At 41.3% G+C, this 69,835-nt stretch overlaps 3 protein-coding genes and 1 non-coding gene across 9 annotated transcripts; 2 read left to right on the forward strand and 2 right to left on the reverse strand.

Moving 5' to 3' along the window:
• Positions 1-7,059: 7,059 nt before the first annotated feature.
• Positions 7,060-23,806, forward strand: GABRR1 (gamma-aminobutyric acid type A receptor subunit rho1). 2 transcript variants are annotated; one of them, XM_036415235.2, is made up of 10 exons: positions 7,060-7,171; positions 7,305-7,437; positions 10,028-10,134; positions 11,673-11,740; positions 12,612-12,835; positions 15,061-15,143; positions 17,254-17,394; positions 19,845-19,997; positions 21,869-22,065; positions 23,470-23,806. In XM_036415235.2, the coding sequence occupies exons 2-10, from the start codon at positions 7,334-7,336 to the stop codon at positions 23,761-23,763; spliced, it is 1,371 nt and encodes a 456-aa protein (XP_036271128.1). In that variant the 5' UTR covers positions 7,060-7,171; positions 7,305-7,333; the 3' UTR covers positions 23,764-23,806. The 2 variants fall into 2 exon arrangements, with proteins under 2 accessions (XP_036271128.1, XP_045428819.1); XM_045572863.1 differs by lacking the exon at positions 7,060-7,171 and having other exon boundaries at positions 7,289-7,437.
• A 4,186-nt stretch (positions 23,807-27,992) lies between these two features.
• On the reverse strand, positions 27,993-38,885 carry PM20D2 (peptidase M20 domain containing 2). Its single transcript, XM_036415234.2, is given in 10 exon segments — positions 27,993-28,763; positions 28,959-29,066; positions 30,468-30,606; positions 32,496-32,650; positions 33,857-33,999; positions 35,249-35,397; positions 38,151-38,623; positions 38,626-38,697; positions 38,700-38,781; positions 38,784-38,885. Coding segments are annotated over 10 exon segments (1,578 nt in total). The 3' UTR covers positions 27,993-28,608.
• Positions 38,886-49,588: 10,703 nt separating this feature from the next.
• Positions 49,589-67,341, forward strand: SRSF12 (serine and arginine rich splicing factor 12). 5 transcript variants are annotated; one of them, XM_036413383.2, is made up of 5 exons: positions 49,589-49,774; positions 57,754-57,858; positions 59,137-59,240; positions 59,376-59,517; positions 65,344-67,341. In XM_036413383.2, the coding sequence occupies exons 1-5, from the start codon at positions 49,710-49,712 to the stop codon at positions 65,708-65,710; spliced, it is 783 nt and encodes a 260-aa protein (XP_036269276.1). In that variant the 5' UTR covers positions 49,589-49,709; the 3' UTR covers positions 65,711-67,341. The 5 variants fall into 5 exon arrangements, with proteins under 5 accessions (XP_036269276.1, XP_036269277.1, XP_036269280.1 ...); XM_036413384.2 differs by lacking the exon at positions 57,754-57,858 and adding an exon at positions 57,986-58,331 and having other exon boundaries at positions 49,612-49,774; positions 59,117-59,240; XM_036413387.2 differs by lacking the exon at positions 57,754-57,858 and adding an exon at positions 57,986-58,331 and having other exon boundaries at positions 49,612-49,774; positions 59,129-59,240.
• Positions 62,477-62,640, reverse strand: LOC118706260. Its single transcript, XR_004983972.1, has one exon. It is a non-coding gene; the product is annotated as a U1 spliceosomal RNA (small nuclear RNA).
• Positions 67,342-69,835: the final 2,494 nt, after the last annotated feature.

Genomic DNA, 69,835 nt, shown 5'->3' on the forward strand with positions numbered 1-69,835 from the left:
TAATAAATAATAAATCTATAACTTATGAATAAAGATACCGACAGGTGTATGTGTATGAGTGCCTGACTTAGCAATGAAACATGCTCATCTAAGATAGATTCTTGGCTAAAGCTCAGAGGCAGCAAAACACACAACTTGAACCTTGCTTTGGGTGGATACAGGCGTGGGGGAGGCATTTGTAGGAAATTGGTAGGATAACACAAAAAATTACCAGTTTATGCAGTCTTGAGAAGTTGTTACTGTAACCAAATGAAGAAAAAAGGGTTGGTATGTAAATGCATGTTTACAATTTAGAGATGAGTCACCTCTGCTGGGCAGCTAATTGCTTCACTTTCCAGGGGAGAAAATTCTTGGGCTCCTCGTTTCCTTCTGTATAATACAGAGGCACTGATTCGCACCTAGCCCACACAGGTCGCTGTGAGACTCGGGTGGGAGAATGTGTGAAAAGCATCTGTCAGTACAAAGCTCTGTCTCCGTGTAAGTGCAAGGTGGGGGTGTTGTCTCTGACAAAGTCACACAGTTTCCCGTGGGAGATGGCAGTGGAACATTCTACAGGTGTCCTGCGCTTGTGTCTGTGAACTCACCTCCCTGAGAAGCCATATTGTTACCATCATTCCCGTTCTGCAGGTGGACAACTTGAGGCCTGGACAGGTTCAGCTCCCAGAGGCCACACAGGTGTAAAGGATAACTGGGCTTTGCTTCTCTGTAGAACTGGCTCAACTCGGAGCTGTTACTATTGTGCTATCTGCCTTTCTAGCAAGATGTCATTGTATCTCCTCCTCCTTTACAGTAATTGTCTTTCTCCACAGCCTATATTTCCTTGTTGCTACAGTCAAATTCTTTGGCATTTTATCTTTAGATGTAACAGAAGGAAGGTGAAAATTTACCTAAAATCTTAACAATTTTCCATTTTGGTCTTCCTGGAGGTTTGCAGTGAGATTGCTGGGCCATCATGTTCTTAGTGCTAACTTTGTATTTAGGAGAGAATCAGAATCACCAACCTGCTTCTGGGACAGTATCAAGGAGCTCCTACACTGGACTCTTTCCCAGACACACACATGCCCAGCTGAGGTGGGAAATGCCCCGTGGCATTGAATGCTAAGCAGGGAGCAACCCCATACCCGAGGCCAGCTGGTCATTACTCAGATGTCTCTGTCCTCACCGTGGGCAGTGTGGCCTTGCTTCCCACCGACCTCTCCAGCACCTCAGGCACCGCCTCCTTCGGTCTGAGAGGCTGCGGGTAATTGAGTTGGAGAGGCACCTTGCATGACCGGGTAGGGGTAGGCAGGGATGGACAAAGCAGAATTTCTCTTTCTTTTCCATTTTAAAATTACAAGAAACCACAAATTAACACCTGGTAAGCTGGCTTGAAAGTAAAGCATGGTTTTTAAGCAAAACATTCATGGTGTCTAAAAATGTCTTGTCCCTACACAGGTTTCAGGGTGTGAGCTGTGGAAATCCTAATGTTAGGTGAAGCTTAACTCAGCAGCTTCTGAAACTACTGACTTCTCAGTTCAAGAACCAACCGAGAAAGCCACCTGTGCTGCTGCTCCCTAGCATCGTCTACCCAACACGTAGAAGCAGGAGGCAGGGACCTAACGGCCATATCACCAGGATAGGGTGACTCTGTCTCCGGCATTGAACAGACAGGAAATGACCCAGATACTGTATATCCAAAAAGAACCAATGGAAACAAGCACCTCCTATGACTTTATGGAGAAAGCAACCAAAACCAAAGAACCCATCTGGACCTGTTTACTGTTGGTAAATGAAGTAGATTAGCCTGGTGAGCCCCAGTACCTCTCCCAGACAGAAGTCTTGATTCTAGAAGACCCCTAAGGTAAGCTGGGCCTTCTGTGATCAAGGACTGCAATCCCTCTGGCCTGTGACCTATGTTCACATCTTGAGCTGAGCACTATCCAAGGTGATTTCAGAAGCCCTTGGGAAAGTCTAACCCCAACCCTCAGGAGGCAGAAGGTGAACTCAAATCTGCAAAAACAATTCACTTCGCCGACTTTTAAAGATCGCCAGTGTTTTTTGTCCCTCCTCAAAGCAAAGAACCAAGTCATCTGAAAAAAATGGAGACAAGAATACACTCTGAGGCTTGCTATTTTGTTTTTACTTTTTTCAACAGATTCAAAGAGAGAGTGAGGTGTATGTTAACTTATTTTAAGGAATTATATGCACCTGGGGTTAATCTGTGAGTCAAGATAGTCACATGCTGAGCAAAGTTAGTCAGGCCCAGCTGGGGTGGCTCAGTTGGTTGGAGCATTGCCTCATACACTAAAAGGGTTGTGGGTTCGAATCCTAATCAGGACACATACCTAGGTTGCAGGGCACATATGGAAGGCAACTAATTAATGTTTCTCTCTCAATTCAATGTTTTCTCTCTCCCTCCTTCTGTTCTTCTCTCTAAAGCACATGTGTCAAACACAAGGCCCGCGGGCCAAATCCGTCCCGCCAGGCCTTGCAATGTGGCCCGCACCGCGCTGTCATCACTGCACTCCGCTGCGTTTCCATCACAATGACAGTTTATGACTGTTCAGTAAACCATTCGAGTTGGTCCGAAGGTTGTGGGTTATTGTTAAGCTGATTAACAGTAAACCATTCGGCCCGCGATTTAGGCTGGATTTTAGATTTTGGCCCCTTCTCTGATTGAGTTCGACACCCCTACTAAAAATCAATAAAATAACAAGAATGACAAAAAGTCTGATATTAAATGGTCCTTCTCTTCTGCTGTACATTTGCCCATGAGTTCAATTTAAGCATGTTGTGTATTTAAAATTTAATTACAGCCCAGCGGTTGAGTGTTGACCTATGAACTGGGAGTCAGGGCACATGCCCAAGTTGTGGGCACAATCCCTAGTAGGGAGTGTGCAGGAGGCAGTTGATCAATAATCCTCTCTTATCATTGATGTCTCTCTCCCTCCCTCTTTCTTCCTCTCTGAAATCATATATATATATGAAAGAGTTCTTAAACATTTATTTACATTCTTTTTTTTCCTTTTAATAGCTGAGCATTTCCAAATGTGGCTTCTCATTCAAAAAATGTATTCTTACCATTGCCAGAAAACCTCTACTTCATTCTGATGAGTCAGTCCCTCTAATTAGCAGGAAATAATCTGGAACTAATTAACTAAAAGATCTGGCTTGTCATCAAAATGCCATGGGCAACATGGTACGTAAAGAGACTGGGTGACAGATGAAATCATTTTACAGGACCAGTCACTTCAGGAAGGGGAAAGCACAGGTCCTGGGACCAAAAGCAGGGGTTTGTCTATTGATTAACCACATGTCCTGGGGAAAATCAGCCAATGTCTGCGGGCCTCGGGTTCCTCACCCAGGAAGGGAAGGGCACCTGCTATGCCTGCTGCTGCCCAGGCTGGATCTGGGGCCAAACGGAACTGAGGATGTGAAAGTGTTTTGTAAATTCCAAAGGCCCGCTCCACTGCAAACTCTGGCAGTTATTCAGTAGCGGTTGGGTTGTGTGGAGGCAACAAAAGAAACCCTGTATCTTGTACTCAGCCTTCAGACCATGTAATGCTGCTTGGGGCCCCCTCTTCCTTCCTAGCATGAAGGGCTGGAGCCCAGACGATGGATCTCTTAGCATTGCCTCTTCACCCCATTCCCCTGGACTGTGACGAGGAGATCAAACTCCATCAACAAGAAACCCAGGGACTCCTTGTGGAATTGTATTTGAGCCTGGAGGCCTACGTGTTTCAGTTAAAAACGGACTTGGAAACGAATAAAACGTTGCCCTGGACAAATTTTCTATCATTCCAGCAGAGGGAGACAGGGCTGCACTGACTCTCCCACAAACACTGCTATTTAATTTGCAGGCTCACAACATGAAGGCTTCCTTCCTTCTTTCTAGTCAGATATTGCCATCATCATTCAGTACCTCTGGGTGGAGAAAACACACGGCGACCGGCCATTATGAATTCAGCGGCACTCCGAACACTCTCAGCGGGGCGTGCCTGCACTGCTCTCAGGGGACCCTGGGCCTTGGGAAACAGCAGCGGCGTGTTCAGCCTCCAGATGTGGTGGGCACCCCTGGCGGCTGAGCCTGCATTCACTCTGTCTTCCTCTCTCCTGAATTAGAACCACGGGTTTGTTCAAGCACCTGCCCCGTAGAGGGGATCTTAATTCACCTAAGCCAGCGATTTTTAACCTTACTCATCTGATGGCACATAAACCAATGACTAAAATGATTCGGCACACCAAAAAAAATTTGGGGGGGGGGGCTCATCTGAAAAAAAACGTATAGTTTTGATTAATTCAGAGCAGACAGCTATTGTTGTGTTATCTGTTGTCATTTAAAAATATATATTTTTTATTAATATTTTACAGAGAGGAAGAGAGAGGGATAGAAAGTTAGAAACATTGATGAGAGAGAATCATCAATCAGCTGCCTCTTGCACACCCCCCACTGGAGATGTGCCCGCAACCAAGGTACATGCCCTTGACCGGAATCGAACCCGGGACCTTTCAGTCCGCAGGCCGACACTCTAGTCATTGAGCCAAACCGGTTTTGGCTGTTGTCATTTTTTTTAAAAAAATGTTTCTTCCCCACCAAAACTGGTTTGGCTCAGTGGATAGAATGTTGGCCTGCGGATTGAAAAGTCCCAGGTTCGATTCCAGTCAAGGGCATGTACCTTGGTGGTGGGCACATCCCCTGTGGGGGTGTGTGCAAGAGGCAGCTGATTGATGTTTCTCTCTCATCGATGTTTCTAACTCTCTATCCTTCTCCCTTCCTCTCTGTAAAAAAATCAATTAAAAATATTTTTAATGTTTTTCCCCTGATACTTTAAATGTATTTTTATTGATTTCAGAGAGGAAGGGGGAAAGAGAGAGAGACATCAATGATGAGAGAGAATCAGTGATTTGCTGCCTCCTGCACACCCCACACTGGGGATCGAGCCCACAACCCAGGCCTGTGCCCTGACCGGGAATGGAACCCAGACCTCCTGGTTCGTAGGTTGATGCTCAACCACTGAGCCATGCTGGTTGGGCAACTGTTGTCATTTTTACTTTGACAATCTAAGAAAAAAGGCACCAGTGCCCTTGACTAGTCAGAGATGGAACGTTTTAAAAACTTGTGGCGCTGGTACATCTACACAGTGGAATACTATGCTGCTGTAAAAAAAAAGAAGGAACTTTTACCATTTGCAATAGCATGGATGGAACTGGAAAGCATTATACTAAGCTAGGGGTGTCAAACTCAGTCAGAGAAGGGGCCAAAATCTAAAATCCAGCCTAAATTGCGGGCCGAATGGTTTACTGAACAGTCATAAACTGTCATTGTGATGGAAACGCAGCAGAGTGCAGTGATGACAGCGCGGTGCGGGCCACATTGCAAGGCCTGGCGGGACGGATTTGGCCCGCGGGCCTTGTGTTTGACACATGTGTACTAAGCATAATAAGCCAGTTGGAGAAAGATAAATATCATATAATCTCACTCCTATGTGGGATATAATGATCAACATAATCTGATGAACAAAAATACAATAGATCCAGAGACAAATGGCAGGGGAAGGGGGGAGGTTAGAGAGCAAAGGATCTGTATGCATGCATATCAGCATAACCAATGGGTAGACACTGGGATGGTGGGGACTTGCCCTGGGTGAGAATGGCTGGGGTGAGGGGGTCAAGAGGAGAAAAAGGAGACATATGTAAAACTTTATACAATAAATTAAAAAACAAAAACAAAAAACAAAACAAAAAAACTTGTGGCACTGGTTGAAAATCGCCAGTCTAAGTCAATCCGAGCACATTTTTCTCTGATATAGTTTACTGGTCCAGGGGTGGACTTGATGACCTTCCTCGGCCCAGTCAGACTGAAGGGAAGGGCTTATCCTCCACGTTCTGGAAAGAGGTTTGCCCTCTGGCTTTCACACTGGACGTGAGCAAGGAGGCCCATTGCTCTGGCACCATATTGCAGGTGCGAATAAGATGGCCAGAGGGAAAAGAACACGGGTAAGGATGGCTTGTTGATGGCATCACTAAATAAAAAATAAAAAAACCCGTGGCCTGGACTTCTTGATCTGTGAGGGAACACATTTTTGGTTAAGCCAGCTGGAGTCAAAGCCTCTGTGTCAAAGCCTCTGTATTTTACAGTTACCGTGCCTTATGCATTGATGGACTCCCTCAGTTTTCCATGGGTCTGTATTGAGGATGCTGTTGCATATTACTTCTGTGATATTATTGTTTCATTGGCACAGCACATTATACATATTTGTTCCTGCTCCTAGAGGGATCTATAATTTAGAGGGATTATCTCCGAAAGAGAGTGCAGTGCAGCAAGTCAAAACATGCCCAAAGCACTGCAAAAAACAAACAAACAAACAAACAAACAAGTTCAAAGCCATCTAAGATGTCCATGATCCTGCTGAAAGCACCTGTACCTCACAAGTACTCACATTTCCAGGTCTAGCCTGAGAGAGGGATCCATACGAGTAATCTAAAATAGCAAACCATGGTATTTTTTAAAAATAGAAATCCTTAGTGTTGCCTTTCTTCATTCTCTTTTCTGGGGTGAAGGATTATATGTATGTGTGTTTTTTGTACTGACTCTTCATTGCTCATTCATATTTACATTCTCTAGTTCATTTAAATTTAAAAAATACATTTTAAAAACCGCATGTGGCTCCTGGTGGAAAGAGCTTGCAAGACAAGACATAAGGGCTGCCTCACAGGAAGGAGACCCAGGTGCCCAGCTCCCAAGAACTTTTGGCCAAATATTTGAGGGCTTGTTCAAGCATTCATGATTGGACTGAGCCCAGTACCAGCCCTGGTTCCACAGATTCAACCCCAGAGGAGAGTGGGGGCAGGGAGCTGTCCAAATCCAGCCCTGGGCTAAAGCAAACGATAATGGCTGGGAGCTTAAAATGGATGCAGAAAGGAGCATATTCGTGCGGCACAGAAGCTGGTTCTCAGTCTGGAAATGGCTCTGGTCGTTTTTACTTGCTTCTTCATTAGACGGGAAAATACAGATGTTTACGAACATATTTACCACATCCGACGATGAAGTAATTTAGGCCAGTCAACATAATTGTTCCACTGGGAAACAGGGCTTCTACTTCAGTTCAGAAAATCCCTGACATCTGACGTAGGAGGATTTATGGGTTTAGTGGAAGTTGCTCTCCCCGGCTCTCCAGATTACATGCTGTGGGTTAGTATGTTTGCTGTTGTTGTGTTTTTTGTTTTGTTTTTGTTTTTGAGTAAATATCCTTCTAATAATGAACAGACCAATAATGTCTTAAAAGAGAAAAATAACAGTCTTTTCCTTTTTGCTGTTTCTGGAGAGAACTGCCCGGAGTTGGCTGTCCAGAATATGAAAGCTGGCGTCTTCCTTTTGTGGTGGGGATGGGTTTGTGCCACTGAAAGCAGAGTGCGCTGGCGAGGACGGGAAAGCCAGGAGATGCCTAAGAAAGGCAGGTGAGTGGCTTCTAGGGGTGGAGGGCTTAGGGGGAAGCTGATGATGTGGTCCTGGAATCTTTTCCAGCCTATGGCGCTGTCTGCGGATGCCTTTTCCTTCCTTTTCCCTTTGTTCTCCTGCTTCCCTCCCTTAGGAAGTTAGCATTAATGTTTTACTTTTAAATGATGCCAGATCAGACACATCGGTATCATTGCATATTCTTAAATCTCTTATGAATTGTCCCAGGTGAAAGATAAATTCTGGGGGGTGGGAGTGATGGGAAGAATACAGTATAGACACATAAGAAAAAATTAAAGGCAAATTACTTGATATCTGCATTCTAAGTTGGAACAAATCTACAAATTCTCAACTACTGGGACCTCAAATTAGTGAGAATGATCGTATTAGTTCTAATTATTTCTGCTGGATTTGTGTGTCCTTTAAAAAATAATTTAAAAGAAAACAAAGCAGGTTTCTTCAAATTATAATGACTAGAAGGATCATTACATGTCCTCTCCTGATAAATTGGGAGGGTGGGGGCTGGAGCTGCCTGCAGATCGGCTTGCTTGCTCGCTGCCAACATGGTACGTGCCACCCTGGCCGTACCAGCCCGAGGGAGGGAGCTTAGACAGAGCCAGGCTGTCGCTTCCACGCTTAGGCAGCTCTGACGGCAGCACTGGCATGTGAGTGCCTACCTGCACCCGTGCTGGCCCAGCATCCATCGACCCATCAGGGCTTTGGAGAAAACCTCCTCCAGCTCTCTTACTGAAGAGGAAACAGAGGCAGGAAGGGCATTCTGGACTCTTGGTTCCTTACCAGGCTTTGGTCCAAACGGAGCTTCAGCTGCCTTTATCTCCAGCTGTGGGTGTGAATAGAGGTTGGAAAGGAAACTAATATAAAAGGAAGTCCAGCTTTCTGGAGTTTGGAGCTGCTGGGGGTGGAAGGGCCGCTGGGTGTCTGGCTCCTCCGTGCCCTCATCCTGGGTTTAAGAGAGCTCTGCCCGTGTGGCTCCTGAATAGCCGCTGTGGCTCACAGCACTTGTTACAGGCTGTTTCAGCACCATCACAAAGCCGGGAGCCGAACCAGCCAGTGGTCATGGCGAGGCCGGGGCACAGAGGGAAATGGCTGTGCACAAGCACAGACTTAGAAGTTGCTTGAGCAAACAGTGGGGTTTGTGGAGCTGTGCAGCCATCGAGATTATTTGAATCAACTGCGCTCATGAGGATTCAAAGCAACAGCAGCAACAAACCCTATTGTTGTCATCAAAAGCTTCTCAGCCTCTCTCCTAAGCCAGAGCTAGAGAGGCGACTGACTTATTGGTAAACACCAAAATGAAGAGAAGTCCTGGAGAGCAAAACAGGTTTTCTTTTTTTTAAAAATTATGAGAACTTTCATTTTTTTAAAAAATTTTTATAAAAGACATACATAATAATTATTTATATTTTGTTAAATGAGAAAAGAGTTTTAAAAACACACAAAAATCATCCATAATCCCCAAACCCAGAAATAACCTTAACATTGTTGCACATTTTTCCCCAGTGTTTTTGTGTGTGTGTTTTTTAACCTAAGTATATATTGCATATTAACTAGTGTGGAATTATTCTGTGCACATCATTTTGTAACCTTATTGTATTTAATATGACTTTGTCAGCACATTTACTTACTTAAAGTCCACTTGGATGGCTGCAAATAACCTATAATATGCATAATAAGGCACAATGTTCAAGCAGTTTCCTCTGTTTTATAAACAGTTAGTTGATTCCTTTGTTATTGTAAATATTCTGTAAGAGTATCTCTGTACAAAAGAAAGTTTGTCTACATATACAATTATTGAATTAGGATGGCCTCCTGGAAGTAAAGGGCCAAGTGGCCTGAGAACATTGAAAGCTCCAGACTTATTTGGCAGAACTGCTTTCCAGAATGATGGACCCAACTTATGGACCCTCCACCCGCCAGGTTAAGTTTTCGCGTTATGTAACCTAAACTTTTCCAGGGCTCACTTAATTTCACCCAGATCCTAAGCTCACCAGTTGGTGGTCATTTGTATCCAGGCTTCTTCTCATGATTTATACGAACAACAGGGGAAGCAAGGTGGACTCATGCACAACCCAGGGGAATGTCGGACAGCTGATTTAACATATGGAACCTCCATTTCATTACTATAAAAGGGGAATAAAACGTCTACCCCTTTACACCTGTGTGAGGACTTGATGACCCCTTTACACCTGTGTGAGGACTTGATGATTTAACGTAAGTGTTGAAATTCAGTTGTATTCAGAATCTGACTGCCACCTACAAGTTGCACGCTCTTGAATACATTATTTAGCCAGATTAACTATCAGGCCCCATCCCCACGCCACCCGGATCAGAAATTCTGAGGCAGGTCCTGGACATTGGTGTTTTAAAGCTACTCAGTCATGTTTATAAGTCACTGTCTTGGACCTTCAGTTCATTTACCCAGAAAGCTGTTGAGAGGAAGAGAGAACACCCAGTAGCTTAAAAGGAGAATTAACATATCCCATCACACCTGTCAAGATCAAGTCCGAACGCAAATGGCTTTTCGTCAGGTTTAATTAGAATATGTGATCAGCCTGCTTTCCCCATTGGCAGCCCGGTTCTGAAGCGGAGCCCTGACATCACCAAATCGCCAATGACAAAGTCCGAGCAGCTCCTAAGGATAGATGACCATGATTTCAGCATGAGGCCCGGCTTCGGAGGTATGAGACCCGCACTCTTGGGAATCCTCTTTTTTCTTTGGGTCCATCAGACTGTCTATGGGCAAAAGTCAAGCCAAGGGACCACCCAGCTCCGCCCTCCTGTATCAGGTCTGCCTCGGTTGTGCTTGGTGGACAAGGCACTGAGCTCCCTTTTGAGCATCTGCTCCTTCTGGCCCTGCCCGGCCCCACCCGGGCTCTGGTGAACACACTCTCAGGAGGTGCCTACTGGTCCGGGGCCAGGCTGAGCTGTCCTCGGGCCACTGCTCCTGGCCAGGATGCCTCGGGGTTGGTGAAGCCAGCAGCTGGCAGTGGGAAGGGCATGGGGAGACAGGACAGCTGCAGCCCGAAGCTGCCTCTGGAAATGCCCTGAATAACAACCTTGAGCTAAATTTGTTCTCATTTGGGAGCTGGCAGACAGAACCTTGGGTATATATCTGAGGGCAGAGGGTGGACTGCTGGGTTTAATTAAATGAAAATAGCTTTAGAAAAAATAATCATTTAGTGTAGAGGGATGCCAAAGCCCTTTGAAGCTTAGCCTGCAGCTGCCAGGTTTCAGCCCTCTTAGTGTCAAATAGGATTTCGTCCTCATGGGGCATTTTTCCTAGGGAAAAAAAAAATACTTATTTTAGAAATAATTCTCATGCCTTTTATGTTTTCCAGTACTGTCACCCAAAGAACAAACAGGTTCTAGAAGGGAGTCGCTATTCAGTCCATAATCTGCTGCTGTTGGTTGCAAACCCACCTTTTCACATGATGATCCAAGTGTGCTCTGTGCCTGCCTCCTATGCCTGAAAGCAGCAGGGAGGAAAGGGGGCAGCAAGCCACTCCCTTTAGAACGTGTTCTTTTTTTCACCCTTTATGAATATTAAGTTTTCATGACCTAGAAATGCAAAAAAAAATCTAATGGTTTCAAGGACACCTGGTGTATCACCCCCACCCCACCCCCAGCCCTGTGGTATTCCCTCCCCAGCCCTGCAAGCTACTCCATCACATGGCCAAGGTGCAGATCTGTGGGCTTGGCAAATCCTCTGAATATGACTTTGGTTCTGGGCGCCTATTTCCCAAGCAATGTCTTTCTCATGGCCTGACAGAGGCATTGGCTTCCACAATGAAAGAGGGTGCAAAATCAGGAGGAAGATATAAAAAATAAAGTGGATGACCTCATGCTAAGGAGTAACTCCTCAGGCCAGGCCTGGTTCTGATCAGCTTTGACCTCGGTCTTCATTGTATCTTTACTCGAGCATGTGTAACCAACCAGGGATGTGGCATATCAACGTCCTTGTTTCAGGATCACCTGGATGATTAAGACCAATATATATTTTTAAACCTTTGCTCGAGTATTCCAGGGAGCCAGCCCATGATTCCATTCTTTGATCTCTGGTTTGACTTCAGCGTGGGAACACATTCCTTCAAATCTGACATGCACTGAGGTTCCAGGGGAGCTTGAAAACCTCCTGGAAATGCTCCTTATGCCTAAAATTTTCATAGTAAATGTTTAATTTAAAAGACTAAGTGCTCCTGCCATTCCCTGTCCGCAGGTCCAGCCATTCCTGTTGGCGTGGACGTGCAGGTGGAAAGCTTGGACAGCATCTCAGAAGTCGATATGGTAACTGCTTCTCTTTCTGGCCAAGGGAATCCGCACAGGGCCGGTGCTGGGCCAGAGTGTGGGCATTCCCACCCTCATGGCACAGAGGACTCAGGGAGGGCAAGACACTTACCAAAAGCCACCCACGTGGTCTGAAGCAGAGCCAGATGACAGAGCTGATCTTCCTCCTCCTGGGCCCGGCTCCTGGCATCGGGAAGAGTTCTCTGGGCAAAGGCTCTCGAACACAAACAGCAGGGCCCCAGGCTGCGGCTGCCAAGTGGCTAGGCCCCGCCCACTGCTGCGGATTCTGTCTGGCTGCGGAAACGCAGAAGCACGGTGTCCCTTTTTGTCACCTTTGGGTTTAGATTTTTAAAATGGAACAGTCTAGAGCTCCTTGACTTGCAAGACTTTTGAGAGCCTTATCTTAGTTTGGGTTCCGCAAGAGGCAGACCCGAGACAGCATTTTAGCACAAGGAGTTTATTGGGGAGGTGACTCCAGGAAACATGAGAGGAGCGTGGGAAGGTGGGGCAGGGAAGGGAATGAAGCAAAAAGGGAAGGGCCATCGGATCGCTTACTATTGGCGTGTGAAATGCCATCCCATTGGGGTACTCTGGGAGTCAGCGCAGAACACACTTCAGGGTTGTCCCAACTGGGTATCCAGGGCTCTGGGGCACTTATCCATCCCCCTCAGCCCCCTTCCCATTCTCTGGTTGAGGGCTGCTTCCAGAGGCATTCAGTCTCCTGCTTGCCTTGTGTGTGCGCCTGGGAGCCCTCCAGCTGGCAGCTCAGTTTCATTCCCAGCCAGGGGACGGGTCCACGGGGGTAGAGAATGCCTTGCTGACAGCCAGTGGGTTCAGTGTGTGGGGTCTCCCTCTCTGTCCTCTGCCCCAGGACTTCACCATGACCCTGTACCTGCGGCACTATTGGAAGGACGAGAGGCTGTCCTTCCCCAGCACCAACAACCTCAGCATGACGTTCGATGGCCGGCTGGTGAAGAAGATCTGGGTCCCCGACATGTTCTTTGTGCACTCCAAGCGCTCCTTCATCCACGACACCACCACGGAGAACGTCATGCTGCGCGTGCAGCCCGACGGGAAGGTGCTCTACAGTCTCAGGTGAGCCCGTCCCCACCCGCCCTCGGGGCCTTCCACCTGCGGAGCTGGTGTGTTTTTATACCTCACGCTTGGGAAGAAAGGCAAGTCATTTGTCTCAGCCAAGAATGTCATTGGATCTATAGCAGGTTCTTGGCTTTTTGGCCTTGAGTAGCTGGCCTTTCGCTTTTCAGGAGCTGTCAACTTTCCCACGTCAAGGAAAACTGACTCTTACTCATGAGTAGAGAATTGCTCAGCCCCGAAATAGACTTGGGGAAGGAAATTCCTCAGTCTGACAGTTACGATTGGTGTTCTACCCTGTCTGTCACATTTCAATGGAAAACCTTTTCTGTAATAAAAGTTTTAGTCTTCTAGTGGGAGTCAGAGAAATAAATAATGCATTCTTTTCAAAGACTCCCCTCCTTCAGCTCCCTGGTCCCCTTAACCTCCCTCCATCCCCCCCCCTTTTTTTTTTTTTTGCATGTAATGGTGATAGTCATAACACACAGTTAGGTTTTTAATCTGCTTTCTTTAGATACTTTCTTAAGTCTAAACAGTCAGCAAAGCAATAAGTCAAGCCTTAACTTGCAGAATTTGCCAGTTTCTGTAGTGTAGCTATGCCCATCCTGGCAGATTTCAAGCTATCTGATGTCACTGAATGCACTGTTGGGAAGAAATGAGTGGTAGCTCATCTTTAGATAGTGTTTCCACCATATAAATGCAGTTTAGTAGATGTAAGTAACTTCAGGAGTATAGATAATGGAAAATAATTCCAAAGTGATGCGTTTTGAATATTTATTACATTTATTTTTAGTGCTTAACTTATTTAATTTTAAGTTTATATAATTTAATTTTAATAATGGCTATGTTTAACAACCAGCTTGCAAACCTCCTGAAAATCTAGCCATCAGCTCTCATGAGCCACTAGATGTCTGATTCAACATATCCTTGGGTGTGACAGCACGAGGCAGAACAGAGGGAACAGAGCAAGGAAGACCTGTGTGTTCAGAATCAAAGTTGTCATTGAGCCTCCTTGTGCCTAAAAACAGATGATTTGATGTTTGCATTGAAAATAAAATAATGAGTTTGTTTGATTTAAAAGGGGGGAAAAAGAGGCCTGAGTTTCTAAACACTACCATTTTGAGATTTATTTGGGGAAAAACATAGAATAGCTGGATATTGTCAACTCTGTCAGCAACAGGTTGACTCCTAAAATATGTTCTAATATACCATCTTCCAACTTCATCTTTTCATTGATTAATTAACAGAATAAATTTGTATGAAGAGCATTCTGGGGGCCAGGGTCTTGCTGGGAAGAGTTAAGTGCATGTGGACGGGATTGTGGGTGGGTGCACCCTGACTTGATGCTTCTCCGCTTGTAACCCACACACGGACCAAGCACAGTCTGTGGTGTAATCTAACCCGTGTCTGTTTTTCTACAACTTCTACATAGCCAATTTTCTGTTATTGAAGAAAAAATAGTATGTTGAATATGAGCCATATCCATCTTGTCCTGCCATAAGATGGGAGAGCTTTCTTCTGTGACTGATGAACTACTTGTTTATTCTTTGATTCAGAAGCCTGTTTTCCTGTGTAAATTATAGAACAAAACCATTAGAAGCGTGCATGTTGGTACACTAAGATCTTTCTGTTTTTCCATTTTATAATCTCCATGGGATTATGCACTAAAAAAAAAATCTATATTCATTAGACATTATTATCCATATACAAATATGAGCTCTGTAAAAAAAAAGAAAGAAAGAAAATGCTGCATTTGGGCGAAACCGGGTTGGCTCAGTGGATAGAGCGTTGGCCTGCAGACTGAAAGGTTCCAGGTTCGATACTGGTCAAGGGCATGTACCTTGGTTGCGGGCACATCCCCAGTGGGGTGTGTGCAGGAGGTGGCTGATCAATGTTTCTGGCTCTCTATCCCTCTCTCTTCTTCTCTGTAGAAAATCAATAAAATATATTTAAAAAAATAAAAATAAATAAAATGCACGAATGTGATAGGAGTTAGCAGAGGCATTCTGTTTGTATCACATTGACACTGGGGTTAAACTTAAGTACTTAAGAGTATTCTAAGGAGGGTATCAGTCATACATGGCTCCATCTAACTCCTGACACATTGCTTAGGAATTATAAGAAGGAGGCAATCATACTGAAGGAAGCAGAGACTTTTCCTGTTTGTTTTTGCAGTGTGCACTTGTGTTTTGCATCCTCTGAGAACCCGGGCGTTTCTTTGTTTTCAGGGTTACAGTGACCGCCATGTGCAATATGGACTTCAGCCGCTTTCCCCTAGACACACAGACCTGCTCGCTTGAAATTGAAAGCTGTGAGTAGCCTTGTGCTGGACATTAGCATGCAGCTCCTAAGTAGTTCTGAACACCTCTAACTTTCAGCAGCAGGACAGTATGTGCTCCTCAGTCATCACTGTGCTTTTAAACCTTCTTTTAGATGGAAGCTAAGTCTAGGGTAATTTTTTTTAAAACCAGGAATCATTCAGGACTAAAACCTTCTATTCCCATAATTGACCTTTTTACTAGTAATGTCTGTGGCTATGGTTTCCAGTTTTGTTCTGTGGAACCTGGAGGTTCCCCAGAGTTTCCCCGGAGTCACTGCTTGGGAAAGATAGAGAGGGCTCAGGAGATCTGGGTCTCCATCTGGAGAGCTCAGTTTTTATCTGTTTTATTGCTCTTCTAAATAAGATTTTGTTAAAGAAATAATTTCCTGGCAAAAACAAGTCTGGCAACCGTTGCCTGGGGGAATTGCCTCTGCGAGCACAGGTGGTGGTTGAGAGCCTCAGGCACAACGCAGGGACTTCAGGCAGCTTGCACACATGGAAGTCCTCGAAAAGGAAAACAGCAGGCCCAGGGAATAGCAAGGGGAGGCAGGGGCGAGGACTGGCCACTCACGTCTCTGGTTCCCCGTGTACCTGTTCCATTCGCCAATCTCTGCCCAAAGGCTTCCTCTGGTGGCCATTGTCTGGATTCCATAACTCCAACTGGTATACACCTTCCACCCTAGCACACAACCACTGGCACTTCCCAGCTGGTCAAAGTCCTAATCACCCCAGAGCACTTTTGTAAGCCAGCCTGGGCTTGCAGCGTGGATCAGAAGTCCCCTGCTTCCATTAATCCAGCCTAGGAATGCAAGGATGTTGACCCCCCCCACATAGCAGAGGCCAATGGACAGCTCTGCAGGGCACTGAATGTGAGAAAAGGGTGTAATAAAACCGAGGACCATGGTAGTGACTACCTACTGCTTTACACCTGTCCTGTCATTTAATCCTTGAAAGATCCCAGGAGCAGGGTTAGTGTTCTCTCCATTCTACAGAGGAGGGATGAGACTTGATGAAGACATGGCGCTAAGAAGGACTGAGCTCATGGGCTCCGGAAGCTTGTTTTCCCAGTACACCCAGGCATCTCCGGCTGGAATGCGGCTTCTTCCAGGCTGTATCAGTCAGGGTTCCACCAGAGAAGCACAGCCATGGGAGATTCACGATCAGAGACTTATTAATGCAAGGAATTGGTTTACACGGGCCTGGGGGCTGGCGAGGCAAGTCCGACATCCTGGCCAACAGGAAGGGCAGGCTGGGCGCTCTGGGCGGGATCTGACCCTGCTGTCCACACGTGGAATTTCTTTTTCCCTGGGAGAACCTCAGGCCTGCTCTTCAGGCCTCTCCGTTGGATCAGGCCCACCCAGATATCCCTGGATCATCTCCTTTACCTGAAGGGAACTGATTGTAAATGTCCCCTCTGCAACACACCTGCACAGAAACACCTAAGTATTTGATTAATACCCAAGTCCTATAGCCTAGCCCAAGTGGGCACACAAAATGGACCATCACACAGGTTGAGGGTTAGAAATAGAATTAAAAAGGAATAAGAAAATAGAGCATCGGGGGCCCTGCAAAGAACTGTTGACACATGAGCAGGCTGGGCTGGCATCTCTGGTTTTATCTCGTTCTGCCCAGGCCACCGGTAGGTTTGAAGTAGGCAATGTACTCACTGAAAGCAGGCAGGGGTTGGTAGTGCTAGAGGGAGTGATTTTACTGGGAAATGCCTTTGATTTTGCCCTGGGCAGCAACAACTGGCGGCCTACAGAACAGGGATGGGTTCTGCTCCCTTCTCTTTCTGAGCCTTTTCTTCCTAGAATGCAACCCTTATCACTGAGAGTGGTAAAGGCATTTGCCACTAAGGATGCATCCCTACATTTCTAAAGAAGAAAAGGCTACATTGCCTTGGTTTTGAAGGCTGAACACCATATGCGATCCTGCCATCATTTAACCACTTGTGAGCTACGCAAACAGCGATTTCGTTTGGTTTAATTGGATAGATGGCAGGCTGAATTGCGGGGTGTACCCTTTTGCCGGAATTATGAGCTGCATAGACAGGCATGTCTTCCCACCGCCACGTGCCTCATGCTCTCTCCCATCTTTTCAGACGCTTATACAGAAGATGACCTGATGCTGTACTGGAAAAAGGGCAATGACTCCTTGAAGACAGATGAGCGGATCTCACTCTCCCAGTTCCTCATTCAGGAATTCCACACCACCACTAAGCTCGCCTTCTACAGCAGCACAGGTGGGCGTAGGGTGGGCTGAGGGTCTGGCGAGCACTAGCCTGACTGGGATGGGCCATCCTCTATTTTTAAAAAGGGTTTGAACTGGTTGTCAAGTGAGTAGAGCCTGTGCCACTTGAATTAGACACCAAAGAAGGGAAAGCTAAATCAAGTCTAGGGGATGGTGAGCATTGGGGGGAGGTGATGTTTCGACGTCAACAAAGCATCAGAAGCGAGAACCTAGAAAACATCAGTAATGATTGTTGAGCATCAGGCAGCTTACCCCGATATGGTTACCAAACCCCCTGTTCTCTGCAGGCAAGAAAGAGTCCAATTCAGGTCTGTCGTTTTCCATTCACATCCTCTCTGCTTCCTCCAGGCCCTCTGCGGGGCTCCGGTCTTAAGCGATCCTCGCTTCCTGTGCTGCTTGCTCAGAGCCTTCTTACGCCCTTCTTGTGAGCCTCGGTGCAAGAACTACTGGCCATTTCCCTGTGGCCAATGTTGTTTCTTTAGCCAAGGGCCTGGGCAGGCTGGCCACCTCGTGCTGTCTGAGGGTATGCTCTGCGGTCTTCTCTCTGAAATCTGAAGTTAACAGCTGAGGTCCCTCTTTCCAGCCTTGGCCTCTTTCTTGACTAATCACCTTCCAGGATGATTTTGCTAGAATCTTTATGCAGTTTCCATTGCTAACATATAGCATGACTGACTACAGAGGGAAGTGCAACCTGTTAAGTCTTTCTGATGTAAACATAGGCACCCTTTTACTTCCAACATATTATGGCAATCTAGCACATTTTACCTTCTTTACATATCACCCATGGATCTTGGTTCTTCCAGGGCTCCCATTCATTGAACCTTTAGCATTGTGAAGTTCCCTTTTGTCTTAGTCCCATGGTCGGCAAACTGTGGCTTGCGAGCCTCATGCAGCTCTTTGGCCCCTTGAGTGTGGCTCTTCCACAAAACACCATGGCCTGGGTGAGTCTATTTTTAAAGAAGTGGTGTGAGAAGAAGTTTAAGTTTATTTATTTATTTATTTTTTAATATATTGAATTGATTTTTTACAAAGAGGAAGAGAAAGGGATAGAGAGTTAAAAACATCGATGAGAGAGAATCATTGATCAATTGCCTCTTGCACAGCCCCTACTGGGGATGTGCCCGCAATCAAGGTACATGCCCTTGACTGGAATCGAACCCAGGACCTTTCAGTCCGTAGGCTGACGCTCTATCCACTGAGCCAAACCAGTATTGGCAGAAGAAGTTTAAGTTTAAAAAATTTGGCTCTCAAAAGAAATTTCAATCATCGTACTGTTGATATTTGGCTCTGTTGACTAATAGGTTTGCCGACCACTGTCTTAGTCTATTTGGGCTGCTCTAACAAATACCACATATTGGGTGACTCCTACATAACAGAAATTATTTCCCACGGTTCTGGGACCTGGGAAGTCCAAGATCAAAGTGCTGGCAGATTCGGTGTCTGGTGAGAGCCCACTTCCTAGTCCGTGGACAGCCCCCTTCTCGCTGTGTCCTCACAGACTCTCTGTGGTCTCTTTTGTAAGGCACTCATCCCATTCACGAGGGCTCCCCCTTCATAACCTAATCACCTCCCAAAGGTCCCTCCTCACCAGACCATCATATTGGGCATCAGGTTTCAACCTATGGATTTTTTTTTTTTTTGGGGGGGCGGGGGGGTTGTGCACAAAACATTCTGTCTACAGCAACTCTACAGTCAGCTTCTGGAACTGTTATTATTATAAAAACTGCATTAAACTGCCAATTGGACGCCACGTTTTCCAATTAATGTTGCCAAGTCCCCATTTTATTTCCAGTGCTTGTTATCGCAAGCTTATCCTGCTTTTTCATTTCATCATGCTCCCATTCCTCTCAGCCCTCCATAAATGTTTTTCCCTTGTAAAGAACACAAAGGCCACGCTGGAGCACGACTGGGCCTGTGATTGTTCGCTCTGTTCCTACAGGCGATGCTGAGTTTAGCTTGAGGTTCTAACTTAAAACACATTTTCATACATAAAACAATCCAAAGGGGGCTGTTTACATCTGTGCCTCTCCAGCTTTAATGTGTGTATGAATCACGTGGGGAGTATTATTAAAAGAAAATTCTGATTCAGTAGATCTGCAGTGGGGATTGAGAGTCTACCTTTCCAAGCTCTTAGGTGATGGTGATGGTGATGCTGCTGGGTCCTGCCAATAGTGTGAGTAGCAAGAGCCTGAAATGACCTTCTCCAGGGGTTCCCTTTGTGCATAGAACAGGGGTCAAAGATTTCTTGAGACGGAATCATCCGTGTGGTATGGGTAACATACAATCACTCCGTTCCGTGGTTCTTTTCACCTCCACTTTGTAAAGGCATGGCACGGTTCCAGGGCGGTGTCTAAGACCCTGATGATTCCCTGAGTAAAACTTGGTCTACAAAGGAGCTGAATAGCTGTGGTGTGTGCTGTGCTTTCTTCCCGTGCCCCCCAGGCTGGTACAACCGTCTGTACATCAACTTCACGCTGCGTCGCCACATCTTCTTCTTCTTGCTGCAAACGTACTTCCCTGCCACCCTGATGGTCATGCTGTCCTGGGTGTCCTTCTGGATCGACCGCAGAGCTGTGCCTGCCAGAGTCCCCTTAGGTAAGGGATATTTCAAGTGCACATTCCAAGCACCTGAAAACACAGATAACGCCTTCCACATAAGACCCTTCATTTCCAAGCGGTCCTAAACCACTGTTTGGCATTATAACTTGGAAACACTGCTAGTTCTTTATTCACAGGTAAAGTACCATTATTAAAAATACAGGTAGAAAAACTGTTTTCAGGTCCCCTCCCCCCTCCCCCCCTCTCCCTCAGTGCCATGCAAACATTCCAACTTCAGTCTTGTCTGAGCCTCGCTTTGGGGTGAGTGATCTCAGTCTGTGGGTGGGCTTTCTCTGCCCACTTGCAAAAGGAAATCACATTCTATAACAGGTTTTCTCAAAAGTGGCCCAGGGAATCTTTGTGACAGAATCTCCAACGGAAATTTTAAAAAAGAAGAATCCTGCGTATCATGTATACGGACAGAATTAGAATCCAGAGAGAGGGCCAGGAACCTGCATTTTAAACAAGTTCTCCCACCAATTCTTATGCGTATTCAAGTCTGAGAACCCCTATTCCATGAGCATTCCATTTATAACAATTTGCTACCATCGCTCCTCCCCATTTTAAATATTGCACTGACTAGCCCTGGCCAGTGTGGTTCGGTTGCTTGGGAGTAGTTCATGCACCAAAAGGTTGCTGGTTCCATTTCCGGTCAGGGCACGTGCTCGATCCCTGGTAGGGGGCATGCAGGAGGCAGCAATTGTCTCTCACCTTGATGTTTGTCTCTCTCTCCCTCTCCCTTCTTCTCTCTCTAAAAATCAATAAAATTATTTAAAGTAGCAAATATAATAAATAAATCAGTATTGCACCTACTCAATCACATGCTACTAGTATTATTGCTCAGACAATTCAGGGACTTAAGGGAGAGGGTGACCCATCAGGTTTTAGTGAAACGGGCTTGGAGCTGGCCCCTAAGATGACCCCAATCCCCTGTGATTTGGTGTTTGCAAGCAAATGTTCTGAGCTTAATTTGAAATCCCAAGCAAATTTCCACTGACAGATGCCCTGTCCTTTAACAGTTGTTCTGTTGCTGAAACCAGTGGTCAGCAAACTCATTAGTCAACAGAGTCAAATATCAACAATTGAAATTTCTTTTGAGAGCCAAATTTTTAAATTTTAACTTTTTATAACACCTCTTCTTCAAAATATTAATACACTCACCCAGGCCAAGGTATTTTGTGGAAGAGCCACACCCAAGGGGCCAAAGAGCCGCATGTGGCTCATGAGCCGCAGTTTGTCGACCAAGGGCTTAAACAGTTACTGTGGGGGGATATATATATATATATATATATATATATATATATATATATTTTTTTTTTTTTTTAATTTTAAATACCTGTCTCCTTTAAATGAGGTTAACATCATCATCTTTGTTAAAATGGACATTGCTGAATAGGCAGGCAGGCCCTGGGGAGGGGGAGAGGGGGGGGGGGGAGATGGGATTCTGCCAGAGGCGTCCTGATAGTTGATGATACAGGCCTGGAACTACAAGACTAGACCACATCAACAAGGACACAAATAGTCAAATAAACCCGTGTACTTGTTTCCTTCTTTAGAGAAGTAGTTACAAGAAACATTTATGTAATTTTTGTTTTAACAATGGGATGGAAATAAAAGTCTTGCTGCTAAAACGTCTGGGGTTCTTAGCAACAGGAGAAGGTGGGGAAGGCTGACCTTGAGGGGAAGAGGAACTGGAGAGCTTCCTGAAGGCTACATCTTGAAGGACGAGTAAGTGTTTGTTAGACAGAGGGGCAGGGATGTAGACCTCTGGGGCCGGAGGATCAGGAGGGACAAAGAACAGAGGTGTGGAGCCCTCCGCTATGCTGGGTGAGAGACAAGCAGGTGCTTATGCCTCACCCTATTGGCAGGTATCACCACGGTGCTGACCATGTCCACCATCATCACGGGCGTGAACGCCTCCATGCCCCGCGTCTCCTACATCAAAGCGGTGGACATCTACCTGTGGGTCAGCTTTGTGTTCGTGTTCCTCTCGGTGCTGGAGTATGCGGCCGTCAACTACCTGACCACCGTGCAGGAGTGGAAGGAGCGGAAGCTGCGGGAGAAGGTGACTTTCCCATGAGCTAAGGTGTCTGCTCAGGCACGTAGCCTGGTCTAGCTCTAGACCTTGGACCTTGGGCAGATCAGACGTCCTCAGTACAATGAGGCTGACACACCTTCTTCCACCTACTTGATGGGCTTGGTGTGAAGAGCAAACAAAACACCATGTTGAAACAGTTTGCAATTCACTCCGGGCTATATCCCTCATTCATTCACACACTTACTTAGCACCCACCATATACCAGGAGCTGCTAAGCCAAGTTAGCTAAGACGTCGTCGGTCCCTTTAACTTGGGTGGTGTTCACAGTGATAAAAATAAATGACAGTTCAGCATGGTGGAGACAATGATTTAATGGCACAGAGGTGTTATTAAAGGAGCTTCCAGGGAATCACATAGTCTGTGCTAAGGAATTTTTCTTCCTATGTGATCTCAAGCACCTCACATTATTTTCCAGGTTATTTTCCCTTCCACCTGATTTTTCTTTCTTCCTCCTGCCTGCCACTCAGTGCTTATCTCTTACAGAAACCTCTTAACTATACGGTATAGTAGCAAACTATTGCCACAATGCCACACTTTTCAAATTCCTCCTCCCACTCCTCTCTCTCTCTCAGGAGTGTTATCTGTAGACATTTGTGTCCGGGCTGCTACCGTGTTTTCCTGAAAATAAGACATCCTCCGAAAATAAGACCTACTTCCAGGTTTCCTTCTGAGTGAAATATAAGGCATCCCCCAAAAAATAAGCCCCCCCCAAGGCTAAACATGAGAGATTTGGTCCACTGATTCTGAAGGAAATGGAGTCACAAGAAATTCACCAGGAAATTCAGGAACTGGATTGTTATGATGATGTTCCAGAAGATGATGACATGATTGTCATTGAATAAATGAGTAAATTCTTGATACTGTAGGATTCAGTTTGTCTGGTTTGTGTTGACATCTACCGCACTACTGTACCGTATACAGGTAATAAATTTCCTTTATTTTCATTTAACAATAAATGTGTACCATATTCTTTTTTATGGAAAAATAAGACATCCTCTGAAAATAAGACCTAGTGCATCTTTGGGAGCAAAAATTAATATAAGACACTGTCTTATTTTATTTTCGGGGAAACAGGGTAGCAGCTAATGGTCTGGAGGAGAATAGGGTGGTTCTCTGGCTATGAACATTCATCTTGGTCTCTGGTATGACATGGTTTCCTAAGAGCTGATTTGTAGACTTTAGTTAAACAAATAACCTGCTACTTTGGAATGTTTCCTGTGCCACCACCATTACTTTCCCAACTCCCACCCCAGCTGGGAATAAAAGAAACTAGAATGGGGCCACCCCCTCCACCATGCCGTTTCTCCTAAGAAGGGCTTCTGAGAGAGGAAGCCGAGCTCACATCCCAACGTGTGTTTGCTGTGTCCGCAGTTTCCCTGCACCTGTGCACTACCTCAGCCACGCGCCGTCATGCTGGATGGCAGCTATAGAGACGTGGAGGTGAATGACCTGGGCAACTACACGCCGGAGAATGGCGAGAAGCCAGACAGGATGATGGTGCAGCTCACCCTGGCCACCGAGAGGAGCTCCCCGCAGAGGAAGAGTCGGAGGAACAGCTACGTGAGCATGAGGATCGACACCCACGCCATTGATAAATACTCCAGGATCTTTTTTCCGGCAGCGTACATTTTATTCAATTTAATATATTGGTCAATTTTCTCATAGATAGCTGTATTTCTGAAAATTTCACGTTCTTTTGTGTGTACTACGGAAGTATCTGTATAAAAAAGTAAGGTTATGGGGAAAAAAAAGTTCCCGGTATCTACCCTTGTCCAAAACTATCTTGACAAGAGACTTCCTGCTTTAATTTGCACTTCCTGCTTTAGTTTGCACTTATGAACACACAGAAGGATGCTAGGTGCTGCATAAATACAATACCCATAGCAACTGAAGAGAGTTGTTACTGAAACCTCCTGGAAATACAGACAGGCTTGTGGGCACACTGTAGTTCAACCTCTTTTAGACCCTAAACGCTTATTTGCAGGAATGATTTCCTTCGTGCTACATTCTCTGGATGAGGTGCACTTGGACTACACCAAAAGTTCATTTGTATGAACATACACACACCCTAACCGGTTTGGCTCAGTGGATAGAGCGTCGGCCTGTGGACTGAAGGGTCCCGGGTTCGATTCCAGACAAAAGCATGTACCTTGGTTGCGGACACATCCCCAGCAGGGAGTGTGCAGGATCAATGTTTCTCTCTCATCGATGTTTCTAGCTCTCTATCCCTCTCTCTTCTTCTCTATAAAAAAATCAATAAAATAAATTTTAAAAAAACATATATGCACCTAAAAGTCCCCACACTGACCAAAATTCATGCTTCAGCTTATAGCCTGTTTACCTATTTTTAGTGTATTGTCTCGTGTTTATTTTACTACAAGGCAATAATGAAATTCCTATTTGCCTTTACATCTTCGTGGATCATGAAGTTTTTCCACCTCTTCATGAGAAAAGCTCTTTAGATGGTGTGATTGCTTTGATTTGGGTAGGAATTTCCCTGGTCGGGGTACTTGGAGGACAAGGGGCCCGCATGGCATTTTGTCAGTTTTGTGGTAGCGATAACTAGCCCCTCAAACTTGTGTTTAAGTGTTCCCCACCTTATAATTACCGCTTCATGTATCTCCACCGTGGAGCATGTCCTAGTTCAAAGTCCTTCCTCGGAAATGTCTTTACTGAGGAACTTGGGAATAGACTGATTTTTCCCCCCCATATAAACACTTTAAGAAAAAGCATTGTTTGGGACTGCCTGTAACTTATTAGGATGAGAAAGACTCAAATGGTTTCTGAAAAGAAAAAGAACACCAAAGAGCAAAAGAAATGGGAAGACATCACTGGATATCTGCATTCAGACTCAATGAATACCAGCATTTCCTCTGAACCAGAAAACAATGGCCACTAACGTCAGGGCATGGGGCAAAGGAGAGGGTTCTTATTTGATGTATCATTTTAAACAAATAGTTACTACTTTTTATATATATATATATATATATATATATATATATATATATATATATAGGATCAACCCCCATCAAACTTATCCAAACAGCATTTGTTTGAAACTCACTTTAATAAAGTGAATGCTATATATAATAATGTACTTTTCATTCCAAGTTAATTTGACTAATCATTTATACTAAATAATATTGTGGTATTTTTCATACACAGAAAGGGCTAAATACTTTATTACCATCTGGGAGGGAAAAAACAACAGCCCTAGCCTATGTTGTTCAGTGGTTAGAGCATCGGCCCATGCATCAAAGGGCCTTGGATTGGATTCCTGGTCAAGGGCAGGTACCTGGGTTGCAGATTCAATCCCCGGGGATCCTTGTCTCAGTAGAGGCGTATGTGGGAGGCAACCAATTGATGTGTCTCTCTCATATCAATATTTCTCTCCCCTCCTTTCACTCTCTAAATATAAATGGGAAGAACAGCCTTAGGTAAGGATTAACAAAAACCATACACACACAAAACATATTTGCACAAATACTAAGGCAATTTCCCATTTTCCCTAATAAAAGCTCATCAAAAAAAGTTTTTTGACACTCAGGTAAATAAACTTAAAGCAATATAAAAAATAGTTCATTGTTAACTATAATATTAAATTTTATTTTTAAAACATTACTTTTTATGCTTATTTTATGAAACAATTTCAATCAAACTCTTCACAGGCATCTTTGCCAAGGGCTTTTTCCTTACGACCAAGGCCACCTGAAGTCACCTAGCTCCTAGATTCCAGCAGGTTCCCAGGGTACATTGTCTGAGCATCCATCTGCCTCGTTTGGGAAAGTCCATTTGAACCAGCATATAAGATGCTGAACTAGTCTGCAGGAGCTACGACAGCAAAGTACCACAGAGTGGGTTTGCCATGTGAAACCTCCTCTCCCATAGTGGAAGGTCCAATATTTGGAGCAGTACATTTGCGAAGGGAGCCCCTTGAAGAGCTCTGTAGTTGCTCTTCTCTGTAGGCCACACGCTATCGTGGGAACTACAGTGACCCAACTGGAAAACCTGAATGCACTGGCAGCATTTGGATCCTGGGTGGCAGGGGCCGAGTAGTGACACTCAGTGGCCAAAATTTACCACAATGGGCAGCAGAGTCAAAGCAGCAATCAGGATAGTCAAACACACACAGGTCTATGGCATTCATTTGATACTCATGGTTTTGCCAGAAATGAAATAGAAAATCTACTAAATTCTTTTGTGATCTGTGTAAACATAAAGGTTCTAGATCAAATGACTCAAATAATAAAAGCAGAGTCACAGCCCCTTAATAAAGTCTCAGATTTGAGCCAACTTACCGCCTCAGAAGCCTTGAATAAAGGGAAGGCTGGGATACCTTGGCCTGATATTTTTTTTTCTTCTGGTTTATATTTTCAGGTTCTAAGAAAAACGTCAGTTTTTAAGCAAAAGGACTTAATTGTTCTTTAAAATTCTCATTATATGAATAACATAACATTTATAATTTAAAAGCACACCAACATCTATGATAACGATATATTAATTTATCATAAAATAGTATATTTGGGTGATTGTGTTTTATCTTCATATATTTGCATTATAGATGTGATGTTGGGAAAAAGCACATGACAATTGCTATTAGATGAACATTTTATTAACATTCTACTTTTTTATTTTTATTTTTTTAAAATATATTTTATTGATTTTTTACAGAGAGGAAGGGAGAGAGAGAGCTAGAAACGATGATGAGAGAAATATCAACCAGCTGCCTCTTGCACACCCCCTACCGGGGATGTGCCCGCAACCAATGTACATGCCCTTGACCGGAATCGAACCTGGGACCTTTCAGTCCACAGACCGACGCTCTACCACTGAGCCAAACCAGTTTCAGCAACATTATACTTTTTTAAACATACTTTAATACGTATTAAGATGCTTTTTAAAACTACTGTCATCTGATGGTAGTAGATAGTGATTGTTTACTTCGTACATATCAAAATGTGCCACTCTCATCTATAAAAGTAGATTACAAAATACTTAGAAACTAAAAAACAGTCTTAAATTTTTAAGAGGCAAGCTAAATATTAGCTATCCTCGAACTTATTATATGATACATAGCAACTTAGTTATTCATAGTACCACATGCTTGTTTTATACATGCCTCCTCTTCAGGCCTGCTTTTAAAATTAAGTCACTACATGGAGAGATTGGGGGAGGCGGGGAGAGAGATCTCCCAGCCAGCGTGGCTCAGTGGTTGAGTGTCGACCTATGAGCCAGGAGGTCACGATTTGATTTGTGTAAGTGTAAGTGATTTATTCTAACTTTCCAAATGGAAAGCTAAAGGCTCAGAGGGGCCCAAATGACTTGCTTACAGCAGAGGCCAAATGCTGACTTTTCTCTCCTTCCCCTTCCATTTTAGAATATTTACCCTCAAATTTGAGCACTCCCTTTAAAATAAAGTATACTGAAGCTTTGCTATATTCACAGCTTAAGATATTTGCTTAACCAGATACTTTCTCCACATTCTTTTATCATGTTTTAAAAATTCATAATAGCTGAAACCGGTTTGGCTCAGTGGATAGAGGGTCGGTCTGTGGACTGAAGGGTCCCCGGTTCGATTCCTGTCAAGGACATGTACATTGGTTGCGGGCACATCCCCAGTTGTGCAAGAGGCGGCTGGTCGATGTTTCTCCCACATTGATGTTTCTAGCTTTCTATCTCTCTCCCTTCCTTTCTGTACAAAATCAATAAAATATATATATATATATTTTAAAAATTCATAATAAAATGAGAACCAAGAACAACTTACAATTCTTTGTGTACCCAGGCTAGACAGGCTGGCTTCTGAGTAGAAGCCCAAGTAATTAGCGTTCAAGACAGGCATTGTTCTTCTCTCATTAAGTCCACTTAGAACACACTAGACTATTAAGCAGACAACTTACAGGAAGAGTCTAATAATTTTTTAGACTCTGTAATTTTTTCTATTAGAATTAATATAAACTAACATAAAGCTTATTCTTTGTACCTGAGTTCCCCACAGGATTTCTGATTAAAAACCTTTTATTACCAATGAAAAACAGTCTCTAAACCAAAACAGTCAGACATAAAAATGAACTCCTTCAAATTCAAAACTTGAATTTTAAAACTACTTTCTAAAACAATTTTACACCCTATACCAGGAAAAAATCTTTCATGAGTTAATTCTGAATATAAGATTTGAAATCTCTTGGACCTTTTGAAATATACTTACACAACATATGAACTTATACACTATTATCACTGATAAACCCTGTGTCATCCAGGTTGTTTAAGAAATGCCACCATGTTCCAGCTCCTGAAAGATCACAATTTCATCAAATACAGATTTGTGAACATTTTAATTTTAGCTAAAAGTTCATGTGTTTTCTCCACACCATGTCCTCACTTTTCAGGAAGAGAATTTTGATTCCTTTAAGATTGAAAAACAAAGATGGCCTTCTCCTTCAATAAAAAATGAAGAAAAAAATAATCACTTCTCCTCAATGATTCATATGTGACTCCTAAATCTTCCTTTTATTCAACTTTATTTAAAAACTCTTCTTCTTGAAGTTTCCGTTTAAAGTCCTCTCTGATTCTTTCTAACAACTCTGGTTTAAAAATAACATCCAACGCAGTCATTGCCAGAGCTTTCGCTGTACGCAAAGTATAGAATTGAGCTTCTTGTGATCCTAAAAGATTGAGAAACAAATCAAAGTATCATTATAAATTACTAGTTTTCAGGCTCGTTCTCAGTATCTAAATCGCCTCTCTCCTGCCCACCACAATATAGAGTTTTCTGAGGTTATTCTAACCTAACCAATCAGAAAGGCAGCAACTAATACAAAAGGCAGGCACGTGCCAAAATGTTCATTTCTAACACTTACCTGCAGCTTCAGTATATTGTTCTGTATGATTCAAGGCATCGGATCCAATGTAAAAATATGGATGAATTCCAGGAACCACAAAACTAACATTTCCAAAATCAGTAGATCCTGGGAAAAGTAAGACAACCCGTGAATTTCTAATTGCTAGCCCAATGGATATGAGATCATACTTCTCTCAGCCAGTCTTCTTAGCACCTGGCATGATTTACTGTTCCTTCCCTTCTCCACATTCCCCACTCCTTTGGCTTCCGTGATTCCACTCTCGCCTGATTGTCGGGCTTTCTCGGATCACTCTCTTTCTCCTCTAGATGCTTCCTTTGCTTGTGTCCTAAGTGCTAGTGATCCCTAGGATTTCTTGGGCAACCTCATTAACTGTTTTCATATTCCTTGCTGATATTGATAACTCCTAAAATCTGGAACTTTTGGGAGTTCCGGATTCAACAGGCTACTGAACAGATCCTCTTAGAAATCCTGTAAGCCCCTCAAATTTAACATACAAATAATTTATATCTCCCCCAATACCTCGACCTGCTCCTTCTTTTGAACTCCTTATCTTAATGAATGACATCAGCACCCCATTTTTATCACAAAGTTTTTCTGAGTCTACTTCATCAACATCTATTATTATATTTTAGGAGATGCATCTCTAAAATGCAAATGTATTAGTAATGTTTTTAAAGGGGAAAAAATCTAAAATAAACCCCAATAGACTTATGATTATTTAAAATTGAACAATTGCTTATTATGTCTCAGAAACCAAAAATGACCCCATATAACTACTTACTAAATACTTAGTAGCCTGCATACTGATGACTAAGAATGAATTGAAATTCTATTTCTCCTTTTAATAGCTTATTTAAAACTTGTTTGTAATGGGTGATCATTTACTAAGTTATATAATGTCCAATTACTGGATTATACACCTGACACTAATATAATATTTCATGTCAACTGTAATAAAAAAAATACAAAATTATTTTTAAAAATTTAGAACTAAGAAAATTTAACACTGGAAATACTTAGAATATAAAGCAAAAAGTATGCTGGCTTTTACACACACACACACACACACACACACACACACACGTATATTTTAATTGATTTCAAAGAGGAAGGGAGAGGGAGAAAGAGATAGTGACATCAATGAGGAGAATCATTGATCAGCTACCTCCTGCATGCCTCACATTGATCAGCTACCTCCTGCAAGCCCGCAACCTGGGCATATGGCCTGGCCGGGAATTGAACTGTGATCTCCTGAGTCTTGGGTAGACACTCAACCACTGAGCCACACCAGCCGGGCAGTATGTTGCCTATTTCTAAAAACAAACCTGCTTGTTTGACACTCTACAATCACTGAAGAGTCCATCAGTTTCCTTCCCTAACCATTAAGTTTATGAAAAATATAATTAAAAGCATCAGCAATACCTCCCTACCTTCAAAGCTGTTAAACAAAACTAAAGACAGTATTCCTTTCCTCAAATAGCACAATACATAAAAGAATCTAATTACCTGAAGATACATTCAAAACTGCATCATCTTCTGAAATGAATTCTATTCCCAGCTTTTCCCCGTTTTCAATATAAGCTTTCCATAGGCTCTTATTGGGAAGGACATTGTAATAATCATGTGCTCCACCTTTGATTTCTACCTATTAAAAATTAAAAAACAAATTTTGAAAAAGAAATGCCTCAAATTCACCATCTAAATTTCAAACCAGCAATGGTTTTTTAATAGAAAAAGGTTAAGAAGGGGCATGTTCCCTTCTGGGTATAAACTCAAGTCTCTTACCATGCAAAAATGTATTCTGTCACTAAGAGTTCCTAGTACCCTATCTCCTTTGTTATGTATGCACCACGTCACATGACGCCACCTAGCTCTACTCACCAGTGAGTCTCAACTCCAGTCACCTCAGCAGGGTATGTGTCTGTGTGTGTCTGTGTGTCTGTGTGTGTGTGTTTGGGGGGGGGGGGGGTGTCAGACATCTCCACTTTAACCAACCGCCAAGGAATTCTGACGTAGGTGGTCCAAACACTCTGAGAAACACTGCTCTAGGCTGTGCCTTCTACAAGAAGAAATTACACTTTACTAATATCCAGTACATAAACCGATACTGACACCACTGCCTGGTCTGAAAGGTACCCTGAGAAAAAGAAGATTCACAATTCACAGATCTAGGTGTGATTAAATCAAAAGGCCAATACTCCCTCAAACTAAAGATAATACCTAGGACATTAGCAAAAGCCAATTAGAAAAGGGCAGAGATGACATCTAATCTTATCAACATCTAAATTAGAAACACTGACAACTTAATCAAGTATTATAAGTCAGCCAAAATATGAAAAGTTACTAAAAACAAACAAACAACTATTTAAAATATAGACTTAAATCCAGTAACAATGAACCTTATCCTAAGGAAATATTACGTACACCTTGAGATACTAATGCATGATCATAATTCAAGTATTCACTTTCTAAATAAATATTTAAAATATGTACAATTATAAATAAACAAGGGTCAAATGCTTCATTTTTTATTTTGGACACTTAACATATCCTGTCTGCAAGTCACTGTCACTGTTATCTGAACACATCTCCAGTCCAATGAGGGCAGAAAAAAAATGAGGTACTGGCAGGCTCCCTCCTGGGTGCCTGCCTGTGGCTTTCCTCCAAACACTTCATCTTTGCCTTTCTCTCTCCTAAGCTCCAAGCGCCCTTCTCCCTCAGTAAGCTGTTTCCTGAGTCTATGCATCCCAGCTGGCTCACTTCTACTACCTCTGTAACTTTCTAAATAAACTTTCTCTTATAATTTAAAAAATAAAAAGAAAGTATTATGTATGAGGACCCCAACTCTTCATAAACATGACCTCACTTAATTCTCATAAGAACCCTAAGCTAGGTTATTTTCTCTCCATTTTTCTAGACAAAACGTTTCCAGAAGTCACAGAATCAGTGAGGCTGAGAGGCACAGATCCAGATCTTATCTCTCCAACCAGATGACTGGCGCCCTGCAGGGCAAAATTTATGTCATTCTGTAACTTCTCATGCCACTGCATGCCCTCATAACTGGTACATAAATGTTACTGACTTCATGGTACAAATGAACAAAACCTCCCGACTAACTTCTGTGTCTATTTTGATTTTCACTCTAGTAAGCCATAAGTATTTATGCCCCTGCTGTACCTATCCTCACCAAAAAAATAGCTTTTGCTGATTTTGCCCTAGAATCTATATAGAGCAATTCTAAAAGCTTAACTAACAATAAGGACAGATATAACTTGCAAAAAGGCAGGATTTCTAGCTCAGCAGAATCAGCTATTCCAATTACTGTGTAATATGAAGTCTTCCCAGTGCACACACTGAGTTAAATAATTAACAAGTGAAGGCTTTCGCATCAACTATTCAGTCAACTAAATTTACATATTCAAGACAACACCAAATGAAAAAGCAAGTAAGATTCTAATCTAATTTAAAACAAACAGCCTCAGTCCACAGATGCATGTCTGATGATAATTTAGATTAACTCTTAAAAGTTCTTACTGTGCACCCAGTAGCCCAAGCTGCAGCTCTGAAGCAATCTTCTGCCTTTTTGGTCAAAACTGGAAGCTCTTTCATTGAGGGTGCACGGAAGTAATAGATTAATTCAGAATAAGAGGGAATGATATTAGGCTTTACACCACCATGTTTTATTATACCTACAAAAAGAACCAAATTACTGGAATTGAGCTTGGAGACCATTTCTTTAAGCTTAAATACACGCATAACATTTTCCAGCCAATTTGTACATAAAGAAAAATAATTTAAACGTATATGCTTCACAGATAATGCCAATCAAAGGCTCTGCGGTACAACAAAAGTTTCTCTATGTCATAGTGTGATGCTTTCTAGCTAACAGGAAAAGAAATAAAATAATAGTCTATATGTATTTATTCTAAGGAATTTATAAGAAATTCCTGACTTTAAGAAACTATTAGAAACTTTATAACTATATTAAGCCTTCTGGAAAATGCTTTTATTTCAGTAACTTATATTACATTTGTACATTTTGATAAATGTTTGATATGAGAAGAGAAAAAACCCTGATGGTGTGAAGTTCTATAATTACCCTTGTACTTAAACAATTGCATGAGTATTTTAAAAGGCATTTGACTCAGGGAAAATAATTTTTATTCTAAAAATATGTGTCAAAGATCATTAAGTATTATTAGCTGTTAAAACAAAAGCATTTATTTGGAACTACAGAGAGAAGGAAGGTTTATCTCTTCAAAGTTATAACTAAAATAGATATACAAAACCTAATTTATATAACCTACTTTATAAAGTACTTTTTTTTTTTTAGAAACTAAGGTAGTATAATTGATTACAAACTAATTTAAGCCTACAGCAATATTAGGTAAGAAAAATAGATATTGAAGTATAATAATTTCCCAAATCATAAAGAAATGAACTAAAAGATAAATTTGTACCTTCAAGATTGTACTTTATTACTGTATTGATATAAAGATAATTTTAAAAGATGTTACTTAGAATTAATAGCACTTGAGTACATAAAACCAGTAATCCTAACTTCTTTAAACTGAGGAAATGACAAAATTTTGTTATCATTTAAAAGATAGAATAACTGGAAAGTTATGTTCCAACTTTCAAATGACCACAAAAAGGTCCTTATATAAAACTACTGACCTCTAATTCTCAAAATGGCTGTTCCACTCATATTTAAAAATAATCTTAAATGTCATCTGACCCAAAAACAGAACATCCTAGTGTCCTGCCACAGAACTTCTGACAGATGTTTCTATAACCAATGTTTCTAATGTTTTAATAAAAGCAAAGATTAGTAATTATATTGCATTGAAATATATTAAGTACCATCTATTACACAAAATATGTGGCATTCATACCATGAACTCTCCAGGCTGGTTTCATTTGCTGTCTTAACACAGACAGATTGTTGTAGGCGAGAACAGCAGCATCTAAGGCGTTCACTCCCTCCCAGGGGTACGCGGCAGCGTGGGACGCTTTTCCGTAGTATTTCACGGTTACACTAGGAAACAAAACACCATTCGGAATTATCTTTTTTCAATGTCACTGAAGTAAGAAAAGCCAAGGAGTTAGAATTACCCAAGTAGTATTCAAAGAAATTCATACTGCTAGAATTTTCTTTTGCGAATCATTTGTAGCCGTAACAGCATTTTTTGTAGCTTAGTTGTCGTTTATTATTATGTAATACAGCGACTGACACAAAGAAGGCATTCAAAAAAAAAAAAAAAAAGAAATTGATCAATCGACATCCTAGGCAAATTGAATTTATACACAATTACCTTCAAACAAGTATTCAATACTATTTTAGGTGCTGAATTTACAAACATGAAGACTCCTGTCTCCTAGACTTCATGTGATAGTTCTACACCAAATGTCTGCAAAAATTCAGGAAATTCAGGTAATTCTGTCTTAAGGGTGGGGGAAGGTGACATTTGAAATGAGTTAGGACAACCTCTAAAAATCAGATTAGCGCGACTAGTGTGGCTCAGTGGATGAGCCTTGACCTATGAACCAGGAGGTAGGTCACGGTTTGATTTCTGATCAGGGCACATGACTGGCTTTTGGACTTGATCCAAAGAGGGCAGGCAGGAAGGAGGCAGCCCATCAATGATTCTCTCTCACTGATGTTTCTCTCTCTTGTTCCCTCTCCCTTCCTCTCTGAAATCAATAAAAATATATTTATTTCAGAGAAGAAACCGGATTTACTCTCAGACAGTTTAAAATAGAACATGTGTCAGGATACTGTTTGCTATTCTTATGCTTTGTAGGCGTTATTTTAATAGTCCAATTATGAACATTATATTAAATCTCAATTAGAAGAGGCTTGCCAAGTACAAGTCAATTAAAACCTAGTAAGACATCACATCACTATCTTTCGATTTACTTCTTAAAGGTATAAATACGGAGTGTTAGTCTCCAATTAAGACAGAAAAGTATTCTAGAGACATAGAGGAAAGACGATGTGAAGAGACGGAGAGAGGAGGCCCTGTGAAAGCAGCAGAGGCAGAGATTAGAATTAGGCTGCCCCAAGCCAGGGAATGCCTGGGGCTACCATAAGATAGAGGAGGCAGGAAGTGTCCTCTCCACAACAGGTTTTAGAAGGATCTTGGCCCTGTCACCTGATTTCAGACTTCACATCTCCAGAACTTTAAGACAATACATTTCTGTTCCTATTAAAAAAAAAAAAAGACGTAGAAAGTATTCTAGTAGTCCGTTTTCCACTAAGAAGTTTATTCAACTTGATTACTTACTCATGTTCAGCCACATCAGGGAGATAAGCAGCATTCTCTTGGGATGGGTGGGCCATAAAAACAACATCGAGGTTTTTAAAAGCCCCGGCTTCAATTAAATCAATCTTGCCACCACCTTCTTCTTCTGCAGGGGTTCCCAGGACAATGACCTAGAAGGAAATACCTGTGTCAGAACAAAATAAAAAATCCTAGTGGGAAAGTATCAAACAAGCTCTCTTGCATACATATTCCCAATCTATATGTCTTTTAGTATATGGACATAATTATTCATAAGCACTTTTCCAGTTACTTATTAGTTCTTCTCACAACAGCCCTGTGTGGTAGGTGAGTGACCTGTGACATCGCTTTAGAGATGACTTCAGATTTGGAGTTCTAGGGTGAAGTGCCTTGCCCCACATCACAGAGCCAGTCTTCAGGGAGAGCTGGGATGAGATGTTCAGGCCTGTTCCTTATTGAGCCACCTCCTGAAAAGATCTTAATTCATTAATCATTCATGAAGAACAATAAATAAATCTTAAGACTGAAGCATCCATCTTATACAAAAACTGCTGTTTGAAATTTTAACCCTGCTATTTGGCTTCTGTAAGTGCTTGCTTGCTTAAATAATAAGGAAAATAAGACTATTCCCACTTCATAGAGGCCATTAAACCTTCCCCGGACAAAATTATCAGTGCTGGCACCAAGTCAGGCCTTTGGTTGAGGTCTCAAGAACCCAGCACATAGGGGCTCTTTAAGAACTTGCAAAGGGGGCCAGAAACACCCCATATTTGGGAGACAAAGAAGGTAAAAACATATAAATAGGGAAAATTTCTCCATGTTGGGGCCCAGAATTTGAGAAACATTTTCCTCTGGACTCATGTAATAAATGTAACTCCATCTCTCTAAGTATTGCTTGTTTTCTGTAATAAGACCATAGTTAGGAATGACCAACTATTACACAAACTTACTAATTCTTTTCTACCAGTTCAATCAGGCAGGTTTATTGGTCACCAAACACCTAATTAACCAAAAGAGAACTTTGCAGAATAAGCATTTTATTTTGACATCTCAGTTTAACTTCTTCAAACAATTCTTAAAGCAAAGAAAAAATTATCTATAAGCAGCTAATATGCTTTCAAGATCACGTATAAGGACACAAAAACAAGTTGGAAAAAGTCTTGGCTTGCAAAGGGAATCTATATAAATTTCACTTTCCGGTAGGACAGATAATCTGGCTAAAAACTCAGCCAACCATTCAAAGACAGAACTGGGTACATCTCCCAAAGTCTGGCTTTCTTTAGAAGGTTTAAGGCACCCAAACTCTTAAATTACGCTGCTTTAAACTCTAAACCCTTGGCAAGTTAAATGTGATGACTTCAAATTTATTGACTTCTATGAACGTGTCATAAATCCAGTTAAAGCTAAATCTCTCCAGTGTTTCATGTATTGGCAAAGGATACCCCACCCCAAACAAAACAAAAGCCCAACCAAATGCCAGAACAAGCCCCCAGAGCAGAAGCATGAAGACAGCTAAACAGAAGTCACAAAAGATGGAACTGCTAGGATAAAAGTAAAAGGTTACATTGGAAAAGAGGGGCTAAGAATAAAACAAAACATTAGTATTCCCCTTAACCTGAATGGCAATGACTGCATCTTAGCTCACAGAATGAATATACCAGCAGGAAAAACAGAGGAACACAAGCTTACACTTGCCCTACAACCAACATAAAAGACATTTCCTGTGTACAGAACGGAGGTATTTATTAAAAACCTAGGAGGTATTTATTAAAAAAAAATTAGGACTCAAACTTTATCAACTACATCTGTGTAGTTGTGTGTGTATATATTTCTAGGGGTTTGGGAGTTGTAACGACTGAAAGTATCCTACCCAAAAACTAATGCTTCAAGCCCTGCCAGCCAGCAGGTGTGGCTCAGTGGCTGAGCGTGAGCCTATGAACCAGAAGGTCGTTGTTGGATTCCAGGTCAGGGCTCATGCCCGGGTTGCCTGCGGTATCCACTCATCCTCAGTGTTGGGTGTGCAGGAGGCAGCCAACCAATGATTCTCTCATCATTGATGTTTCTCTCCCTCTCCATCTCCCTTCCTCTCTGAAATAAATAAAAAACATGTTTAAAAAACAAACCAAAAAAACCTAATGATTCAAATTACAACAACTCCTTTTCTTGATCAAAACAAGCATCAAAATCAACAAAATAATATGAATAATTATGACCATATATCTTCTACTAACTTTCTGATTTGGGCTTTTAAAAAACTCATTTTAAATTCTTAGTTTTACTTTACTTAAATAGACTACACTAGCTCATAGGTGTTCTCTCCATTCCAGATGCTCTACTAGACACCTGCTCTACTCCTAAGTTTTTATTCTAATGAGAAAACCATTCTTCACAGACAGTAGCATCTGTCATTTGGGTGCTTGTAATCATTTGGATGCTTGTTTTAATCAACAACTTCAAATTACAACAAGCAGCTTCTGCCACCAACAGAAGATTTGGGGGGGAGCCTAATGAAGAGGGGCTGTAGGTTTCCCTACAATAACCACTTCCAGGGGACTGCAACACCTCGACAGCACATTGCAGCGGCTACAGTTACCAAAAATAAACCTTAACGAAAACCAGGCTTGGCTCTAAGTTCTTTCGTAAGGGAGAACCCACTCAATTCTTTACAGGAGAAAGTACATAGGACGCAACAAAACCCAATACTCTGCAAAGCGTAGGCAGGTGGGCAATTCATTTTTTACCCAGGGTCTCTGCCTTCTACCCAGGCGAGGCTAGGGCGTCTGGGGGCGCTACACCTGCCCGGATGGGAGGACACAGGGGCGCGCGGGAGGCATCGGGCCCCGCGGGTCCCGGGTCGGCACCGGCCGGGGCAGGTGATGGCGCCCCGCGCCGAGTCCCGCCTCACCTTCACGGGCGGCGGCGGCCCGGGGAGGCTCTCCAGGGCGCCCTGCACGCCCAGCGCGGCCGCCGCCCCGACCTCGGCGATGAGGTTGTGGCCGCAGGCGTGCCCGATGCCCGGCAGCGCGTCGTACTCGCAGAGGAAGGCCAGCTGCAGCGGGCTGGCTGCGGACGCGGCCCCCGGCGGCGCCCACTCGGCGCGGAAGGCCGTGGGCAGCCCGTAGTGCGGCTGCACCGCCCAGGCGGCGGCGGGCCGCTCGCCCTGGAAGAAGCGCGTCAGCAGCCGGTGCGCGCGGTGCTCCGCGTAGGCCAGCTCGGGCTCGCTCCAGATGGCGCGGCTCAGCGCGCCCAGCCGCCCCGCCGCCTCGTCGATGCGCTCCGCGGCGCGCAGCTTCAGCTGCTCCAGCAGCTCCAGCTCGGGGGCGCCCCCCGCCGCCCGTGGCTCCTCTCCGGGTCTCATCGCGCCCGGAGCGGGTGGCCCACCTTGACCTTGACCTCCCCCTCCTAGCGCACCCCGCGCTTGCGCACACTCCGAGGCCGGGGGAACGGGTGCAGCGGCCGCCGGCTCCGCATCTGCGGCAGACGGTCCCCACCCCCCTCCCTCCCAGGGCCCCGCCTCCACCGCCTCTTGGGGATCGCAGCCGCCCCTTGGGGAGCTCGGTCCGCCCTTTCTGCTGCCCGCAGGTGCTCTGCCCCGGGGCGGGGGCGGGGAGAGCTGGGGAGAACGGGCTCAGGAGCTCATCTCCCTTCTCCTCAGCAGCCCAGATAACGGAATTAGCTCCAGCGTTATTATTACTTTCCCGCTGTTGCTTATTTCCCACGGCGGCGGAAGGAGACCAGTTGTATTGGTTAACAGGCATGGGGACAGACCCAGTGGAACGAAGCCCTCCCCCTCTGAAAAACCGCCCCCCGCCTTTCTAGAACAGTGCCTATAAGAAAAAGGTATTCAAGGTTTTTAGCCCATAAAGCTATACCAAGAACACTGGTCTGTAGGTTCTATGTACGTGAGTGTTCGGGATTGCCTCCCACTCTCCGCTTTCTTCTCCTTGAGGTTGCTGCGTTATTTAAAAGCTGCAACTACTGTCTGTGAAGAATGGTTTTCTCATTAGAATAAAAACTTAGGAGTAAAGCAAGTGTCCAGTAGAGCATCTGGAATGGAGAGAACACCTACGTGTGAGCTAAGTGTAGTCTAATTGAGTAAAGTACAATAAAACTAAGAATGTTAAAGGAGTTTGTTTGTTTTTAAAGCCCAAATCAGAGACTTAGCAGAAGATTTATGGTCATGATTATTCATATTATTTTGTTGATTTCGATGCTTGTTTTGATCAGCGATGGCTTTGAGAGAACATATGACTGGTTTCGTTTATAACTTTAATGCTGAAACCAAGTAACACGATATGGGCAGCTGGTCTCCACATCCTGCGTTCTAAGTTACCCAGTGAAGAAATTCGAGAAGCCATACTCTTGTTTTTCTCTGGAGTGAGCACAAGTCTGGAAATTGTCCTTGATGCCATGCTTATTAATAGTGTTAGGGGCAGATATAGAATATTGGGGACTAGCTATAGTTATAAGAAATATTAATCATGCTCTGCTAACCTTGACTGCTTTGTACTAATTAAAGAAAGCACATTCTAACCTGGCCAGGAGTTGTGCCCAACCCTCCTCCCTCCACCTGGAGGTCAACCTTGCCCCTGGGACCTGGAGTCCACCTTGGACTGCCTCCATTCTCATTCACCGGTGCTTTGGTGGGAAGAGTAAATCAAAGATTTCTTTATTCTGGAGAAGCAACATTATATGTGACTGAAATACTAGCCAAATTTATGAGAAGATACTGGATATTATGTTGGACTTCAGATTCTTTGACAAGACAACAGACTAATATGGTTTGTTTGTTTTTTAATTAGGATAAAATAAGGTAATAAAATAAAATCCCCAACACAAACTTGCAAAGCACGACCTAAATGAGAAGAAAAAAATTCTTTGAGCCTGGCTGGCATGGCTCAGTGGTGGAGCTTCAACCTAGGAACCAGGAGGTCACAGTTTCAGGCTCAATCCCCAGAGTGGGGCATGCAGGAGGCAGCTGAACAGTGATTCTCATCATTGATGTTTCTAGCTTTCGCTCCCTCCTCTCCCTCCCTCTCTGAAATAAATAAAAATATATTTTTTTAAATTTTTTGAAAGATGGAAAAAGAAATGAAGTGAACAATAAAATGAAGAAAATTAGGGAAGAGCAAAGGCAAACAGAAGGTGCTGGAAGGAATAAAGTTTTAAAATTATTTCATCCACAGAGACAACGCAGTTATTGCACCAGAAAATACAACACACACACACACACACACACACACACACACTTATATTAACACTTTCAAAAATATAGAAAAAGGAAGTATTTCCAAAACTACACACAAACCTTGCCAATTATCTTTTCATTTAAAAAATCAAAAAATTTGGAACCTGAACAATTACCTCCAGAACCATATCCTGGCACTGTATAACTTGGGGGCTGCCACTGCCTGCACACAGAGCAAGCAAAATACAGTGTCACCTTAGGATCTTGCTGTTCACAACAACCTCCTAGCCTCCTGCACCCAAAACACTTATAGGTAACTCCAGAGATATCTCTCTTTAACTATCATCAGATACCCTATAGGTAGCACATTAAGAAATCACTTCTGGGGTAAGGTGTAAAAAAAAAACAAAAAACTGCTGCCACTTTTCAGAAAGCAGCAAAATAAGATGAAAAGTGAGTTTTGGTCAAGGGTAAAGGGACATAAAGAAATTGTGTACACATTGTTAAGGAATTAAATTTTATCTAGATAATGGCTTTCTATTGGATATTATTAAGCCGGGAGAGGTAAAACCAGGTTTTTCTTCTGGAAGAATAATTAATGACCATCCTCCTGGAAGGAGGACGAATCAGAAACAGAGATTTTGGTCGGAGACAAGCTAAAAGGTTCCTGCAAAGTCTTAGGATTCCAGAAACATTCCATAGGCAGAAGTGACCAGACTTGATGCCTGACTGAATGTGTTTGTGGGGAGGGGAGTGGGGGCACGTGATGGAGAAAAGGAGGAAAGATGACTGAGGTTTTTAGTGTAAACAGCTGGGTGGATGGTAAAGTCATCAAACAAAATATGGGCAATTGGACTGTTAGGGGTGAATTGAAGGATGTGTGAAAGGAGGTGACACAAGCCATCTAAGAGAGTAGAAGTAGTGATAAGGAAAGCAGAGGAGATAAAAAAACTGTTTTTGCCATGCCAGTGCGGCTCAGTGGCTGAGCATCTTCCCATGAACCAAGCATTCATGGTTTGATTCCATGGGCACATGCCCCAGTTGTGGGCTCGATCCCCAGTATGGGTGTGTGCAATAGGCAGCCAATCAATGATTCTCTCATCATTGCTGTTGCTATCTCTCTTTCCATCTCTCTTCTTCTCTGAAATCAATAAAAATTTATGTTAAAAAAGAAATAGTTTCCACATTATCTCTATGCATGATGATTATACCACGGGGAGAATTAAACCGCCCAGGGAATGAATGACTAGGGAGGAAAAATTTAAGCTGAGGAAGAAACTCTGGAAAATAAAAACAAAGGGATTGATTTAATTCTTTTTGTATGTATATACGTACCACATCTTCTTTCTTCGTTCAACTATTGATAGACTCTTGGAGTGCTTCAATATCTTGGCTATTGTAAATAAGTCAGAAAGAGAAAGACAAATACCATATGATTTCAAAATAAATGAACAAAAACAGAAACAAGCTCATAGATACAAAGAACAAATTGGTGGTTGCCAGATCATAAGGGGATTTGGGGGTGTGGGTAAAAACGGTAAAAGGGATTAACAAGCACAAATTGCCAATTATAAAAATAGTCACAGGGATGAAGACTACAGCCTAGGGAATATAGTCAATAATATTGTAATAACTACAAATGGTGCTAGATGGGTACTAGACGTACCAAGGCGATCACTTTGTAAGTTATATAGATGTCTAGTCACTATATTCTACACTTGAAACTAAGGTAATATTATATGCCAACTGTAATTAAAAATAAATTAAAAACCAAAAGCAAAGGGATTGAGCAAAAATGCCTGACAGAAACGTGTTTCTCTGGTGTAAGGTTTTATTACTACGTTCTGTGTGGATATCTTCGAAAGGCCCACGAGGTGAAGGCGGCTATTTTAAAGCCTGGAATGACCTGGTACTCAGTTACTTGAGGCTCCCTCTGGCTTCCCTCCCTCTTGGCACTGAGATTCGATGCTCTGCTGACCACAGCCATTCCTGGAAATGAGGACAGTGAGGTTCTTGCAAGGGACAGGCTTGGTCTTTGCCCTGATTACCTGGGGCCTGCATATGACAACACTGCTTGTGTGAGATGAGAATATTTCTGTCCTGAGGTTATGCTTCGAAGAGAACTTTCATGGCTCCCCTGTAGCTATTGACACATTTAGATCTTAGAACCAATCCTGTGTTTGAGGGTCAATGTGTACTCGTTGACCGTGGTGAGTAATCACCTAAATATGGATTCACTTCTCAAGCTTCTTTGGTCATTTTGATGCTACATATTTTACGGTTGCTAGCAGGAATGGATGGCATAGATGGCCAGAGAGTGCTTACAATACTTAAGATGCTTTATAAAAGATGTAGTAATGAAGTCATTAATAAAAAAATGTGTGGTCTAAAATTAATAAACATCTAGTCATTGGAGGCATGATGGAAGATGAAACAGGAAGCAAACTAGAAATTTCCAATAAAACTTAGGGAAATTCTGCTACAACATTCAGAAGGTCTTGTGCATTAAGTGCCTTTCCCCTTCAGTGTGTGAGACCAAAACAAACAAGGAAAGAGGAGACGATAGAGGAAACTTCCAGCTGACTAGAAAAGATAGGAAAGTCAACTTAAGTGTTTCTTACCAGTTAACATTTAAAAATATGTTGTTTTAAAATTATTATTGACTTCAGAGAGGAAGGGAGAAAGAGAGAAACATCAATGACAAGAGAGAATCATTGATTGGCTGCCTCCTGCACACCTCCTACTGGGGATGGAGCCCACAACTGGGCATGTGCCCTGATTGGGAATCGAACCACGACCTCCTGGTTCATGGCTCAACTGTGAGTTAATATGACAAAAATAAGCCTCTAACAGGTAGTTATATAAAAAATGGGGCAGTGTGCCCTAACCGGTTTGGCTCAGTGGATAGAGCGTCGGCCTGCTGACTGAAGGGTCCCAGGTTCAATTCCGGTCAAGGGCATGTACTTTGGTTGTGGGCACATCCCCAGTAGGGGGTGGGCAGGAGGCAAGCTGATCGATGTTTCTAACTCTCTATCCCTCTCTCTTCCTCTCTATAAAAAATCAATAAAATATATTTTTTTAAAATGGGTCAGTGTCGGTTCAATGGTTGGAGAGAAGTGGTCATTGGTTATAAAATTTCAGTTTTGCAAGCTGAGTAAGTCTTAGAGATCTACTGTACAGCATAGGGCCTATAGTAGACAATATTAAAAGATTGCTAAGAGAGTGGATTTTTATTCTGGGTGTTCTTATCATAATAATAATAATAATAATAATAATAATAATAATAATAATAACAACAGGAGGATATTTTGGAGGCTATGGATATAGTAAGTGAAGTGAGAATGAAAGGTCCTCTTTATTTCCTGAAAGCTGATAGAGCTAGTGCTGCTACTAGCTACATGTGGTTGCTGAGGATTGAAATGTGGCTAATGTGACTAAGTCATAAAATTTTAAATTTTACTTTAGATGTAAATAATCACATGTAGTTAGGGGCTACAGTACTGGATAGTGCAGACAGAATATTTCCTTTGTCATAGGAGCTAGAGGCAAAACCAGACTCGGTGTTTTTGCAAGAGTATACTGATGTGACCCTCCTTCAGGGCACATAAAGCTTGCTTGCTTCTCTGTATAATTTAGCAGCCATTGATGATCATTGCCTAGATCCATTACTTCATTCAAGGTTACAAAATTGTAATATTCTAAATCTGTCATTCCTTCCTTATTGACTGAAATACTTCTAGAAATAAAACTTTCCCTCATCAACCATTTGGATTACCTTGAGGTATAAGTTTGTACCGAAAACTTAAGATCAAAAGGTAATCAACTAGGTTTATTTTTTAGTATAATTATGAATTTGTACAATTAAAAGTATTTTATATTTTACTTCATTGCACTTATCTTATTGATACTCAACTTGTCTTCTCTTTCATCGGTATTATCTTTTGGATCCATTAACTTGGTTCCAGAAGCATTTGATAGCTTCTTTCTTTCTGATATAACAAGATATTTCTTACTCACTCTTCCAAAGTCATGATTCCCTTTAGGAAAAAATTATATTTAGAGACCTTAGCTTAGACTCTAAGGGTGCCAAATGCTACTGGACTGGTCATTATTTCTAAGCCGTTTTAGTAGACAAAGATAAGAACTATCATTTTTTTTAAGTGATATAATTGCCATATAACATTTTATTAATTTTAAGTGTAGAGCAGGTCCTGGAATAACATCATTTCCTTGTTTCAATCAACTTCGTTTTTGTTATAATGTTAATGAGATGCTATAGGAACTTAACTCTTGTTCATATCCATTTGCCTATGATGAAACTGGTTTTGTTATGTGTTGTTTCACTTAAAGTTGCAGAGGCTATGGATATAAGTGAGGACTCACTGTATAAAATAATAATTTGATATATGTATATATTACAGAATGATTACCACAGTAAGTATAGTTAAAATTCATCACCACACATAGTTACACATTTTCATTTTCTTCTGATGAGAACTTTTAAGATCTACTCTCATGGCACCTTTAAATTATACATTACGGGCCGAAACCGGTTTGGCTCAGTGGTGGAGCGTCGGTCTGCGGACTGAAGGGTCCCGGGTTCGATTCCGGTCAGGGGCATGTATATTGGTTTCGGGCACATCCCCGGTGGGGGGTGTGCAGGAGGCAGCTGGTCGATGTTTCTCTCTCATTGAGGTTTCTGGCTCTCTATCTCTCTCCCTTCCTCTCTGTAAAAAATCAATAAAATATATTTAAAAAAATAAAAAATAAAAAAAATAAATTACACATTACGGTATTGTTAACTGTAGTCACCATCTGTACACTATATCCCAGGATTTATTTTCTTATAATTGGGAGTTTGTATCTTTTGATCAGCTTCACCCATTTTGCTCACCCCTCCCCTTCTCACCACACCGCAGCCTCATCTCTGACAACCACCAGTTCTCTGTATCTATGAGTTTCAATTTTTAAAATTTGTTTTTTATTGATTTTAGAGAGGGAAGAAGAGAGAAAGAGAAATATCAATGTAAGAGAGACACATGGATCTGATTTGTTGTCTTCCTTCCTGGCTCCAACCAGGGATTGGACCTAGGTATGTGCCCTGACTGAGAATTGAATCTGACACCTTCCAGTGCATGGATGACACTCCAACAAACTGAGCCACACAGGCCAGGGCTTTTTATTTCCTGGATTCCAGATATCAGTGAGACTATACAGTATTTGCCCTACTCTGTCTGACTTAAGAAACATTTTTTTAATATATTTTATTGACTTTTTACAGAGAGGAAGGGAGAGAGATAGAGAGCTAGAAACATCGATGAGAGAGAGTCATCAATCAGCTGCCTCTTGCACACCCTCTACTGGGGATATGCCCGCAACTAAGGTACATGCCCTTGACCAGAATCGAACCCTGGACCCTTCCATCCCCAAGCCGACGCTCTATCCATTGAGCCAAACTGGTCTCAGCGAAACATTTTTTTTTTAAGAGAAAAATATATCACATGGGAGAACCTTTTAACTGATCTGCTGTATCAGTCTTTGCTTGTACTGAACTTCCTCCTTGGCATTTCTGTCAGAATCATCCTTATAAAACACAGATCTGATCTTCCTAATCTCCTGCTTAAAAACTTTTGATGGAATCCCATTACCAATAGAACTAAGCCAAAGCTCTTTGGCACGGTATACAGATAGAGCCTCTCAAAACCTCCATCCCAACCCTGTTAGCATTCATTCTTCCTTCCCCTAAAGTTCAGCACACCATACTACTTTCACTACCCTGTGCCTGTGCTCATCTAGTTCACTCTCCCCCCAAATGCCATGTTTTTTTTCTGTTTCTTGGTATTTATATTCATCCTTCAATAAATAGCTCAGATATCAATTTTCTCTAAAATGACTTTCAGTCTCCCTTTCCCATAGATAACTAATCTGTTTCTATCATACCCTACATAGCACTCTGAAATATCTTTATGTAGCACTAGTGAAACTGTACAGTAATGATTTGTTTACATGCATGTCTCTTTCGAGCTAGAATGTCTCCCAAAAGTACAGGGCACTGACCATCGATGATGGTACTATCCATGGTTTTACATGTTATACGGATGAAGCATTAAATACTGAATTGCATAGTATAAGAGTTACTGCCCTTTTACATTGGGGAGAAAGTTTTAGTTTGGTCCTAGGATAGCTTTAGTAGCTTCCTGTTGTGTAATTAATTTCACTTTTTTAAAATTGAATCAATTGGGATGACATTGGTTAAAAAATTATACTGGTTTCATGTATATAATTCTACCATACATCACCTGTATATTATATTGTGTGTTTACCACCCCAATAATTTCCCCCTTTAAAAGAAAGAGCAGGTCTCGGATTTGAAACTTTATAGATCAAAGTATTTGGCCAGAATTTATATGTTCTCTTTCCACATGATATTTGGTTTAAAAAAGCGCTCTTTTAATGTAAAAGTAAGCTAATTTTTAAAAAATAGTAAGTATAGCTGAAACCGGTTTGGCTTAATGGATAGAGCGTCGGCTTGAGGACTGAAGGGCCCGGGGTTCGATTCCGGTCAAGGGCATGTACCTTGGTTGCAGGCATATCCCCAGTAGGGGGTGTGCAAGAGGCAGCTGATTGATGACTCTCATTGATGTTTCTAACTCTCTATCTCTTTCCCTTCCTCTCTGTACAAAATCAATAAAATACATATTTTAAAAAAGTATTTATAAAAAAATAGTAAGTATATTATGGCAAAAACCTCAAAGGATATATAAAAATGACTTAAATATGGAAATATTGGGCTAGGTCCTTCAGAATTAGGAGGCATGCATCACTTTTTTTCATTTCCAGTTCCAAGTGCTATGTTTAACAACAGCACATCATCCCTAAACTGTTGTCAAATTAAGTTAGGAAGAAACACCCACCTCCAAATTCTCAAGATCCAATGTCATTTTTAATTAATTTTTTTTCAATGTCATGTTTAGCGACAGGCCTTATCTCAACTAACTTTAATGAGAAAGCTAAATAGTATCCATTATTACCATATAAATGAACTTTAAAGTTATTTGCTATAGCTACAGTGAAAGAAATCAAGTTCATAAGAAGGTACACCATAGATTCTGCAACTGGGTTGTGTGGAATGATGTCTAATAAACCAAAGTGCAGGGGCAACAGAAGGATGGTTATACATTCTAGACAACCACATCACTTTTCATCTTCAAGGTCATAGTACCTTTAAAAAAAGGATAGGCCAGAGCAGCTTTTACTTGAGGAGAGCTAGCGCCATCTGTTGGAGAGTGAATTCAGAGCATAAGATGATATTCACTATCAGGATATATAAAAACTGGAGGCCCAGTGCCTGAAATTCGTGCACGTGAGAGGCAGGGGGAAGCCCTTTCAGCCCAGCCTGCACCCTCACAGTCCGGGAGCCCTTGAGGAATGTCCAACTAATGGCTTAGGGAGCTGGCCTATGCCTGCAGTCAGACAATCTTAGCGCTGCCAAAGAGATAGGAGAGGCTCCCACCTCTTCCTCTGCTCACAAGTGGTGAGCCTGGCTTCTGGCTGAGCAGTGCTCCCCCTGTGGGAGTGCACTGACCACCAGAGGGCAGCTCCTGTGTTGAGGTCTGCCCTGTGTGCTGATCAGTCAATTTGCATATTGGCTTTTTATTATCTAGGATGACTTAAATATGGGGGAAAAATTAATCTCAAATTTTTACCTTCAAAATACTTTACATCACACAAATTTCAATTCATTATGCATAACGAAATACAGTTCTAGTTCTCCACTATGATAGTAAAAAAACAAGTTAATGAATTTAAAACATACTAGTCTTTCATGATTTGACACCTTAATTACAGTTGATAATTAGCCTACTTATGTCGATTTAAGAAATGGAAGAAAAGTTAGTTATGCTATGCAGCCACCTGGCCCCTCATAGGTATTCTGAAGACCAACTATTGGCACAATACACTTTTAGAGTGCCTACTTTCCCTTGTGATGAAGTATTTACAACTTTAACATCACAAGCTCTTCAAACTTGAGAGAGAGCAATACATAACTGACCATGTCCAAACAACAGATTCAGGTAGGAATATTCCTTCTCAGTTTGAGTTTGTCCATATGATTTATTAATAGTTATCCCAAATGCTGGCATCATGGGAAATTGTCTTTGAATTAATTTAAATGGGAGACCCGTGTCAGGCGGGGACAGTTATGCCAATAGTTGGTGTTCAGACATATTCTGATAACGCTGCTTTCTTTCAGCTTCAGAATGTCAACAAGGACCACCAAATTCATGATCGACAATGACAGATCAAAACATACTGTGCAATTGGCACTGGTGAGAGCTTTATATGTATCTCACATGCGGAGTCAACATTTATTTTTAAATTGCCAGTGCACATCCTATGTACCTGCCGGTCGGTTAGTCACCTTTTATATATACAGATTATTGTTCATCTCTTACTGTGTCTGCCTAATTTATAAATTAAACTTTATCATAGGTATAAATATATAAGAGGAAAAAAACAGTATACATAGGGCTTGGTGCTATCCCAGGTTCCATGCATCTACTGAGGTCTTGGAAATATCCTCCCCACATAAGGGTCAAGGCTCAAGACTGAAGGGACAAGTTGGCAGAAGAACCGCCTAGGTCCAGGGCTGAGAATTAGCGGCTGGGAGAGGGGAAGGCAGGCCCCACGCCTCCTTCACCTTCACCTTCCCTCTCCCCACCCCATGCTCTCCAGCCCGGCTCACCCACCTCAGCACCCAGGACCCCTGGCCTCCCCTCCTGCACCCTCTGACACCCACTGCCCCACGCAGACTCCTGGGGACCACCAGGCCTGAAGACCCCTCCCGGGAGACCACCAGCCCCCGCACCCAGGGCGGCCGCCGGGCCGGGCCCACTCCTCCCGGCCTCCCACGCCGGCCCGCCGCCGTTCTCAGATGCCGGGACCCCAGCACCCCGCACCGCCCCCTCCAGCATCCCCGCGGACCCGACTCCCGCAGGCCCCGCCTTAGGTCCTCCCCCAGACTCCCGGCCCCGTGCACCCCACTCCGCACCCCGCGGCCCAGGCCCGCAGCGCCCCAGGCTCCGGGCTCCGAGCTCCGGGCTCCCGGGCCCCACCCGCGGCCGCGGCCCGGCCGCCGCGCCCCTCCCCCACGCCCGCTCTGCGGCTGCGCGGGGCCGGCGGGGAGGGGGTCGCGCGGGGCCCGCGGAGCGGCGGCGGCGGCGGCGGCGACGGGACGTGGCCGCGGGCAGGCCCGGCGGGACGGAGGACGCGGACATGTCTCGCTACACGAGGCCCCCCAACACCTCCCTGTTCGTCAGGAACGTCGCGGACGCCACCAGGTGAGGGGCGGCGGCCGCAGGTGGGGGCGCGGTGGGGGGAGAGGCGGGGGACGGCCGCGCCTCGGGACCCGCCGGCCCGGCCCCGCGCGCTCCGTGGGCGCGGCCGCTGCTTCCCGGGCGGGGCAGCCCGCGCCGCTCGGCGCCCCGCGGACCGCGCCTCCGCCCGCCCGGCCGCCCGGCGGTGCCCATCCCTCCGGGGGACCGCGGGCCGCCCCGCCCCGCCGCCGGGCCTCCCGCTCCGGCCGAGCGGCGCCGCGCTGGGCCGCTTTGTGGCCGCGCCCGCCGCCCGGACGCGGGATGGGGACGCGGCGCCGGAGAACGCGCACCTGGGGCCGCGGCTCCCTCCCGCAGGCTGTCTCCTGGCAGGGCTGCGGGTTAGGTTTCGTTCGATGCTCCGTTTTGCACTGTACGCAGAGGATAACTCCCATAGTGAGATGTATAGGGTTTTCCTTAAAGTTCTGACTGCAGTAGGAACCCCCGTTATGAAGGATTTGCATGGACTTCGCGGGTCCATTGTGGATGCTCTCAGTCTGCCCACCACCACCCCCTGAGAAGTCTGTCCACATGGTGCCCAAACATAGGTCTTAACAAGTAACTTCTTCCTATAGGTAGCCCTTTCTCCTCCATAGGAGCCCGAGGGGGTTTGCCCCCACCCCGGCCTCCGTAGAGATGCCACCTCAGAGGTGTTACCTTACTGCACAGAGGGGAAAGCAGAGCCCAGTTTAAATGCCTTACCCGGGCCTTCACAGACAGATACATGGGAGTCCTCCACTCCAGAGCCACCTCTTGTCATCACAATTTACCTCTGAGGAGCAAATGTTAAGTGTTTTTAAATTTGATGCCTACTTTTATTTTTTTAATATATATTTATTGTATTGATTTTATTTATTTATTTATTTATTTATTTATTTATTTATTTTTACAGAGAGGAAGGGAGAGGGATAGAGAGTTATAAACATTGATGCTAGCGAAACATCGATCAGCTGCCTCCTTTGCACACACTGCAATCGAACCTGGGACCCTTGAGTCCGCAGGCCAGCGCTCTATCCACTGAGCCAAACTGGTTAGGGCCCTACTTTTATATATGTCACAACTGCAGACAGTGAGTTAATATACCTTATTTGATCTCTAAAAGATGCCTGTGCTTACATTTCTTCTCTCAACCTGTTTATCAATTCATTACAGGGAAAACAAGCAACTTTTATAATTTGGATAAGGTAAAACACACACACAAAAACAAACAAGCAAACAAACAAACAACAACAACAAAAACCCACCACAGTTAAACAGATTCCTTGAATACTGAATAAGCATCGTGTCTCCTCAGAGTGTGTGTCTACAGAAATTAGCGGTTTCCAATTCTAATGGCCACAGGGGCCAGCCAGGTAACAGGAATGAGTGAAGTTGTCGGGTTGTAAGACACAACAGGATGGTATGGACTGTACAGATGGTAACAAGATGTGCCATCTCCTGGGGACAGCTCTGCTGCTAAGCTCTAGTATATAGACTAGTAAAAACTGTATTAGAAAACTGTATCGGAGATTTTTTTAAAAATTACTCTTCTACACAATAAGAAATTAGACTTGTTGCCATCTCTTCCTAATTTTCAAAAGAAGTCAGAAAGTTGTATTTTGTCTGTGTAAATGCTCTGTTTCAAAATGGTAGATTTATTACGTTAAAGCATATGAAATTTGATTTTTTTGTAGATTTAAAAGCTGTAAAATACTGCATTTGAGATCTTGCCTCCTGGCAATTGTCTTCAGTTTGGCAGAAGACAAATTATAAATGGAATTATTAAGAAACATGTATTATACATCTATTGTGAAATAAATGTAAAAAACCTTATAAAATTAAAAAATAAAAGGTGTAAAATATTGGCAGTTTCATGTTTAAACAGGGGTTTTGGTTTGTGTTTTTTTTTACTGTTTAAACATTGTGCAGGCCAAATAAAACTCATGTTACAGGTGACACCTGACCTGCAGGTGACATATGACCTCTAATCTAGATAATCAAGACTGATAATTGAGGTTTATTGATTTTCCTTTCCATTTTCACCACTTCTTAACTCTGCTACTGGGGGACAATCAAAATGTAGAAGGATTATATTAATGAAATAACAATTGTTAACATTTTTGAGTACTCGCTATATTCCTGATGCTATACTAAACACTATCTATTAATATATTATCTTAATTAAATTTTCACAATATATGTATAATACATGTTTCTTAATAATTCCATTTTACAGATAAATTTAGGATTAGATAGATTAAGTATCTTGCCTAAGATTGCACAGCTGCTGAGTAGTGTTATTAAAGTAGAATCACACATGTAACCTATACTAATAGCTTTTTTATACAAGGTGGCATATAGTGTGAATTAATTAGCAGTATGACATTAGACATTAAAATTAGCTTTAACATTTAGGATGCTTATAAAGAAAATCATTGGGGTAAATGTGAAAATAAAACAATGTTATAAAATGATGTATACTGTATGATTTTAATTACCTAAAAATGAGGAAAGGAGAAAATACATATAAAAAATAAGCCTGGAAAGAAATCTATTTGCACGGTTTTTCTCTTTCCTGTTTTCAAATTTTCTTTAGTAAAAGTGTTTATAACAAAGCCAAAATGTATTTAAAATGTTTCTTTGAAGTGGCCATTTAAATACGTGTGATAAAGGACAAGACATTAAGAGACACAATGGGTTAGCATAAAATTTGTTAGGAATGCAGTTGAACATAAGAACTAAAGAAAGACTTAAAAATGTATTTTATGCTCAGCTGGTATGGCTCAGTGGTTGAGCGTCGAGCTATGAGCCAGGAGGTCAGAGTTCAGTTCCCAGTCAGGGCACATGCCTGGGTTGCAGGCTGGATCCCCAGTGCAGGGTGTGCAGGAGACAGCCAATCAATGATTCTCTCTCATCATTAATGTTTCTCTCTCTCTCTTCCTCTTCCTTCCTCTCTGAAATTAATAAAAATATAAAAAGAGGAAAAAAAGCTCTACTTTCAGAGCAAACTTTTATGCTTTACAATTTTGTTACTTTTTTTTCACTACTAAAACAAGAGATGGATCAGGAAGAATATTAATTTTAATATCTTTGCTTTCTTATTGTGTAGAAGAGTAATTTTTAAAAAAATCTCCCATACAGTTTTCTAATGGAACAAAGTAATGTCCAAATCCCAAATAGAACATTCCCACTTTGATGTAAAATTATCATGTTAGGTTGGGAGGAATGATCAGTAGGTACCTCTCTTGGACATACTTAGTAGTATTCTTTTGGTTACAGTGAATGAGACTATATTGATGATAACATTGATGGTGATGTAAAAAAAACATTAAAATTCAACAAGATTTCATGGATTCAACAAGTATCAGCAAACGAGGAATAAATGGGGACATACTCAGCCTATGTAAAAGTTATAGCTAACACCATATTAATGGTAAGCATTGAATGCTTTCTCACTGATACCAGAACAAGACAAGGATGCCCATGCTCACAACCTCCATTCAGCATTTTATTGCAGATCCTAACCGTGCAGCAAGGCAAGAAAAATAAATAAAAGACATAAAAATTATAAAGGTAGAAGTAAAACCTGTCCCTATTCTTAGATGACATGTTTGTTTATATAAAACTATGGTAACTAATAATCAGTCTTAATAACATATCAGGATGCAAGATAAACTTAATAAAGTTCTATTTCTATATATTAACAACAAATAATTGAAAATAGTAAATTATTTTTAAAATTCCATTTATCTTAATGTCAAAAATATACTTAAGAATAATTTAACAAAACCAAAATATTAAAACTTTGCACTGAGCCCTGGCTGGATAGCTCAGTTGGTTAGAAGATCACCTCCATATGCCAACTTGCGGGTTCCATCCCGACAGAGCATGTACAAGAATCAACCAGTGAGCCCTGGCTGGGTGGCTCAGTTGGTTGGCACAGTATCCAGGATACCAAAAGGTTACTGGTTCGATTCTCCATCAGGGCACATACCTAGGTTGGGTGTTCATCCCATCGGCACATAGGGAATCAAGTTCAAAACCCTTCCCTGAGCCAAAACCGGTTTGGCTCAGTGGTAGAGCGTCGGCCTGTGGACTGAAAGGTCCCAGGTTCGATTCCGATTAAGGGCATGTACATTGGTTGCAGGCACATCCCCGGTAGGGGGTGTGCAAGAGGCAGCTGGTCGATGTTTCTCTCTCATCAATGTTTCTAGCTCTCTATCTCTCTCCCTTCCTCTCTATAAAAAAATCAATAAAATATATTTTTTAAAAACCCTCCATGAGGCAAATTAAAAAAACAAATTAGCCCTGGCCAGAGTTGCTCACTGGTTAGAGTATCAAAGGGTCCCAGGTTCAATTTCCAGTTAAGGACACATACCTAGGTTGCAGATTTGGCCCCGATCAGGATGTGTATAGGAAGCAACTAATCAATGTGTATCTCACAGTGATCTCTCTTTCCCTCAATCTCTTTCTCTCCCTTCCGCTGCTATTCCTACCTTCCACTCTCTTAAAAAAAAAAAAATCAATGGAAAAAATATCATCCGGTGAGGATTAACAACAACAAACAACAAATCTTTACACTGAAAACCAAACATATAGCCAAGAGAAATTAAAAAGACCAACATAAGTGCTGGCTGATAGTTCAGTTGGTTAGAGCATCATTGCAGTATACCACGGTTGTAGGTTCAAAACCCAGTCAAGGCACATATAAGAAGCAACCAGTGAATGCATAAATGAGTGGAACAACAAATTGATATTTTCTCTCTCTCAAAAAATAAAATAAAAATAAATAAGACCAACATAAATTGATAGATATACCATGTTCTTGGATTAGAACACAAAATACTGAGTTAATTTTTCTCCCAAACTAATTATATTTTAATTCAAAGCATTCCTGATCACAGGCTTTTTAAAATATAAAATCTCACAAATTAATTCTGAAAGTGTAAGGATGTAGAATAGCCAGAGTCTTGAAAAAGGTTACTGAAACTGAAAGACTTATATTACTGACTTAAAGACTTACTAGTGATACAGTAATCAAGAAAGTGTGATACTGGCCTAAGGATATACAAGTAGATCAATAGAACGGAATAGAGAGTTCATAAGTAATCCACACTTACAGAGTCAATTGATTTTGACAAAGGCATGAAAGCAATTTAGTAGAGAAAGGAAAGTCTTTTAAACAAATGATGCCATAATAACTGGATATCCATAAAGGGAAAAAATTAACTAACTTGTAGTTCACATCATAATTTGAGCTGGATTACCAGTTGAAGTGTAAAAGATGAAATTATAAAGGGCCAGCTGTGGCCTAGTAGTTGAGGGCTGATCCATTCGCCAGGAGTTTGTCGGTTTGATTCCTTGCCAGGGCGCATGTTAGGGTTGCAGGCTCGATCCCCAGTGAGGGGCATGCAGAGGCAGCCAGTCGATTGTTTTTCATCATTGATGTTTCTTTTTTTAAATTTTTTTATTTATTTAATTTTGTTTGTTTTAACTTTTTATTAAAATGCTTAGGATACAGATTGACTTTCTTTTGTAAATGACTGTTTTACTTTTCCTGAAATAAGACCTGTCTGCACTCTGATAAAACAGAATGAAAAGTCTCAATTCATGGGAGTTCCTGCACATAGCTCAGATCCTCACTGTTAGGAGACATGCTCCTCACAGCTGCTTCTTTCTGCTGTTACTATAGGAACAATGTGGACTTGAGGTCATCATTGATGATTCTATCTCTTTATCCCTTTCCCTTCCTCTCTGAACTCAATAAAAATATCTAATAAAAGAGTAATATGCAGATTGATCATCACTCCAACACACAAGCTGGCTGCCCCCATGTGGTCAAAGTTCCTGCCCCCATGTGGACACATGATGGCCACCACAAGATGGCCAGCGGGGGAGGGCAGTTGTGAAGCACCAGGCCTTCAAGGGAGGGCAGTTAAGAGGGACCAGGTCTGCAAGGGAGGGCAGTTGGAGGTGATCAACCCTGCAGGGGAGGGCAGTTAGGGGTGGCCAGGCCGACCGAGGTGGGAAGTTGGGGGCAAACAGGCTGGCAGGGAGCAGTTAGACATCAATCAGGCTGGCAGGGGAGTGGTTAGAGGGTGATCAGGCTGACAGGCAGAAGCAGTTAGGGGCAATCAGGAAGGCAGGCAGGCAAGAAGTTTGGAGCCAGCAGTCCTGGATTGTGAGAGGGATGTCCGACTGCCTGTTTAGACCCTATCCTGGTGGGATCAGGTCTAAATGGGCAGTTTAACATCCCTCGAGGTGTCCCAGATTGGAGAGGATGCAGGCTGGGCTGAAGGACACCCCACATTCCATGCATGAATTTTGTGCACTGGGCCTCTAGTATTTTATAAAAATAAAAGCCATGTTTTGTGCCCATAGCTTGATGCTGAATTTCTTAAGATTTCCATAAGGAGCCCTGGCTGGTTTTGCTCAGTGGATAGAGTGTCAGCCTGTGACTCAAGGGTCCTGGGTTCAATTCTAGTCAGGGGCATATGCCTGGGTTGCGGGCTCAGTCCCCAGTGAGAGGTGTGCAAGAGGCAGCTGATCAATGATTCGCTCATCATTGACGTTTCTCTCTCTTTCTTTCCCTTCCTCTCTGAAATCAATAAAAATATATTTAAAAAACAAAACAAAAACTAAAGCAGAGTAACCTAAACATTAAAAAAAAAAAAAATACACAGTTTTGGTTAGCTCAGTTAGAGTATTGTCCTGATATGTGAAGGTTATATGTTCAATCTCTGGTCAGGGCACATACAAGAATTAACCAATGAATGCATAAATAAGTGTACTGACAAATCAATGTTTCTTTCTCTCTCCAATCAATCAATGAATTAAAAAAAAAAATTTTTTTTAAAGAGAGAAAAGAAAAAAGAACACACACTAGTGTCAAACTGTAGGAGTTTGATTCCAGTTCTGTCTGTCACTTGCTGGTTCAGTGACCATAAGTGAGTTAATCTATCTGTGCCCTCATCTGTAAACAGCCATGGAGTTGTGAGAATTAAGTGGTGTTAAGGCAAACAGAAGCTAGCTTATAGATGTACCATAACTGTCACATATCAATGCTAAGTATTTTGTCTCTTTAGTTAAATTGTAGCTCTATGAAGACAAATATGCTATGTATTTCTTCGGTATCTCCTCTTTAATATCTGTCACAGTAAAAGGCATATAAAAGGCTCAAAATTACTTGTCAATTTTGAGAATATAGTAGTTATTATGCTTTATGCTTAATGTAAAAATACCCATTTTTCTTTAAAATCTGAGAAATGATTTTAGGACTTCTTTAAATATATATTTTGATTGATTTCAGAAAGGAAGTGAGAGGGAGAGAGAGATAGAAACATAAATGAAAGAGTCATTGACTGCTGCCTCCTGCACGCCCCACAGTGGGGATCAAGCCTGCAATCCCAGGCATGTGCCCTGACTGGGAATTGAACCGTGACCTCCTGGTTCATAGGTTGATATTCAACCACTGTTCAGTGGACAGGCGATTTTAGGCTTTTTAAAATTTTAATTCTTGTGCTCTGAAAACAAGATCTAACATAAATATGAAATTCTAATGAAGCACATAAGTATGTTCTTAATGAAATATTGATAGTTAATAGTTAGGACTGTTTATATGACCATTGAAAAATCTTGTGATAGGAATAACTTTGGGGTAGATGTGGGTCATTGTTTCTCCAACCTGAGTAGGCATGACAGCCACCTGGAGTGCTTGTAAAAATACAGATTTCTAGCCTCTAATCCAGATTTCTTGAATCAGAATCTCTGAAAGTGAGACCCAAAAATTTTTCTTCTTTTTCCCCCCTTTCATTTGTGAACCCTGGGTGAGTCTTCTGAGAGATATTTTTAGGTAACGCTAGTACAGATGATGTACTTTCTTTTGAGGGTTTCAACTGGATTTCTGTAGGCATGATATTTTAATCCAGCTACTCATGTTTCTTTGCCTTATTTCTAAAACAATTCAGGCCTGAGGACTTGCGTCGTGAGTTTGGTCGGTATGGCCCTATAGTAGACGTTTACATTCCACTTGACTTCTACACCCGCCGCCCAAGAGGATTTGCTTATGTTCAATATCCTTTATTTTACTGTGTGCATTTGAATATACTGCATACATGTGCATATTACATATATGTATTCAGGAGCATATGTTATGAGATTAATATTGCCTAATTAAATGTGTTTATTTCTTTATCTCAGAAAATCTAAAGCAGTCCACAGTAGCTGGCAAGAGCCCCCCAGTTTGAACCAACCTGTTAGCTAGAATCCGAGCATAAACCGAGCAGGCGAGACAAAAGGCACCTAAAGTCCAAGCATCAAGGAGTAAAGAGGGAGGGTGGACACAGAGATAAAGACCTGGAAGAGGGAAGTCTTTATCAAGCAAAAGACAAAGCCAACACCAGGTTGAGACTTCGGCTTTCCTACATTTACTCAGAGTTCCAGAGTCAAAGCCAAGTCTGATTTTGTTGGTTCTTCGTCTCTTATAAAGTCCATCTTGCAAGCCTTAAAGAGTAAAGGTCAAGGTTCAAGATCAAGTGACATTGAGGTAATTGCCAAAGTCTCATACTGTATTGCATTTCTTAGCTTTTTCTGTTTTCTATTAAAAAAAAAATTAAACCAGTAAATAACCTCCTAAAATACAACTATTCATTTATATAGCTTATTTCTATTTTAGTTAGGTTTAATATATAATTTACATAGATAAGGGAGATTAGTGGGTTATTACAAATAAATATATGTAATTCCATATGTGTACAGATTACTTCTTTGTTCTTATACCCCAAATAATAAAAGTATAAAGATATTTTAAAGCAATAGGTTCAAAGCTAAATATCATTTTTAAAGAACTAAATCAGTTTTGAAAATGTGTTTTAGCTCAGTTATTTGTATGCATTTTGCTTATAAGTAATTGCTCTAAAATATCATAATTAAAAAGCTTTTTGCTAGAAAGAGTAATTTAAATTCAGAATACAAGCTTTCTGCATGCTGATTTCTTTTAGGGAAAAACCTGAGAGCAGGGCAGTGTTAGACTTACTAGTATTTTGTTCTCGTGACATGTTTGAAATTATACATTTATATAGCATAAATTACACATTTATACTAATGTATACATTTAAAACATAGTTGCACATTTGTTTCTTTTTTATTTTTAGATTCACTCTTTTAAATCATAATGAGCATTTGTTTTCATAATAAAAGTAAAATTTTTTTATTATTCATATTATATTATATAGATGTGAGCATAACTTCAACTTGTTTTTTCTATTAATTTTCTGTCACCTAAATAATTCTTTTAAAATAACATTTTTACTTGATATCTGACATTCAAAGTGTCCTTAACAGCTAGTCATATTTGAAGATGTTCGAGATGCTGAAGATGCTCTTTATAACCTCAATAGAAAGTGGGTATGTGGCCGTCAAATTGAAATACAGTTTGCACAAGGTGATCGCAAAAGTAAGTGTGACTAAGTGTTAGATCTTGTTTACTCAGCAGAATGAATTTTAGCAATAACAGATTTAGTTTAAAATTATTCTAGAAAAGAATACTATTTGAGCAGTTGTGACTGAGGTCTTGCACTTCATATTCCAGCACCAGGACAAATGAAATCAAAAGAACGTCACCCTTGTTCTCCAAGTGATCATAGGAGGTCAAGAAGCCCCAGCCAACGGAGAACTCGAAGTAGAAGTTCTTCTTGGGAAAGAAATAGGAGGCGGTCTGATAGCCTTAAAGAGTGAGTATCAAACACAAGAGTATTGAAAACTTAATTTTCTACTTTTTCTGGAAAACATTTTTTTGTTTTTGTTAATCCTCACCCAAGGATATTTTTCCATTGATCTATTAGACAGTGGAAGAGAAAGGGAAAGACAGAGAGAAACATCAATGTTAGAGAAACACATTGGTTGGTTGCCTCTTGCATGTGCCCAACCAGGGCCCAGGCTGGGGAGGAGCCTGCAAACAAGGTATGTGCCCTTGACCGGAATTGAACCTGGGACCCTTTGGGCTGCAGACAGATGCTCTATCTACTGAGCCATATCAGCCTGGGCTGGAAAACATTTTTAAAGAGCTTTGAGCCAGGTTGGTGTGGCTTAGTGGTTGAACATCTACCTATGAACCAGGAAATCACAGTTCAATTCCCAGTCAGAGCACATACCTGGGTTTCAGGTTCCATCCTGCAATAAGGGGTCTGTTGGAGGCAGCCAATCAATGATTCTCTCTCATCATTGATATTTCTGTCTCTCTCTTCCTTCCTTTCTGAAGTCAATAAAATGTTATTAATAAACACACACACACACACACACACACGCGTGTACAGAGCACCGTAATAATTTTGTTTAATATTCATAAAGAATTATCTTTTGTAGAAAGATTAATTTAGGCTTATTAAATACCTCCCAATATTAAGCTTTTTATTTATTTATTTTTCTTCTGTTTCTTCTCGGGACTCAACCTTTTGACTGGAAACATAATACATAGTGAAAAAAGCAACATATTAAAAAATGTATATTTGGCAAATAAAAATGAGGAATGTTAAATAAATAAAAATTTCCTAAGTGAATCCAACAATTAAGAATGTTAAGTTCTCCTCTGGCTGATGTGGCTCAGTTGTTTGGGTGTTGTCCTGTGCACTAAAGGGTTGCCATTTGAATTCCCTGTCAGGGCATATGCCTAGATTACAGGCTTGATCCCCATTATGGGGTGTGCAGGAGGCAGCTGTTTGATGTTACGCTTTCACATTGATGCTTATCTCTGTCCTCTTCCTTCTAAAAATTAGTAAAAACATACTTTTAAAGTGATTTAAAGAATGTTTCACACCAATGTCGCTAGTGATTACAAGCTCGTAAGAAGGGATGGTGGTTGACACTAAAATTAATGTAAATAAATATATTTATAAAAGTTAGTGATTTTAAAAACAAATTCCAAGTATGGTACTATTATAGGAAGATATAAGACTAGTACATTTTTCAGAATATTTACAAGTTACCTATTTTGCTAGCCAGTTGTTTGTTTCTGTTAGAATAATAGTAAATCACAATGGAAATTAATTACTTGATGAAATTATTTAAATAAGTTGTATTAACATCTAAGTTCTTAAAACATTTGTACTATTTATCTGAGTTTTAATGCTGAATTTTTTTCATAGAGAGTTTTTTATAGAATTTTAAAGTGAATTCTGTTCTTAAAGAATAATCAATATTTAGACTAGCATCGGAATTGCTTACTTTCACTCCAGTCCCTTCGTTCTTCAACTCTTTCTAAATTCACTTCCTCCATTACACTAGCTACATTTCTTTCTTTTTTTTAAATTCTCACCCAAGGATATGTTTATTGATTTTAGATGGGGGGGGGGGGGGAGAGAGAGAACGAACAAGATGATACTCCAATCCACTGAGCACACTGGCCAGGACTCCATTCCTCAACTCTTAAGGCCCTAGACAAGAAAAAGCTCAAAATAGGATATATGTACTAGAGCTGGTGAGAGAGTGTTTGCTCTAAGTAGCCTGGCACCAATTCTTCCAGCCAGTGGAAGGGAAAATAGGAAGAGAGAACTATATCTACATTCTATGACTTTAAAATACGAGAATCCTAATTACTAGAAAATGGGGCTGGCCTACTCAGAGCCCTACATCTCAGATTCAGATTCTTACATGGCAAATCAGTACCTCTCCTGGGTATGAACAAAATGCTTTGATTTTGGCCTATCTTTAGAGGCATGAAGGTGAGAGAAAGCCTTAAGCTTATTTTAAAACACAAGAGAATCCAGGTCAGGATTGGCTCTTTTCAAGATTGGTGAAGGAAAATTTAGAAACAAGTCATATTCTGGAATTTGATCTTTTTTATCATACTTTCTCTGATAGTATAAGAATATAAATATCCTGCCCTAACCAGATTGGCTCAGTGGATAGAGCGTCAGCCTTTCAGCCTGTGGACTGAAAAGTCCCGGGTTCAATTCCGGTCAAGGGCATGTACCTTGGTTGCAGGCACATCCCCAGTAGGAGGTGTGCAGGAGGCAGCTGATCGATGTTTCTCTCCCATTGATGTTTCTGACTCTCTCCCTCTCCCTACCTCTGTAAAAAATCAATAAAATATATAAAAAGAAAAAAAGAATATAAATATCCCTTGTACCTATGGAGAATAATCCAGTTTATCCCATGGCTAACGGATTTTCCCATTGATTGATATTTGATATTTAGACTCTGACATAAAGTTTCCATACTCAAATGGAAAATTAAACTTACAGAACTTAAAATATAGTGAAGAGGAAATTAAAGAGCTAAATTTACATGTTTGTATACAGAAAAACAATACTATTGGTATTGCTTCTGGCTTCACAGGGGACATGAATAGTGTAAGGGAATGATGTTCAACAGTTCATTCACATTACTATGAATTTTAGTGTATATATATCTCTATTACGTGTACTATACATGTAAAGACTATATATAGTGTAAACTATACATGTATAATTTACCACATGTTTATAATGATGTGGCGAGTACACATAAAATGGAAGTTTTATATATCTTAAGTTCAGGATTCTCTGAGGGAAAAAAGGGGGGTGGGGCGGTGAGCTGAGAACATTGGTTGCGGGCACGTCCCAGTAGAGCACGGGAAACGCATCCACAATCCTTATGTGACTCTACCACAAGCAAGTTACTTAATTAAATGCTGTCTTTGGGAAACAACCTCGCCAGGGGAGAGCGCGAACGCAGTCCCCCACTACCACAAATTATGCAGTCGAGTTTCCCACATTTGGGGAAATCGCAGGGGTCAGCATACCCGGAGTGCAATGGGTAAGCCTCGCCCTGGGGAAACCACCTTCGTGATCATGGTATCTCCCCTGCCAGGTAAGTATGAGCTCCAGGCCTCGCTTGGCACACCGCCTTCGTCCTCAACACACTTTAAGGTTATGGTTAGTTATATTGAGAGTTCTTTTGCCCTACGATTCCAAGTTGCAGTGTTGTTTATATGACAGAGACTAAGATACATTCTTCCTGATATCCAGAGGAAATTTTGCTCTGTTAAGACACTCGAACTAGCAGTCACCGCGCTGTGCTCATCTACATAACCCCGCCTCTGGTCACTTACGTCATTCCGATACTTGAAGCAAATACCTTCGCTCTGTTTAGGCCTGGCGAGCAGCCGGAAGTCCATCTTCTCGGGATAGTTTTAAATTCCTCGCCTTCCCGGGCCAGGGCTCTGGCAGGGCCTGTTAGGGAGGCTTCCGTGCGCACCGGGCGGGGCCGGCCTTTGGAGGGAGAGCTGCGCGGCCGGCAGGGGGCGAGGGGGCACCTGGGGCCTGTGCCAGGCCGAGTGGAGGCTCCATTCCGGCCTCTGTCGACCATGTCTCTGTCTCCTCAGATTGTAAAGAGGATGCAATGTGCCCACCTGTTAGGTTTCTGTGAAAACTGAACGAGAATGTGTGTAACGGGGAGCCTCAAGCCCTTCCCCCCATCCGGGCCAACCTGCTCTGGCCGGTGCAGTGTATTGGGGTCTCCGCGGGCTTCCCCGGGACTCGTCTGCAGCTCTGGGCATGAAGGAGCGCAACATTACCCTGGGTATCTAAGAAACCGAGAACTTCCTTTTAGAGAACGCAGGGGACACCTGTTTTATTTTCTGCCCTTTGGCTAGCTAGACCCTCTGCGCAAAACAACTCTGCAGCAATCCTAGCAAGGGCTTTGGTGGTATATGTAGAGGCAAAACTACCTATCTGTTAGGGTCTCCGGCAGGGCCTGAGAATAAAACGGGCAGATCCAGTTTGACCATGTCAAAGCATTCACATTTATTTAACCCGAGTTTACCTGACACAGGCGCCCTCATTAAAAAATGAAGAGCCAAATAAGTGGCAACACCTAAATGATTTTATATTAAGTTGAACTCTCTAGAGAGGCAATAGAGAAAAAGTAACATATGTGGGGACATTGATTTTTACAACAAATGGAAGGGAAAGGGGAGAGATTCTAAGGGAAACATGCACGTGTCACCATTGGTTGCCACCTTCTGCACATGCCCTGACCAGGGCCAGGGATTGAGTCTGCTGCCCTGTTTGATCAGAATCGAACCTGGGGCCCTTCAGTCCGTGGGCCAGCTTTCTGTCCACTGAGCCAAACCGGCTAGGGTGCAGCTGCAGTTTTGCTGACCTCTTAGGAGTCTCATCCTGTGCATGCACAGATTAGAAGATGGCCAGGACTTGAGAATCTGTAAGCAGGTTTTAGGGTTTTTTGTTATGCTTTGTTTTTGTCTGTAATTCTCTCATCTCATTTTGCTTCTCAAGTCTTAGCCTCTTTGGTAGCCCTGAATTCCAACTTCTGTCTCTTCAGCTTAGTCAAATAGCCATTTTCTAGTTGGGTTCTATTTGCAATGCTGGTATTAAGAAAATGGTCTGAGTAAAAGAACCATGGCTTGCCTAGCTGGCTTGGCTCAGGGGTTGAGTGTCAACTTATGAACCAGGAGGTCACAGTTCCATTCCCCATCAGCACACATACTGGGGTTGTGGGCTCCATCCCCTATGTGGGGCATTTTGGAGGCAGCCAATCAATGATTCTCTGTCATCACTGATGTTTCCCTCTCTTTCTCCTTCTCTCCTCCTTTATAAAATAGAAGTATAAACAAAATAAAACAAAAATAAACCATAGCTTATAACCCCTCAAATTCTGCTTGTGTTGGTGGTTCTCCATTGCCTTCACACAGTTGTTTTATAAGCGTTATTAACCCTTTTTATCTTTTCTTATTTTTTAAATATATTTTTATTTATTTCAGAGGGTAAGGGAGAAGGAGAGAGAGAAACATCAATGATGACATAATCATTGATCGGCTGCCTCCTGTATGCCCCCTACTGGAGCATGTATCCTGACTGGGAATCAAACCATGACTTCCTGTTTCATAGGTCAATGCTCAACCACTGAGTCACGCTGGCCAGAGCTCTTTTAATCTTTTTAAAATTGAATTTATTAAAGTGACATTGGTTAATAAAATTATATGGGTTTCAGGTGTGTAACTGTATAGTACATCTCTGTATATTGTATTGTTTGTTCACCACCCCAAGTTAAGTCTGCTTCCATCATCATCTGTCTTACCTTTTTGATACAGTTAATTTCTATGGGGAGATTAATCTAGTATAAGCTGTTTTATCAGGGTAGAATTCAGAAGTCCTGCATCTAGGTTTTTGTTGTTATAAACATTATTTGATAAACTTTAAATAATTATTTTCATTCCCTCTCTCCTTTACATTTTTTTCTTTAGATTTTCATAACTTTTGAGAGTTGTGTATCCCATACTAAATATGCAGAGTATTTTTCAGAACTGACCCATGCCATAAGAATTACTAGTATGTAGCAAAGTAAATATTTTTTGCTTATATATTCTAGAATAACAAGTATTATAAACTTGTTATGTTTGAACCAAAAGCATGCATAATAAAATTAGAATTATTTATTTTAACTTAGCCAATAAAAACATAACTATTATCTGAAGTATATAATTTCCTGCAAGTGTTTTTTCCTAATCTAGTAACTGTCTCTGTGTGAAATCTATACTCTAACATTGTGGATGTTTGCAGGTCCCGACACAGGCGACTTTCTTATAGCCAGTCTAAATCTCGCTCCAAGTCACTACCAAGGCGGTCTACCTCAGCAAGGCAGTCAAGAACTCCAAGAAGGAATTCTGGTTCTAGAGGACGGTCAAGGTCCAAGTCCTTAGAAAAAAGATCGAAATCAATAGGAAAATCACAATCAAGTTCACCTCAAAAGCAGACTAGCTCAGGAACAAAATCAAGATCACATGGAAGACATTCTGACTCCATAGCAAGATCCCCATGTAAATCTAAAGGGTACACCAATTCAGAAACAAAAGCACAAACAGCAAAACACTCTCATTTTCCATCACATTCCAGATCTCGGAGTTATCGTCATAAAAACAGTTGGTGAACAAGAGAAGAGTGTTAGATAGTTTTTAAGTTATTAAACCTCACATTATGTTAAATAAAAATTCTTCAAAGCTTACGGAAAATGCGAGTTGATATTAGTTATCTTTGGGCATGTACAAGAAACAAACCTCTCTAGCTTTGAATTAATTGAGATTTGGTCTCCATTTTAGGGCCCACACCACAAATTTTGATGTCTAATGCCACCATTTTATGGACCATTTTTGTTTACATTGTGGCAGAAGGATACTTCTCAAAGGAAATGGGTAAAATGGAACTAACTTAGGAAATTCTACTTTGATATAAGTACAGTAGTTCCCCCCTTCTCCATGGAGATATGTTTAAAACTCTCCTTGTTTGATGCCTGAAACCACAGATTGTACCAAACTCTATATAGATGGTTTTCCCCTATACACACATACCTATGATCATGATTAATTTATAATTAGGCGCAGTAAGATATAAACCATAATGCTACTAATAAAATAGACACATGGTAATATACTATGATAAAAGTTATGTGAATGTGATCTCTCAAAATATTGCACTGGCCTCACTCTTCCTGTGAGATTACAATGCCTATATGATGAGATGAAGTACTCAGAAGTACATGCAATTTAAAACTTGGGAATTGTTCATTTCTGGAATTTTCCATTTAATATTTTTATATCACAGTTGATCGTGCATAACTGAAACTGTGGAAAGCAAAACCACAGATAAGGGGGGACTACTGTATTAGTAATATTAATAATACCTTTTACAAAAATATTTTTTACTTTAAATCACTTTCATGTAAAAAGTAATTGCATAGGGCAGACAAACTATTTGACACCTATGTCTGTTTTGTGTCTTCTGTTTAAACTTAGGCCAATTCTTGATGGATATTAGTTCATATTACAAAATTCTGACATCCCTAAAAGTTGAATTTACATAGAGATCAGGCATTCAAAAGATAGATTCTCACCTAAACTCAAAAAGGGTTTTATTTTATTGGGTGGAAAAGCATAGGTAAGTTGACATTAAATTGCATCTTGTACTATGTTCAATTACTTCAGAAATAGCAAAACATTTTTTGAATACTGAATTTTGAATGGTTTGAGACGTCTCCACTATAAAAATTGTGGTCAACACTTATAATCCAAAAATAATCATATTAAGCCTTATCTCTTTAAAGAGTGGTACCCATTGTATAAAAATAATTATACCATTATTTCTACATACCTACTTTTCATCTGCTTTTTTTTTTCCTTTTTTCCTTTTTAGAGCTCTAGGTTAAGATTTTAAATTGTACATAGTATGTCTTACTACTTTTGGAAGTGTTTAGTTGTATTAAGAAACTCAAGACTGCATCCTCAAAAACAATCCAGTATTTGGATTTACATTACACTGCCCTTCATTTTTTAAACCAAATAACTTTATTGCTATTAATTGCTTTTGTAGTTGTTAAAAATGAGAATTTCTTTAAAATGTGTTTGTGGTTTATGTTTTTCAGAGGGTTTTGGTAGTATTTGTGATAAATATGATTCTTATAAGGGATATATTTCTAGAGTTCTACTTGTGTACCTTGTTGAAATACATTGAAAATTAAAAAGTTTTCAGCCCATACAGTTAATATTTGTATCTAGAGTGCTTAAGGGAAAAAAACCTGTCTTATAGTTTTAGCATATGGAAGCCAGTGTTGCTTCTATTTGTTTTGAATACAAATTCCATTTTTCTTTGCATTTTAGATCCTATGTGTAAGAAACAATTTTATAAAATAAATTATATACTTGTAATATTTGGGCAAGTACCACAAATTTATGTATACTTACTTCCTGAATAGAATTTCTCTAATCATAGCAAAAGTTACTTCAGAACTACAACTCTTTGAAGTTCATGATCACTTGTAATAAAATTTAGTTTCAAAATTATGTGGTACTGTTGAAAATATAAAAGATAGTCTGAAAAAAGAACAAGATGATTATTAATAGTAATTTTTTAATATTTTCTAAATGTTTGGGTTTACACACACACGTATTCATACCAAATACTAAGGATTTGATTATAGGGTCTTTACTTAGCATTTAAACATTATTTTAATAATTTGATAAGGCAATGTTTATGAACATGCTTAATCGTTAGATTTACATCTCATTTGGTTTTCCAAATTGTGATCCCTAGGTTGGTTAGGATACTATTTGGTTTGATGGAAAAACTGGAATGATAGTAGTTCAAGCTTTTTTGAGTATGTAACTATGCACGTGGCACTGTTCTGTGAGTTTTACATTATTCCCTCATCACCACAGCAGCTTTATGAGGTAAATACCACTACAGATACAGAAGTGTGATGCAGAGGTTAAAGGACATGCACAAGGTCAACAGCTATTAAGACTTTGTGGCTGGGCTCTAGACTGCCTCTCCCTACTATGCTTTGTCATTTTGGAATAGAACAGTCTTTGACAGATATATGCTAAACCAAGGTAGTGTTTAGATGGGAAGAAAAATAGAATTAGGAAAAGAAATTATTATAGGCTTTAATGAAAATAGGTTCAGTGACTCTGAGTGGAAATTGATTGGAAATTGTTCTGGTACCTAGGAAAATTATCTTTTGGGTATATCTACTCTAGGATTCACTTTTGTTACAGAATTATTTCTTGGACTACTTAAGAAAGGATACTTAGTGTAAGATTGTTAATAAATAAAGCAAATGTTTACACATCTGGAATAATTTCCTTTAAAGATAATACGTTGACTCAGTTACTTTCCAAGTTTAGTGTAGGGCACTACCTACCTCCATTTGTTCACAGTGATAGAGGGTAAGTAAATGGCAAAGAAAATAAGATGGCCACTACTCCTGCTTGTTTTCTTTCTCCCCATGAATAATACTACACAGTTTCTATGTAGCAGCTGATATTTTGCATCTGCAAACATATAATGGGGGATAATACCAAATTTTTTATTTGGAGTTTAGGATTTAATCTTATAACACTAGGCTAATTTATTTTTAAATGTGAATTATCTTATTTTAGGATTTTAGGTATTATTTGTAGTGTTTACTTGAGATACAACTATTCTAACACATGCTGCTGTTATATTACAAATAAGAATTCCTGCCTTTATTTTAATCCCATTGCAAGAAGCAAAATTAGTCAAAGTTTAAAGGAATAAGCATTTAGAAATATTTTTGTAATTCTTCTAAACTAAATTAAAATTGTGATTTCTTAGAGTTAAAAAATAATTTTCCAAACAGGGTGGGAGCATATTTGAGGTCTTATATAGTTAAATATATGCTACTTATGGTGCAGAGGATCATAATCTGTCATGGAACCAAACCTTCAGGTTTAGGCACTGTAGAAGGAAAACCAGAATTCTTTGCTATAACCATTTTCTAAAATAACTGCATTCTAGTTTTTGTTTGTTTGTTTTTTATTTTAGCTTACTCCTAATAGGATTTACAATGCTGTTGATTTTAATTTCAACAAAAATTAATATAGTCATAAACCCAAGTAATAGCTTTTTTCTTTTAATAGTAAGAAAAATTTTAATGTATTTGGGAGGGTACTTAACCATTCCAATCATATTTGTGACACAGTATTTGCTTTGTTGTAGTATTTTACACCTTGAGAAAAAATATGCTGTTGTTGATCTTTTCAAAATCGACTTAAGCTATATGACTGGTCAGACCCTTTCTGGGTAGTTTAATATTTTGAAAATGAGAGAGAATGTTATTTAAATTTATTTTAACACATTGCAAAATATATAATTCATAAGAACCTTAGTTAAGGGAAAACATCATTGTCAGTAAAACTTAAAATTTGACCTTAAAATGTTAAATGTAGCTTAATTAGAAATACTAATATTCTAGCTTTATAGGATATTCACTATAATTTTTGAAATATATAAAGTCTAACCATTTTTATTTTATACTGTATAATTTCATACTTTTAATGGGATTTTTAAAAACGTTCATTTAAAAACGTGGATGGAAAAATTTACATAGAGCTCTGAGCTGCTGGTCATTAGTCTAATATACTGACACTCTGAGAGGTTTTGGTGATCACACTTTGTCTATCCTTATCTATTTTGACTAACAGGTTGGGGTTTTACTAGTAACAGCTTTTATAAATTTTAAATTCTAATTAATTTGAGG

This window comes from Pipistrellus kuhlii, unplaced genomic scaffold (assembly GCF_014108245.1).
Source record: "Pipistrellus kuhlii isolate mPipKuh1 unplaced genomic scaffold, mPipKuh1.p scaffold_m20_p_5, whole genome shotgun sequence".
In the NCBI taxonomy this organism is placed as follows: domain Eukaryota; kingdom Metazoa; phylum Chordata; class Mammalia; order Chiroptera; family Vespertilionidae; genus Pipistrellus; species Pipistrellus kuhlii.

What these genes read in the sequence shown, in the direction of transcription:
- GABRR1 (XM_036415235.2), top strand. Translation starts at nt 7,334, where the DNA reads ATGAAAGCTGGCGTCTTCCTTTTGTGGTGGGGATGGGTTTGTGCCACT. An exon ending in GAGATGCCTAAGAAAGGCAG is followed by an intron (nt 7,438 to 10,027) that starts GTGAGTGGCTTC and finishes CCCCATTGGCAG; the next exon opens with CCCGGTTCTGAAGCGGAGCC. An exon ending in AGCGGAAGCTGCGGGAGAAG is followed by an intron (nt 22,066 to 23,469) that starts GTGACTTTCCCA and finishes CTGTGTCCGCAG; the next exon opens with TTTCCCTGCACCTGTGCACT.
- SRSF12 (XM_036413383.2), top strand. Translation starts at nt 49,710, where the DNA reads ATGTCTCGCTACACGAGGCCCCCCAACACCTCCCTGTTCGTCAGGAAC. An exon ending in AACGTCGCGGACGCCACCAG is followed by an intron (nt 49,775 to 57,753) that starts GTGAGGGGCGGC and finishes AAAACAATTCAG; the next exon opens with GCCTGAGGACTTGCGTCGTG. An exon ending in CGGTCTGATAGCCTTAAAGA is followed by an intron (nt 59,518 to 65,343) that starts GTGAGTATCAAA and finishes GGATGTTTGCAG; the next exon opens with GTCCCGACACAGGCGACTTT.